This window comes from Mauremys mutica, chromosome 8 (genome assembly GCF_020497125.1).
Source record: "Mauremys mutica isolate MM-2020 ecotype Southern chromosome 8, ASM2049712v1, whole genome shotgun sequence".
In the NCBI taxonomy this organism is placed as follows: Eukaryota; Metazoa; Chordata; order Testudines; family Geoemydidae; genus Mauremys; species Mauremys mutica.
Genome location: NC_059079.1, coordinates 112,103,259 through 112,175,014, shown reverse-complemented (window position 1 = coordinate 112,175,014; position 71,756 = coordinate 112,103,259). Strand labels below are relative to the sequence as shown.

Here is a 71,756-nt window from a genome sequence, read left to right as displayed (position 1 = left end):
CACGTGAGAAAAAAGAACTGAGAACAGAGCATCTCTAGTTACAGATGGGTCACTCTCCCAGCAATCAACCTTCATCCATGGAAAACACAAACTCCCTCCCTCCATACAACAAGCTCCCACCCACCCCTTACGTGCCCATTAAGAACAGACACAGTTTAGAGGACTCCCATCCATAAACGAGAAGCCTCAATATCTCAAATACTTCTGACCATAAAAGCCGTCAGCAAATACTTAACTTTGACAGCCACTCCCAATCTCAATATCTTCTTTTCCTTGCTACAGAGGCCTTCCCTCCCATACATCAACATCTGTACAGCAGTGCAGTGACAGTCAAACAGATGTAGTCACAATCCTCCACAGAATGACACAACACCAGATCTGGAGGCATCTGCAAATACAAACAAAGCTTAACTGAAAAACCAACTCACAAAGCACCCAACTACACGGTATGAAAGATGACCTCACCTCCATACTGCTTCCAGAAGATAAGGAATATCTACTACACATTACACTCTACTCAGAGAAGCACCCACCCACCCTACACACTCTCATCCACATATTGCTGGCCCTCCCCACGTCCCACCACGACAGGGGACCATCGCTAACTAGGATGCTCACATCCTCCTCGGAAAACCACAACCATGTAGAAGATGGAGAAAAGATGAAGTGGTGACCTATCATGCAAACCCAATGCCGTGTAAGAAAAAATAACTGAGAACAGAGCATCGCTAGTTACTGACAGGTCACTCTCGCAGCAATCGACTTTCCTCCAAGGAAAGTGCACACTCCCTCCATACAGTAAACTCCCTAATGCACCCATTAAGAATGGGCAGGGTGTAGAGGACTCCCATCCCTAAACAAGGCTCCTCAACGGCTCAAATACTTCTATCAAACCATTCAGGAGATACTTAACTTTGACAGCCACTCCTGCTCTCAAGAAAGGAAAAGACCTTCTCCAAGGGCCTTCGCTGCCATACATCAATAGCCATACAGCAATGTCATGACTGTCAAGGAGACAGTCACAACCCTCCATGGAATCAGATCCTGTACCAAGTAGTCTTGACACATCTGCAAATAAAAACAAAGTTTGACAGCAATTCTCAGTTATAAACTCAACTCACAAAGCTCCTAACTGCACAATATGAAAAATGACCACACCTACATACTGCTTCCTTGAGAAGGAACACCTACTACTAATTGCACCCCACCCCTCAGAGCACCCCACCCCAAACACTCATCCACACAGAAAATAGCTACACCTCTACACACTCATGCCCCTTCCCTTTCCCTACACCACAGGGGCCTGTCACTAACTAGGATGCTCACATCCTCCTCAGAAAACCACAACCATGTAGAAGATGGAGAAAAGATGAAGTGATGACCTATCATGCAAACCCAGTGCCGTGTAAGAAAAAAGAACTGAGAACGGAGCATCGCTAGTTACTGACAGATCACTCTCGCAGCAATCGACTTTCCTCCAAGGAAAGTGCACACTCCCTCCATACAGTAAACTCCCTAATGCACCCATTAAGAATGGCCAGGGTGTAGAGGACTCCTATCCCTAAACAAGGCTCCTCAACGACTCAAATACTTCTGACTATCAAACCATTCAGGAGATACTTAACTTTGACGGCCACTCCTGCTCTCAAGAAGGTCTTTTCCTTTCTCCAAGGGCCTTCGCTGCCATACATCAATAGCCATACAGCGATGTCATGACTGTCAAGGAGACGTAGTCACAACCCTCCATGGAATCAGATCCTGTACCAAGTAGTCTTGACACATCTGCAAATAAAAACAAAGTTTGATAGCAATTCTCAGTTATAAACTCAACTCACAAAGCTCCTAACTGCACAATATGAAAAATGACCACACCTACATACTGCTTCCTTGAGAAGGAACACCTACTACTAATTGCACCCCACCCCTCAGAGCACCCCACCCCAAACACTCATCCACACAGAAAATAGCTACACCTCTACACACTCATGCCCCTCCCCCTTTCCCTACACCGCAGGGGCCTGTCGCTAACTAGGATGCTCACATCCTCCTCGGAAAACCACACCCATGTAGAGGAGAACACAATGATGAATTGGTGACCTGTCATGCAAACCCACTGCTGTGTAAGAGAGGAATTGAGAATGGAGCATCTCTAGTTACAGACAGATCAAGCTGCCAGCAATCAATCAATCTCCATACAACAAGCACCCACCCACCACTCACAGGCCCATTAAGAATGGACAAACTTTAGATAACTCCCATAACTAATGAAAGCGCCTCAACATCACAAACGCTTCTGACCATCAAACCCTTTCGCATATACTGATATTTGGAAATTGGACAGGAGCTCCCCCTCTCAATGTCCCCTTTGCCTCGGTAGACAGGCCTTCACTCCCATATGTTGAAATCACTCACAAACATACAGCACCAGCATGACAGTCAAAAATAAAAATATTCACAACCTTTAATGTCACAAGGCACCTTGGTACCAGATCTGGATACAGCTGCAAATATGAAGAAGGCTTATGACAAAATACACAAGGTTAAACCACAAAACTCTTACTAAATATTACAGTTTCCTCAGACCGGTCCCCACCTAACCCAAACAGAATACTGTAATTCTTCTACAACAGTCCAACACTACAGATGTGCCACTGGTACTGGATATGGGTGTTTAACAGATGCTCTATCAGAAACAACCCCCAATGTATTCCCTCCCAATGAAAATAAAAATCATAAATCAAACACACTATGAACAACCTGAAATGAAATAAAAACACATTACACAGCAATAAGACAAGGAAAACAGTACATTAACATGTCATCATTACCCTGTATCAATACTCACCATGACTAAAAACACCCATAGAAGCACCTATGCACATCTCTTTGGACCACCACAAAGCTGAATGACTTCAGGTGACAATACACCAGCTTATATACTGCCTAAGCTCCACCCCCTCCATTTCCCAGCATGCCTTAGAAGCCAAAGGCAGCTATAAATACAGACTCAGGTGCCACAGAAACTCTTTAGTTCATTTCTAGCTTGACAGCAGGAAGCACTGTTCCTCTTGATGTAGTGATCAACCTTTCATCTTACAATGTGAATCTATAGAAGATTCAAACTCTATCACCAGGTAACACTATAATTACCATATTTCAGATTCCTAAAAAGAAAATGCTACCTGCAGAGAGTATGTGACTCCACGGTAGGTGCACTTGGGGGGTTGCTGAAAGAGGTATCTCAATTCCCCCAAATCAGACCCCCACACCTAAGAGAGACCCATGCCCTAAAGAAGAGCACCTAAGTTGCATACCTTTTGAATTTTTTTACTCATCCTACAGTGGGCCAGATCTTCGGCAGCATTTCAGTGGCAGCTCCTTCACTCGCTATCAGTCTTCGGCGGCATTTCAGTGATGGGTCCTTCAGTGCCACGGAAGACCAGGAGCAAGTGAACAGCCCGCCGCCAAAGTGCCGCCAAACACCCAGACCACCGCTGGGTATTCAAATTGAGCCCCACACTTCCTAAAGCTGGCCCTGCTTGCCACCCATAGCATTGCACCACCAGCAGGGCAAACTGAGGCTGCATAGCAGTAGGGACAGCAGGGGACAGCCAGAGGCTAGTTTCCCAAGCCAGGAGCTCAGGGGCTGGACAGGAGGGATCCACGGACCAGATGTGGCCAGCGGGCCGTAGTTTGTCCATCTCTGTCTTAAGGCAATGTCACCATCCTCAGCAGCATCACAGACATAAGGGTCGCATAGCATATTGCCACCCTTGCACCTCCACTGCTGCTGCAGCTTGTGCTGCCTGGCACTCGTCATACAGCTCAAGGCCGACTTCATGCTGTCAAACAGGGGGCTGGAACTTGCCATAGCCCACAGCCCTCTGGCCGCTCATGGCTCACCAGAGGCAACATTTCATATTGAGGCAGTGAGGCAATTTTAATGATGATTCCAGGGGCTAGTTGAGCACCTGAAAACTCCAGGTTTCTTCCACATAATAATTTAAATAAATAATGTGTCTTTAACTGGACTTTGTATCTGTTTCAATTAAAGAATAAGGATTTAGCTGGCAGGAGTATTGTATCTATGTAAGTTTACACCAATCAGGAGATAAGACAGTCCCACTTCCAAGCATCAGGTTGTCAGTTCTGGAGCTTTAACAATTATATCAGAAACACAATTTTCATATTTTGTACACTAGCTTTAATACAGATATATACAAATTGAAAAAATAAACAAACTCTGCTTAATATCCACTTAACACACACTCTGCATTTACTGCCATTATCTAGTCAACATTAATAATGTTTTTTTAGTGAATGGTTTTTCACTGTGCTAAAGAGTATTTATTTAATGTGTTGTTTTCTCTTTTATTAAGAAAGGAAATTAATGTCTCTAAATATTTTTGCATTTATGTTTACCTATCAAAATCACGTACATGACTCACTAACATTTGATTCCATCATGGCTATTAGTATCATACATGGAACTACATTTATTTTCATACAAGTGTTAAGGTCTTTTGCAGATATCACTAAAAATACGATTTGAAAATAAGCAACCTTCATTTGCAGTGTCTAAAGTTGTGCGTTGAAGCAAAATTTATGCTCTAGCAGGATACTATTATTTGATTGCCAGACTTTTATCATATTGTGCTCTATCATTGTTGTTGTTTTAAATCATGAATTACAATTATGCCAGCCATGGCCAGGTGAGGCATTTTAGAACTCACTTCTACCTTAACTTTAATTCTTAGAGTAGTAAAATTATGAAATGCACAGACCACAGAAACAAATAAACGAAGAGTACTGTAATCCTTCAAATGCACTGTACACATATTACTTCTGTTGAAAGAATAAAATAGTAGAGACTATAACAGTCCAACCATGTATGTGAAAGAGAGAGGCTGTGTGTGTTCAGGGAATGAGAGAGACAGCACACTCTCACTTTAAGCAGAGACCTCACTATTCAGAAGGGTTGTTGAGTCCATCAGCAGCACTCAGCATCTGCTACTCATAACCCAGAGGCAACATCACAGATGCCTGTAACACCCCCACACACACCCCGAAACATCAGCCCCTGCCCTCTGCACAGCAGACAAGAGGTTCCCATGACCAGCTTTGCATGGAGCTGCGCCAAGCACAGGGGCACTGATACAGAGGGCACAAGGGAGCCATGCCCCATTGCTTCTAATATCACTTTTTACAAGCCATAAGGGCAAGAAACATCCCTGTTTCTCAACAGGACAGGATTCAGGACACACCTCGTGTTCCCATGAGGCATACTATTGATGACACACCTCTCTTGTTTCTGGGGGTGGCAGTATTCAGGATACACCCCTTGTTTCTAGGGAGACGCCAATTCATGATACATTTTGTTTCTGGGGGACTACAATTCAGGTCATATCCTTTGTTTCTGGGGAGACAGTATTCAGGATACACCCCTTGTTTCTGGGGAGACTACAATTCACAACACACCCTTTGTTTCTGGAGGGGACATTATTCAGGATACACCTCTTGTTTCTGGGGAGACAGTATTTAGGATACACCTCTTGTTTCTGGGGAGACAGTATTTAGGAAACACCTCTTCTTTCTGGGGGTACTACAACTCAGGACACACTTTGTTTCTGGGGAGACTGCATTTCACGACACACCCTTTGTTTCTGGAGGGGACATTATTCAGGATACACCTCTTGTTTCTGGGGGAGACAGTATTCAGGATACACCTCTTGTTTCTGGGGGGACTACAACTCAGGACACACCCTTTGTTTCTAGGGGGACTCCAATTTGCGACTCACCCTTTGTTTCTGGGGAGACTGCATTTCACGACACACCCTTTGTTTCTGGGGAGACCATATTCAGGATACACCCCTTGTTTCTGGTGGGACTACAATTCAGGACACACCCTTTGTTTCTGGTGCGACTCCAATTCACGACATATTCTGTTCTGGGGAAACAGAATTCAGGACACACCCTTTGTTTCTGGAGGGGACATTATTCAGGATACACCTCTTGTTTCTGGGGGAGACAGTATTCAGGATACACCCTTTGTTCCTGGGGAGGGGGACATTATTCAGGAGACACCTCTTGTTTCTGGGGAGACAGTATTCAGGATACACCTCTTGTTTCTGGGGGAGACAGTATTCAGGATACACCCTTTGTTTCTGGTGGGACTACAATTCAGGACACACCCTTTGTTTCTGGTGCGACTCCAATTCACGACATATTCTGTTCTGGGGAAACAGAATTCAGGACACACCCTTTGTTTCTGGGGGGACTCTATTCAGGATACACCGCTTGTTTCTGGTGGGACTACAACTCAGGACACACCCTTTGTTTCTGGGGGGACTCCAATTTGCGACTCACCCTTTGTTTCTGGGGAGACTGCATTTCACGACACACCCTTTGTTTCTGGGGAGACCGTATTCAGGTACACCCCTTGTTTCTGGTAGGACTACAATTCAGGACACACCCTTTGTTCCTGGGGGGGGGGACATTATTCAGGAGACACCTCTTGTTTCTGGGGAGACAGTATTCAGGATACACCTCTTGTTTCTGGGGGAGACAGTATTCAGGATACACCCTTTGTTTCTGGAGGGACTACAACTTGCTACTCACCCTTTGTTTCTGGGGCGACTGCATTTAGGATACACCTCTTGTTTCTGGTAGGACTACAATTCAGGACACACCCTTTGTTCCTGGGGGGGGGGACATTATTCAGGAGACACCTCTTGTTTCTGGGGAGACAGTATTCAGGATACACCTCTTGTTTCTGGGGGAGACAGTATTCAGGATACACCCTTTGTTTCTGGAGGGACTACAACTTGCTACTCACCCTTTGTTTCTGGGGCGACTGCATTTAGGATACACCTCTTGTTTCTGGTAGGACTACAATTCAGGACACACCCTTTGTTCCTGGGGGGGGGACATTATTCAGGAGACACCTCTTGTTTCTGGGGAGACAGTATTCAGGATACACCTCTTGTTTCTGGGGGAGACAGTATTCAGGATACACCCTTTGTTTCTGGAGGGACTACAACTTGCTACTCACCCTTTGTTTCTGGGGCGACTGCATTTAGGATACACCTCTTGTTTCTGGTGGGACTACAACTCAGGACACACCCTTTGTTTCTGGGGGGACTCCAATTTGCGACTCACCCTTTGTTTCTGGGGAGACTGCATTTCACGACACACCCTTTGTTTCTGGGGAGACCGTATTCAGGTACACCCCTTGTTTCTGGTAGGACTACAATTCAGGACACACCCTTTGTTCCTGGGGGGGGGGGGGACATTATTCAGGAGACACCTCTTGTTTCTGGGGAGACAGTATTCAGGATACACCTCTTGTTTCTGGGGGAGACAGTATTCAGGATACACCCTTTGTTTCTGGAGGGACTACAACTTGCTACTCACCCTTTGTTTCTGGGGCGACTGCATTTAGGATACACCTCTTGTTTCTGGTAGGACTACAATTCAGGACACACCCTTTGTTCCTGGGGGGGGGACATTATTCAGGAGACACCTCTTGTTTCTGGGGAGACAGTATTCAGGATACACCCTTTGTTTCTGGAGGGACTACAATTTGCTACTCACCCTTTGTTTCTGGGGAGACTGCATTTAGGATACACCTCTTGTTTCTGGGGGACTGCAATTCACGATACACCCTTTGTTTCTGGAGGGGACATTATTCAGGATACACCCCTTGTTTCTGGTGGGACTGCAACTCAGGACACACCCTTTGTTTCTGGGGGAGACAGTATTCAGGATACACCCTTTGTTTCTGGAGGGACTCCAATTTCCGACTCACCCTTTGTTTCTGGGGAGACTGCATTTCATGACACACCCTTTGTTTCTGGGGAGACCGTATTCAGGATACACCCCTTGTTTCTGGTGGGACTACAACTCAGGACACACCCTTTGTTTCTGGGGGGACTCCAATTCACGACACATCCTGTTCTGGGGAACTAGAATTCAGGACACACCCTTTGTTTCTGGGGGGACTCCAATTCACAACACACCCTTTGTTTCTGGAGGAGACATTATTCAGGATACACCTCTTGTTTCTGGAGAGACAGTATTTAGGAAACACCTCTTGTTTCTGGGGGAGACAGTATTCAGGATACAACTCTTGTTTCTGGGAGGACTGCAATTCACGATACACCCTTTGTTTCTGGAGGGGACAATTATTCAGGATACACCTCTTGTTTCTGGGGAGACTGAATTTAGGCTACACCCTTTGTTTCTTGTAGGACTACAATTCAGGACACACCCTTTGTTTCCGGGGGGACTCCAATTTGCGACTCACCCTTTGTTTCTGGGGAGACAGTATTCAGGATACACCCCTTTTTTCTGGGGAGACTACAATTCACAACACACCCTTTGTTTCTGGAGGGGACATTATTCAGGATACACCTCTTGTTTCTGGGGAGACAGTATTTAGGATACACCTCTTGTTTCTGGGGAGACAGTATTTAGGAAACACCTCTTCTTTCTGGGGGTACTACAACTCAGGACACACTTTGTTTCTGGGGAGACTGCATTTCACGACACACCCTTTGTTTCTGGAGGGGACATTATTCAGGATACACCTCTTGTTTCTGGGGGAGACAGTATTCAGGATACACCTCTTGTTTCTGGGGGGACTACAACTCAGGACACACCCTTTGTTTCTAGGGGGACTCCAATTTGCGACTCACCCTTTGTTTCTGGGGAGACTGCATTTCACGACACACCCTTTGTTTCTGGGGAGACCATATTCAGGATACACCCCTTGTTTCTGGTGGGACTACAATTCAGGACACACCCTTTGTTACTGGGCGGACTCCAATTCACGACACATTCTGTTTCTGAGGGACTACAATTCAGGTCACATCCTTTGTTTCTGGAGGGGACATTATTCAGGATACACCTCTTGTTTCTGGGGAGACATTATTCAGGATACACCCCTTGTTTCTGGTGCGACTCCAATTCACGACACATTCTGTTCTGGGGAACTAGAATTCAGGACACACCCTTTGTTTCTGGGGAGACTGCATTTCACAGCACACCCTTTGTTTCTGGGGAGACCGTATTCAGGATACACCCCTTGTTTCTGATAGGACTACAATTCAGGACACACCCTTTGTTTCTGGAGGGGACAGTATTCAGCGATCACTTCTCCTTTCTATTCATGACACAGCCCTTACATCCAGAGGGCAGGGGAGTCATAACACATCTCATATTCCTACAAAGGACACTATTCAGCACACACCCCTTGCTCCCAGGAGGAGTACGATCTATGACGCACCTCTTGTTTCTGCAGGGGGACCACAATTCATGACGCACCCCTTGTTTCTTCAGGGAGCACTATTCAGGGGACACCACTTGTTTCCAGAGGGGCCAGTATTTGTGACTCACCCCTTGTTTCTGGAGGGCAGAGTACTCATAACACATCTCACGTGCCCAGCAGGGACAGTACGCAGGCCACACCGCTTCTTCTCACAAGGAGTACTATTGATCACACGTCCCTGCTTTCTGAAGGGAACGTTATTCAAGACACACCTCTTGTTTCCAGAGGGGACACTATTCAGAACTCACCCCTTGTTCCCAGGAGGAGTAATACTGATAAAACACATGTTTCGGGGAGAGGGGGCAACATGGAGGAGACAGTATTTGTGTTACACCTGTCGTTTCTGAAGCAGACATTATTCAGGGGACACCTCTTGTTGCCAAAGTATTCATGCCACACTCCGTCTCCGGAGGACACTGTACTCATAACACATCTCTTGTTGCCAGAAAGGACGGTATTCAGGACACACCTCTTGTTCTCAGGAGGACTACTATTATAAGGGGTGACTCGTCTGGAGGGGACACTATTTGAGACACACCTCTCCAGAGGGAACAATATTCAGAACATACCTTTTGGTCCCGATGGGGACAGTATTTGTGACACACCTCTCCTTTCCATAGGGGACACTATTCAGGACTCACTTCTTTCAAATTAGGCTTCACAGAATTTACAAAGGACCCTTGGGGGTATGACAGGAAGCTCACAATGAGACAGATATATCCTTAAACACTTTTTATTAAAATCAATGAAATTGTAACTCTGGGTATTTTACCATTGACTTACTAAGGTACAATTGCATTACTGCTATTCAAAAGATACATATGATAATATAGTATTGTATGCAGCAAATCTTTGCTGCTTTTAAAGAAAGGGTGTAAGTATGTTAACCAAAGAATCCTGTGGCACCTTATAGACTAACAGACATTTTGCAGCATGAGCTTTCCTGGGTGAATACCCACTTCTTCAGATGCAAGTAGTGGAAATTTCCAGGGGCAGGTATATATGCAAGCAAGAAGTAAGCTAGAGATAACCAGGTTAGTTCAATCAGGGAGGATGAGGCCCTGTTCTAGCAGTTGAGGTGTGAAAACCAAGGGAGGAGAAACTGGTTCTGTAATTGGCAAGCCATTCGCAGTCTTTGACACCATCAGCTCAGGATTAAACAAATTTGCAGATGAACTGGAGCTCAGCAGTTTCTCTTTGAAGTCTGGTTCTAAAGTTTTTTTGCTGCAGGATGGCCACCTTAAGATCTGCTATTGTGTGGCCAGGGAGGTTGAAGTGTTCTCCTACAGGTTTTTGTATATTGCCATTCCTAATGTCTGATTTGTGTCCATTTATCCTTTTCCTTAGAGACTGCTATGTACATCGGCCAAACTGGACAGAGGGGCATTGCTGGCATATGATGGCATATATTACATTGGTGGACATGCAGGTGAATGAACCGGTGATGGTGTGGCTGATCTGGTTAGGTCCTGTGATGATGTTGCTGGTGTAGATATGTGGGCAGAGTTGGCATCGAGGTTTGTTGCATGGATTGGTTCCTGAGCTAGAGTTGCTATGGTGTGGTGTGCAGTTGCTGGTGAGAATATACTTCAGGTTGGCAGGTTGTCTGCGGGCAAGGACTGGCCTGCCACCCAAGGCCTGTGAAAGTGTGGGACCATTGTCCAGGATGGGTTGTAGATCCCTGATGATGCATTGGAGGGATTTTAGCTGGGGACTGTATGTGATGGCCAGTGGAGTCCTGTTGGTTTCTTTCTTGGGTTTGTCTTGCAGTAGGAGGCTTCTGGGTACACGTCTGGCTCTACTGATCTGTTTCCTTATTTCCTTGTGTGGGTACTGTAGTCTTGAGAATGCTTGGTGGAGATTTCCTAGGTGTTGGTCTCTGTCTGCGGGGTTAGACCAGATATGGTTGTACCTCAGTGCTTGGCTGTAGACAATGGATCTTGTGGTGTGTCTGGGATGGAAGCTGGAGGCATGAAGGTAGGCATAGCGGTCGGTAGGTTTTCAGTATAGGGTGGTGTTAATGTGACCATCACTTATTTGCACTTATCTCCCGTGTAGATTGGTCCAGGCTGAGGTCGATGGAGGGGTGGAAGCTGTTGAAATCGTGGTGGAATTTTTCCAGAGTCTCCTTCCCATGGGTCCAGATGATGAAGATGTCATCAATGTAGCATAGGTAGAGAAGGGGCATGAGTGGACGGGAGCTGAGGAAGCATTTTTCCAGGTCAGCCATAAAAATATTGGCATATTGTGGGGCCATGCGGGCAGGGCCGCCCAGAGGATTCCAGGGGCCCGGGATCTTTGGCGGCGGGGGGCCCTTCCGTTCCGGGACCCGCTGCCGAAGTGCCCCGAAGACCCGCGGCGGGGGCCCCCCGCCACCAAATTACCACCAAAGCGGGACCCGCCGTCGAAGCGCAGCCCGGTCTTCGGTGGTAATTCGGCGGTGGGTCCCGGAACAGAAGGGCCCCCCCGCCGCCGAATTGCCACCAAAGACTGAGCTGAACTTCGGCGGCGGGTCCCGCTCCATCTTCGGCAGTAATTCACCAGTGGGGAGTCCTTCCGCCCCGGAGCGCAAGGACCCCCCGCCAGCAAAGACCGGGAGCGGAAGAAGCTCCTGCACCCGGCCCCGCAAGAGTTTTCCGCACCCCGCTCCAGGGGCCCCAAAAAACTCTGGTGGGGGCCTCTGTGGGACTCGGGGCCTGGGGCAAATTGCCCCTCTTGCCCCCCCCCCTCTGGGCGGCCCTGCATGCGGGTGCCCATAGCGATGCCACTGATCTGGAGATATATATTGTCATTAAATTTGAAATAGTTGTGTGTAAGGATAAAGGCACAGAGCTCAGCAACCAGTTGTGCTGTGGCATCATCAGGGATACTGTTCCTGACAGCTTGTATTCCATCAGTGTGTGGGATGTTTGTGTAGAGAGCCTCTACATCCATGGTGGCTAGGATGGTGTTTTCTGGAAGGTCACCAATGCATTGTAGTTTCCTCAGGAAATCAGTGATGTCACGGAGATAGCTGGGAGTGCTGGTAACATAGGGTCTGAGTAGAGAGTCTACATATCCAGACAGTCCTTCAGTGAGACTTCGAATGCCCGAAATGACGGGGCGTCCAGGATTTCCAGGTTTGTGGATCTTGGGTAGTAGATAACATACCCTTAGAGCCCCAACCAGGGTTATTCTGATTTGTTCCGGTGTTAGTGTAGGGAGTGTCCTGAGTAGATGGTGCAGTTTCTTAGTGTATTCCTCAGTGGGATCTGAGGGAAATAGCCTGTAAAATTTGGTATTGGAGAGTTGTCTGGCAGCCTCCTTTTGGTAGTCAGACCTGTTCATGATGACAACAGCACCTCCTTTATCACCCTCTTTGATTATAATGTCAGGATGGTTTCTGAGGCTGTGGATGGCATTGCGTTCTGCACGACTTAGGTTGTGAGGCAAGCAATGTTGTTTTTTCCACAATTTCTGCCTGTGCACGTCGGCAGAAGCATTCAATGTATAGGTCCAGACTGTCATTTCGACCCTCAGGAGGAGTCCATGTGGAGTTCTTCCATGGGTACCTGCCACATGGACCAACTGCTAGAACAGGGCCTCATCCTCCCTGATTGATCTAACCTCATTATCTCTAGCTTGCTTCTTGCTTGCATATATACCTGCCCCTGGAAATCTCTACTACTTGCATCCGACGAAGTGGGCATTCACCCACGAAAGCTCATGCTGCAAAACGTCTGTTAGTCTATAAGGTGCCACAGGATTCTTTGCTGCTTTTACAGAACCAGACTAACACAGCTACCCCTCTGATACTTTACACACTTTCTTGATAACCTGGGGGTAGGAGACACAGGCCCACCCTTCCAGCTTCAAGTTTCTTAATTTTTGATGCAGAGCTTAGAAAAACTAATGCTAAGAGCTAACTTAAAACCTAAGTTTAAGTTAGGGTTTATTGACTAATAAACAAAACTAAGAAGAAAAGCTTAGGGAAACCAAGCTTAAACTTTGTTTTAAGGGAACTAGACTAAGAACAACAAGGACAGCCTACTAATAATGGCTACTACTATCGTAGATAGAATAGAGTGAGTGACTGTGAGTAAGATAGAGTAAGTGAAAATGATAGAGCAGAGTGCAGTGAAGTGAAGTGCTCTAGCGAGGAGGGTCACCTCTTTTATAGGGCATAAGTGCCAGAAATCCTCCCTCCTATGCCCACAGTTTATTCCTCACCCACAAACGTTAGACTACACTTACTCCATAGGGTAATAGGTTTGTGTGTATTGATGACACGTATACAGCATACGCACATAAGTTTCCTTGTGGTGTCCCTGTTAAGTCTGTGGGTATAGGAGGGTTGAAACCCCCCCTATGCCATTCTTCATTATCTATGGGTCTAGGTAGAAGGTTACAGACATAGAAGTAAATAAGTATCCACGCCTATAACTTTTCACCTGTTAATACATCTATATTAAGAGCATTTACCCTGAAAAGTAAAGTTAACTTTCCTTAGCTTAACATACGGGATATAGCCTTAAAGTAATCTTGGCTGTAACCCAAGAGACCTCAAGTATTTGGTTTATTGTAATAGATATATTTTATATTAAACTTAAAATATATATGAAAAATCTATAAACCTATCTATCTATGCAAGCAAGCTGGTTAGTCCTATACGCTACATGACTCAGAATCAGGACAAGAGATTCTCCCATTGCATTCTCCTCTGAGCCGTTCAAACCTCCTTCACTCATTAGTTTTGAGTCATATTATTTACAAAAGTGCTAGCATCGTCATAATGGGGAAAAAACAAATAAACAAACCAACCAGCCAGCCTCCCCATCTGCAAACAATCTCATCTCAGTAGGAAAAGTCCTACAACAGACTTGGCCAACTGCAATGTAAACTCCAAATGATCTCACTGTATTTGAGATCCATTCAAATTCCCCATCCAGGTCTGTGACACTTTCATCTCAGGCCCTAAATTACTGTTTTAGGAGCAAAGAAAACAAATTGTGATCCACAAACAGAGGGCTGAAAACCCTGAGTCATAGGACACATTCAGTGGTGGAACTGTAGAAAGTGGAGAAGATCAATTCCACATGGCTCTAAAAGAGGAAACACTGCTGGAGTAATTCAGAAGGTGGGAATCCTTCTGACACACCACTGTTTCAGGTATCACAGAAGTTGAAAAAAACCCAACACTTTTCCCCCTCTCGGTCATAGAGTCACCAGGCGATGCTCTGGAACTACTCCATACAAAGCCAGTCAGGACTCTGGGGAGCCTCCTCTCTCTGAGCACACAGTCAGGGGAAGAAGCTTACACAGCTTCAACTTTCCTGGGTCTGATCGCAAAGCATTCAGCATCCCCTCCCTGCCTCACCCTGCGCTTCCCACAGCGAGTCTGCCCAGGCGGGATCCTGGGGAAGCCAGAGGGCCCTGCACCCCAGCTCCGCAGTCAGCAGTGACTCTCAGACAGCCGGGAGAACAGAAGTTTTATTATTCGACAGGAAGGCAGCGTAGAACGGAACTCGTTAGCACAGAAATCAATGACTTTCAGCCCAGTCCATCTTGGAGAGTTGTGGGCCAGATGCCCTGGATTCTCACTCTTCCAGTCCCCCCAAGCAGACTGCCAGCTTCCAGTGACCCAAACTCAGACACCCCCATTGCTCCCCCTCCTTGTCTTTGTGTCTCTTCCTGAGCAAAAAGTCACTCGGTTGCATCCCATTCCTGGGTCTCAGGTTACAAAGGCACCGTGTGATGGGTTCAGTCACAGACACCCCCTTGGGACTGTCACCTGACGTACTGAAATGACCTCTGAGCCCATTTTCCCTGCCAGCTTGGGTCTTCCAAAACCCTGCCTTGTGGAGCCAGGCACGCTAGCCTGCTGCAACACAGACCCGGGGTTTGAACCACACCTCCAAAGCTGCAGGCTTTAAGTGAAAACAGCTCAGTAGCTTACTTGTCTCCAGCACACAGACACCCAGTTCCCAATGGGATCCAAACCCCCAAATAGATCCATTTCACTCTGTATAAAGCTTATATGGAGTAAATTCATAAATTGTCCATCCTCTGTAACACCGATAGAGAGAGATGCACAGCTGTTTGCTCCCCCAGGTATGAATCACTTACTTTGGGTTCATTAATAAATCCTACTTAACATCATTTTTGTTTAAGTGGTTTCAAGTAAAAACAGACAGAACAAAGTAAGACGCCCAGCAAAATAAAGCAAAAACACACAAGTTTAAGCCTAATACAGTAAGAAACTGATGACAGGTAATAGCTCACCCTCAGGAATGTTCCAATAAGCTTCTTTCACAGATCAGACTCCTTCTTAGTCTGGGCCCGATCCTTTCCCCAGGTAGTGTGAGTTCCAGCAGACATCTCGCTGGTAAGCAGGGGATTGCTCACGACTGGCCCCCTTTGTGCTGCTCCTCCCCCTTTTATAGTGTTGGCACAAGGCGGGAATCTTATCTCTCTGGGTCCCCACCCCTCCTGCTAAATGGAAAAGCACCAGGTTTAAGATGGATTTCAGTACCAGGTGGCATGGTCACATATCACTGTAAGACCCCTCATCTCGATTCCCCATGGGCTGGCCCACACCTACACAGGAAGGCGTTCAAGTAACTAAGGCCATTTACGACTGATTATTTCTGGAGCACCCTTAAAGGCCTCCACTTAATACATTTACATCAGTGAGACAAGTTTAGATCTTATTCTCCTAGCTCCAGATATAGAGATCATACATGCAAACACATAGGATGAACACACTCAGTAGATTACAAGCTTTCTAATGACACCATACAAGGGGTATTTAACATTATGTCATATTCAGAAGCATGTTTCCATAAAGCATATGGAGTGCAACATCACACACTTGTCACAGCATAGGTGCAGGCAGCTGGAGCAGCCTCACCCACCCCAGAGATCTCAGCCAAAGTCACACACCCCTATTACCACCACAGAGGGAAACTGAGGCATACACTGTATTCATGCAAAACAGTAAAACTCACATAGGCTCAACAGTAAGACTCACATACAACATAACAAGGGAAAATCCCCACTTCGTCACACCCTCTATCCCTGCTCCTTCTCTGTTATATTTACATTGAGAAAAATGGGGCAGAACCCAGGGCAACGTGGGAATAACTGAGAATGAGACAATCTGTCCTGGTGACTAACAATCACTTTGCAGTGGGAGGAAAAGTATAAACGTGATGCTCCAAATTTCATAGAATCATAGAATATCAGAGTTGGAAGGGTCCTCAGGAGGTCATCTAGTCCAACCCCCTGCTCAAAGCAGGACCAATTCCCAACTAAATCATCCCAGCCAGGGCTTTGTCAAGCCTGACCTTAAAAACCTCTAAGGAAGGAGATTCCACCACCTCCCTAGGTAACCCATTCCAGTGTTTCACCACTCTCTGAAAAAGTTTTTCCTAATATCCAACCTAAACCTCCCCCTCTGCAACTTGAGACCATTACTCCTTGTTCTGTCATTGGGTACCACTGAGAACAGACTACAAAAAGTGATGGAGATTGTGGTGAGGAGATTTGCTACGTTACCCTGGCCACTATATGGGCTATTTTCTTCACTGAAAAAAATAGTTGTGTTTTTACATCAGGATCCCTAACTCAATCTAGCTAACTCCATGGAAGACCCTACCAGGGTCAAGGTCCAGGTAGATTTTAACCTCCATGTACTAAGTAAAGGTCTCTCCTAGCTCCCCCACCTGGGGCTGACACACATTCCTGGAGGGACGCACATTTCCATGACGCAGAACAAAGGAGTTGATGAAAAACACTGTGAGCTTCATCCGAGGAAGGGTGAGCTGCAAAAGGGAAAAGCAGACAACTCACGTGAAGGAGCAGAGACGCCACAAATGCTCCCTTAAAGTTCACTACTTGGGAATTAGCAAAAGGAAAAAAGCAATCTTTTCTGAGACCCAGACGAGATTTTCATGGTGTTTATCTCCCTTGCAGCTTCTCTGGTGATAAATAAGAGAAGAGTCATGATAGAAGAATTTCCCACACTCACAGCATTTATAGGGTTTCTCCCGTGTGGCTCCTCTGATGGCTTAAAAGGCATGAGTGCTCGGTGAAGATTTTCCCACACTCGCAGCACTCATGAGGTCTCACTCTGGCATGGATTCTCTGATGACGTGAGCGCCTCCTGAACTTTTTCCCATACTCAAAGCCCGTGTTATTTCTCTCTCCCGTCAGGATTCTCTGCTGAGCCGTGGCTTCCTTGAGGCCTTTGTGAGTTCCCCAATAATTAACAGATATTCCAACTTTTTGTTCTGGCTCGTTTCCCTGCCGTTTCTCTGGCCTGTGCTGCCCCTGAGAACCTTTTCCCTGCTCACAACTCCTGGACACACTCCCTTTGCATCTTTGCAACAATGCCCCACGTGCTTTCACTTGCTCCTCTTCCTGATGAGGCTTCTGCTCCATGGTCTCTCTGACCATCCCCTCACCTGCTGGGATAGAGAAAGAAAAACCTCAGAAACCAGAAGGGAAAAATGGGGGGATAAAACAAGAGAATAGCTGGAGATAGAGAAAAACCAGGGACTGAATTTCCCCAAAAGTGAGAGAGGAGGGGATAAATTCTACATCCAGTTCCCACCCAAACACTCAGGGAGAAGGGACTTTGGGGAGGGAACGAATGCTAGGAGTTAGGATGGGTAGGAAACCATGAACAGTATCTGCTCTGAGGATATGACACCTACTGAGGACCACCCTGAATCCAGAGACCTCACAAGGTCTTTGCTGGGAATCCCAGCTGTTTCCTTCAACAGCTGAGTAGGTTTAATGATCCCTCACCCATGCAACTGCCTCTCAGGATCTCTCTTTCCTCTGAGCCCTGGAGATCTGGGGCCCACGGCTCTTCCCCTCATTCCAGCTGGGAGATGACATCGGGTTTGGAAACTGAAAACCCTGTTCAGAGGAAAGACGACCAGTGAGATCAGGTAACACGCAAAATAAGAACTTACTCAATTTGTGCAGTAACAATGGTTCTCTGAGATGTGTCTCCCTATGGGTGCTCCACTGTAGGTGCTAGCACATTAAAAATAGCTGTGTAGATCGGTCGCTTTCCACACTACTGTACCCCTTTCAGAAGCCTGATTTGTCTTGCGTACCTCCAAGTTACACCTCATTTAAAATTACTTGCTTATAAAATCAGACAAAAATACAAAAGTGTCACCGCACACGATGAATTGCTGACTTACTCATTTTTTACCATATCATTATAAAATAAATAATTGGAATATAAATATTGTACTTACATTTTAATGTATATCATATAGATCAGTATAAACAAGTCATTGTATGAAATTTTACTCTGTACTGACTTGGCTAGTGATTTTTCCATAGCAACTCTGGAAGACCTCTGCGTACCCCAGGGGTACATATACTGCTGGTGTAGACGCTGCAGCTCAGGCTTAAGAGACTGAGCTCCAGCCCAATCTGCAACACATTCTCAGTTACATACAGCCCGCCAAGGCCAGTCTGGGGACCCAGGCTGGGAGGGTCTCTCTCAGAGGCAGCACAGACATCACAAAGTGCAATACAGTTGTGTTCTCACATTCTGCTTCCCTTGGACCCAGTCATTACACATTCATATGTGGACAGTTTTTGACCATGTTTCACTCCTTCGCACCCAGTGACTAACAAAGCACATTGAGAGGGAAGCTGACCCATGCATATTTTTCATTAAAGACACTACTAAAGACAGACCCCATTCTCCAGAGGGAGACAACGTCAAAGTGAAGGGCTAGGATCATGAATCATAAAATCACAGAAACATATGGGGTAAAAGGACCTCGAGATGTCAGCTAGTCCATCCTCCAGCCCTGAGGCAGGACCCAGTATACACAGACCATCTGTCTAACCTCTTCTTAAAAACCTCCAGCGACCAGGATTCCACAACCTCTCTTGGGAACGTATTCCTGTACTTATCTATACGCACAGCTGGAAAGTTTTTCCTAAGATCCAACCTAAACATCCCATGCTGCAGAACAAGCCAGTTACTACTTCTCCCTACCCTAACCCTAAGCAAGAGAGGATAAGGCAGGGGCGGGCACAGTTTTTGGCCTGAGGGCCACATCAGGTTTCCAAAATTGTATGGAGGGCCGGTTAGGGGAGGCTATGCCCTCCCTGCTTCTCGCCCCCTGACGGCCCTCACGGGACTCTTACCGCATCCAACACCCCCGTTCCCTGATGGCACCCCCCGGGACTCATCCCCCTTCCACCACCCCCTGCTCCCTGACCACCCAGGACCCTCTGCCCCTGACTACCCCCCACCATATATGAATGTATATATGACATAACTGGAATATGTTTTATGCTACATATTCCAGTTAACATATCTACGTGAAGGTTATGATCTACTGAATCTATTAATCCTATTTGTATGCACATATCATTTTTGTATTCAAAGTTATGAATATTGGCTGTATACTCAGGGCCAGTGCAATCCATTAGGTGACCTAGGCAGTCGCCTAGGGCACTAGCATTTGGGGGGGGCGACATTTTGGCTCCTTCAGCGGCGACTGGATCTTCGGCCGCCCTGGTCGTCATCGGCATTTAGGCGGAGGGAGCTAGGACAGAGGAGTGTGGGGAGGGCCGCCTGCAGCAAGTAAGGAGGGGCACAGCACACAGGGGAACCGCTCCCTGCTCAAGCTCACCTCTGCTTCACCTCCTCCCCTGAGCACGCCACCCTGCTCTGCTTCTCTCCCTCCCAGGCTTCTGGTGCCAAACAGCTGATTGGCGCCACAAGCCTGGGAGGCGGAAGAAGTGGAGCAGCGATGGTGTGCTCGGGGAGGAGGCAGAGCAGAGGTGAGCTGGGGCAGGGAGCTGCTGCAGGGCTCCCCGAGCCAGGGGGAGCTGCCGTGGGGGGGGCACCTCAAGGTGGGGGGGGGAGCTGCCACAGGGGGGCACCTTAGGGCAGAGGCGGGGAGGCAGAGAGCTGCCACAGGGCTTGGGGGCAGGCACAAGGTGGAAGTTTCGCCTACGGCATGAAACAACCTTGCACCCGCTCTGTGTATACTTGTCTGATTCTTAGTAGGTTTTAGTGAAGCAGTTGGTTGGCTTCGTGAGAAAAGACTATTCTCAGCACGTGCTCAGTCAAGAAGCCCTTACGCCAACAATGAATTTAGAGACATCAGTCCACATCTGACCTTTCCCAGGAGTGTGGCTTGGCTGGTAATGAACTCAGTCATGCATGGACATGTGACTTGCCCAGGGGACTCCAAAACTCCATTTTGTAGCTGGACTTTGCATAGGAGAGAGGAGGGGGTCTCCACCCACAAGAGAAAGTCTATTTAAACCCCTGGGAGTCCCCTCCATTTTGTCTTCAGCTGGCTAAAGAGAGAGCCTCCCCACCCCCAAAGATACCTGAAAGAAACTGGAACAAAGGACAGTAACTACAGGGGGTGTGAGTGACTGCTGCACCCAAACTAGGAGACGAGTCTGTAAAAGGAAGCTTACGGGGCAAGGTTTTTATCTGTATTCAATTTCTTAGACATAGATTTGCATGTTTTATTTTATTTTGCTTGGTAATTCACTTTGGGTTAATTAATGAGTAAACGGTGATTTTATTAAATAAATCCTACTTTCTGTAAGTGGTTCCAGGAAGTAACCGACAGAACAAAGTATGTATTAATACTTGGGGGGGGGGAAGAGCTGTGCATCTCTCTCTATCAGTGTTACCCTGTATAAAGCTTAAACTTATAGATTGGTCCAGGGGCAGCTCTAGGATTTCCACCACCCCAAGCAGGGCGGCACACCACGGGGGGCGCTCTGGCGGTTGCCGGTCCCACGGCTGCGGTGAACCTCCCGCAGACGTGCCTGCAGATGCTCCACTGAAGCCGCGAGACCAGCGGACCCTCTGCAGGCACACCTGCGGGAGGTCCACCGGAGTCGCCTGCCACCCTCCCACGGGGACGCTGCCCCAAGCACATGCTTGGCGCGCTGGTGTCTGGAGCCAGCCCTGGATTGGTCACCCTCTGTAAAACGGATAATCCCTACCTGAGCTGGCTCCATGGCAGCCATTTCCCTTCCCTGCTCCCTGGAAAGGTGGGATGTGACACTGCAGCCTGTCAGGGCAAGAAGGGGAAGTGTGAGAGCACGACAGTCACATCCCATCACAGTTCCCCCCGGCTCTTTCTTCGTAGATGGATGTTCTCAACTCTGTGTTTGTTTGAATTCCTTTTCTGACAGGTGTCTCGGTAGTTAGTCACATGTCCCCCCCCCCATTACTAATTGTGTTTTGAATATTTCTGTTGTTTGCATGACAAAGTGTCCAATGAGCTCTTGGAATGCGTTGGGCACACTTGTTTGCTTCAGAAGATGGAAGTAGTAACCAGGAGGATTTTAACCAGACACCAGGCATTTTAGGTGTGAAGGAAAATTTGGTAGGCGTCAATGTTGGTCAAGCTACTAGGCGCAAAGCATTGGCCAAGCTTCTTTTGTTTATGAAGAGCCAAATGAAAAGTCCCCAAAACCAAACAATGGCTTTCTATGTATAGGGGGCAGGAGAAGGTGAAGTGGAAAGTCCCCAAACAGAACAATTTGCAATAGCCAAGCTTAAGACATATATAACCACAATAGAAGCATTAGAAAAGTCAAACCGCAAAAGGACCAGACTGAGAACAACAACAACAGGAAGGGCCAAATAAGGGAGATGATTGTTCTTTTTGCTTTTGACCTGTATTGATTTTGCCATGTATTCCAAACAAGGTAACTGATGCGGAAGTATGTGTAATTTCTCTGTGGTTTTAAGCTTTAAAAAGCTGTGTGTTCCTTGAATCGGGGGGGCAGCTCCAAATAGCTGTCACCCTTTGCATGCTCATAATCAATAACGGTGCCTCAGGCTAATCTGATTCCAAAGACAACACGTGGATCATTTTTCCACATCATAGGGTTGATTCTAACAGGCAGGAGTTAGGAAGCGGAAGGTGGAAAGCAATATGGGCAAAAGTGTTCATGAAATGATGATTTTGTGATTCTAAGAGAAGGAAGGTGTTAAAGCAGGAAAATAAGGACAACGGACTTCAGAAAGGCAGGTGATATCAGATGCCCAGCTGGGAAGCAAGAGAGCTCTGGGCTGGAGAAAGAGAGAGCAGGCAGAGCCCACCTGGATGCAGGGAAGACTGGGAGGTGCTGTGCTGAGGGAGGCCAGGCCTGAGGGCCCTGAGACTTTCCTACGCTGTGTTCAGATGCTCAATAAACCCTCCTGTTTTACACTGGCTGAGAGTCACTCTGGTCTAGAGAACAGGTTGCATCATTTCCTCTGGGACTAGAGGCCCCGGAGGGTCCAGAGCAAGTGGATTCGCTGATGGGGCCCATGGCGAGAGACAGGTGTGCTAAGGCTCAGAGAGGTGCGGTTCCAGGAGGTGGAGGCGCTTAACCCCCGAGAGAGGGGAACCGCAAGAAGGGCTGCATCACTGAAGGGGGTTCCCCCAGGGGCCACACAATCTGTGAGTCCCTGACACCTGGGACTTCTCGTAACTTGCCACTGGAAGGAAAGGGTGTGTGTGTCAAGTATGGAAAACCAAAGATTCCCGCTTTATGTAAATCCTATTTAAGGGTGGGGAGGAAAGCAAACGAGATGACTCCTCTCCATGGCGTGTGTGCTCAACAACAAAGACTGCTAAAGCCACCTGTAGGTAAGGACAGCGGGGACTCCAGACTGAGACAGGGGTCCAGTCTGAAAAGAAATATAACTGGAACTCTGAACCACAGAAATTTTGCAACCTGCCTCAAATAACTTTCAGAGTAAGAAATTACATTGTTTCACCTGCTTCACAGTGGTAACCGTGTTAGTCTGTATCAGCAAAAACACCAAAGAGTACTTGTGGCACCTTAGAGACTAACAATTTTTTTTTAATTGTGTAACCTGTTTTTTAAGTATATTAAGCTTAGCTTGTGTATTTTGCTTTATTTGGTTAGTAATCTGCTTTGTTCTGTCTGTTATCTCCTATAACTACAGAAGGTGAATTTTAAGTGAATAAAGTGGGTTATATTATAAACCAGAAATAAGTTTAGTATGTAATTTCTAACTGGGGGGGGGGGCAGAAGTTGTGCATATCTCCCTCCATGGTGAGGGAGGAGGTGAATTTCATAAAACCTTTGGGTCTGTCCCCCTTACAGGGAGCGGGCACCAGAGTGCTGGGGCAGGACCCTAAGGCTGAATCTTTCCAGAGTGGATCTGTCTCTCTGTGCAGCTGGGCATGGCCCTGCCCATGTGCTTGGCTGGAAGAGGCTTGCGAGCCTAACCCGGCCAGATAAAGGGCACCCAGACTGGCAGAACAGGCTGCCTCAGTGGCAACCCAGCACATCAGGCAACACCCCAAAGGGCCCAAACCCATCTCAGCGATGTCCCATGGGAATAAAATTCTAAGGAGAGCTGGCACTTTCTCAGACCACTACTAAAGGAGCAACAGCAAACGATCACAATGCAAAGGAAAGACAGAAAGAATAGGAAACTGCCAATAGGCGCTCTTTAATGACCAGACAATAAAAAGGATTCCTACAAAATCTGAATCATGGACAAATTGCTATGCGTGAGTACAAAAGAACAGCACAAGCATAGAATCATAGGACTGGAAGGGACCTCACAAGGTCATCTAGTCCAGTCCCCTGCACTCATGGCAGGACTAAGGCCTTGGCTACACTGGCACTTTACAGTGCTGCAACTTTCTCACTCAGGGGTGTGAAAAAACACCTCCCTGAGCGCAGCAAGTTACAGCGCTGCAAAGCACCAGTGTGAACACTGCCCCAGTGCTGGGAACGCAGCTCCCAGCGCTGTAAGCTAATCCCCACGGGGAGGTGGAGTACCTGCAGTGCTGGGAGAGCTCTCTCCCAGCGCTGGCGCCGCGACCACACTCGCACTTCAAAGCGCTGCCGCGGGAGCGCTCCCGCGGCACCGCTGTACAGCTGCAAGTGTAGCCATACCCTAAATATTATCTACACCATCCCTGGCAGGTGTCTTATCCAACCTGCTCTTAAAAATCTCCACTGATTGTCTGGGGAGGTTGTGAAATATCAATTTATTCCAGTGCTTAACCCCCTGACAGAAAGTTTTTCCTGATGTCCAACTCAAACCACTATTGCTGCAATTTAAGCCCATTGCCTCTTGTCCTAGCCTCAGAGGTTAATATGAATGATTTTTCTCTCTCCTCATTATAACAACCTTTTATGTACTTGAAAACTGTTATCATGTTCCGTCTCAGTCTTCTCTTCGCCAGATTAAACAAACCCAAGTTTTTCAATCTTCCCTCATAGGTCATGTTTGCTAGACTTTTCATCATTTTTGTTGCTCTTCTCTGAACTTTCTCCGAACCTTTCCTGAAATGTGGCACCCAGAATTGGACATAATACTCCAGCTGAGGCCTAATCATCACAGACTAGAGTGGAAGAATTACTTCCAAAACACTTGCAATCCCTCCCAACTTGGTATCGTCCACAAACTTTTTAAGTGTACTCTCCATGCCATTATTTAAATCATTGATGAAGATATTGAACAGAACCAGACCCAGAACTGATCCTGGTGGGACCCGACACGATATGCCCTTCCAGCTTGCCTGTGAACCACTCGAAACTACTCTCTAGGAACAGTTTTCCAACCAGTTATGCACCCACCTAATGGTAGTTCCGTCTCAATTGTATTTCTCTGAGAAGGTCATGCAAGACAGTATCAAAAGCCTTACTGAAGTCAAGATATACACTTCCCCTCTATCCACAAGCTTGTTATCCTGACAGGAAAAAAAACATTAGGATGGTTGGAAATGATTTGTTCTTGACAAATCCATGCTGACTGTTATTTTTCACTTTAATATCTGTTGCTAACTGATTATTTGTTCCATTATTTTTCAGGGGAATTTAAATAAGCTGATTGGTCTGTAATTCCCCAGGTTGTCCTTACTCCCCTTTCTATAGATGGGCACTATATTTGCCCTTTTCCAGTCCTCTGGAATATCTCCTATATTCCTTGACTTTTTGAAGATAATCACTAATGGCTCAGAGATCTCCTCAGTCAGCTCCTTCAGCATTCTAGGGTGCATTTCATCAGGCCCTGCTGTCTTGAAGACATCTAACCTACGTCATTTTTAACTTGTTCTTTCCCTATTTTAACCTCTGACCCTACCTCATTTTCACTGGCATTCATTAAGTTAGATGTCCAATTGCTGCTAAACTTTTTGGTGACAACGGAAACAAAAGGCATTTAGCACTTCTGCCATTTCCACATTTTCTGTTATTGTCGCCCCCCCCCCCCACTGAGTACCGTCAGAATGTGGGGACAAAATCACAAAGATTAACTCACAAAAGAAGTTACCCCTAGCAAGGGACAGGGAAGGCAATAAGTAGGGTACTGCTTAAATCACAGGGGGGAGGGGGAATCGTACCATTTTCAAACGTTGGTCATGGCATAAATAGTGAACTTTGCGGATGAGTTATACACCTGCAAAATTTGCTAATGATGTAGTAAGTAACCCAAAAAAAGTGTGATTTCTCCACAGCGTTTCTCACACTAGGGGCCCAGACCCAATAGGGGGTTGCAAGCCCACCAGGGGTTCGCGGTATTGCCACCCTTACTCCTGAGGTGATGCTGGCAGCGGCGCTGCCTGGAGCTGGGTCGCGAGAGAGCGGTGGATGCTGGCCGGTGCCCAGCTCTGAAGGCAGAGAAGTAGGAGTGGCTTAGTATTGCCACCTTTACCTCTGTTCTGTGGTGGCGCTGCCTTCAGAGCGAGGCATCCAGCCGGCAGCTGCCACTCGCCACTCTGCCTTCAGAGCCGGGCAGCCGGAGACCCGATTTCACGGTCTGTGACGCAAATTTCCACCCTCATTTTTCTGCCCCATTTTTCTACTCCCCAGCCCCGCTTTGTGCCCTTGGTGGCTGCCCCACTCACCCCACCCGTGTTATGGCCCTGTAGCTGCACCCAATTGTCTGGTTACCAAAACAATTCACAGGCATCATGTAATAGTTGAGTGTTTATATTATGCCAGCAGATTTTTCTTAAACAAATAGGTCTGCTGTGGCTTTTCCAAATTACAGCAATTAATAAAGGTCCATTATTACTCTTCTGCAATTTCCAAGCCTTCTTTGCAACTCAGCTGCAATTATTTGAAGATCATCCCGCAGTTCAGATAGGGTCTTAATTATTATTAACCAAGAGAAGGAAAAAACAGAAACCACAATAGGGAAAGAACAGGTTAAAAATATGTAGATACATTATATATATTATTGTCAGCCATGAAATTCATTTTAAGGTGCCCAAAGAATCAGCTGAAGCAATCTGGGAACCATTAGCAATTATCTTTCAGAATGCCTGGAGAATGGTGAAGACTGGAGAAGGGAAAACAGAGTACCCATCTTTTAAAAGGGGAACAAAGAGGACTGAGGAATAAAGTCAAGCCTTCCTTAGATACCTGGAATGAACAAATTATTATACAATCAATTTGTAGGCACCTAGAGGACAGTAAGGTGATAAGTTAGATCCAGACTGGATTTCTAAAAACAAATAATGCCAATTCAATCTCATTTCCTGCTTTCACAGGGGTACTGGATTTACAGTTCCAGGGGACACTGTAAACAGGACATATCTTGATTTTAGTTTGGCTTTTGACACAGGCCCCCATGACATTCTCACAGTGAACTAGGGAAATGTGGTGCACATAAAAGTGCTACAAAATGGGTGACAATGTTGTTGGAAGGCTGCACTCAGACAGTAACCATTAGCGGTTCACTGTCCAATGGGAGGATGTATACAATGGGGTGCCCGGGGGCCAGTCCTGGATCTGATATAGTCAATATTTTCACTCATTACTTGGCTAACGGACTGGAGAGCATGCTGTCTAAATATGCAGATACCAGCAGCTGCGAGGGGCTGCAAGCGCGTTGAAGGACAGGATTAGAATTCAAGGTAACATTTACAAACCGGAGAAGTGGGCTGAATGAACAAGATGAAATTCAATAAAGACAAGCGCAAAGTACTAGACTTAGGGAAGGAAAACCAAACACACCACTACAAAGTGGACACTAGCTGGTTAGGGGGCAGTACTACTGAAAATGGTCAGGAGCTATAGTGGATCACAAATTGAATCTGAGTCAATTGTGAAAAAAACTAATTAAGCACTGGACTAGATTAGCAAGAGAGGCAGTGGAATCCCCATCACTGGGGGTTTTTAAGGACGGGTCAGACAAACACCTCAGTGCCGGGGGCGGACTAGCTGCCCTCTCACGGTACATTCCAGCCCTACAGTTCTACGACTCTATGTGGGGGAAATGCTTGGCCACTTTATTACAGCACTGCCCGGCCCCTCCCACAAGCACTAAACCACCGAGACATTTTGAAACCCTCTCAGTAACAAAGTCTGGGAACCAGATGGGAGAGAAGCGCAGAAGAAAAGGAGTGACCCTGGGGGATTCCCCGACACTGCCCCCAGGGCAGCGCACTCCCACAGCAGGGGGAACAGGGAGAGTCAGGAACTGGCTTTTCCTCTTTCTGCACCTCACCTTGCTCACAGGAAAGTGAATCTGCCGTTATTTGGTATCATGGACCTGTGGATCCTCCCCTTAGGCTCAGGGGAGGTCCTTGAGCAGTGGGCGGGATCTGCCCACCAACTTCCTGGATACCAACAGAAAGATGCTGTAGTACAGGGGTCTCAAACTCAAATGACCCCGAGGGCCGCATGAGGACTAGTGCATTGGCCCGAGGGCCGCATCACTGACACGCCCCCTTGCTGCCCCTGGCCCCACCCCCAATCCACCCCTTCCATGAGGCCCCGCCCCTGTCCTGTCTCTTCTCCACCTCCTCCCCTAAGCGCGCGGCTCCCCGCTCCTCCCCCCTCCCTCCTGGAAAGTGCTAAGCGCCACCAACAGCTGTTTGGTGGCTTGGAGGCGGGGCACTTAGGCGGCGGGTCCCGGAACAGAAAGGGCCCCCCACCGCCGAAGACCGGGCTGCGCTTCGGCGGCGGGTCCCTCTTTTCCCCACCCCGGCCGGTCCCGCTTCCCATCCCGGCCCCAGCCGGTCCCGCTTCCCTCCCCCACCCCCCAGCCCGGCTCGGCCCCGGCGGGTCTCGCTTCCCTTCCCCACCCCCAGCCCGGCCCGGCGAGTCTCGCTTCCCTTCCCCCCCCCGGCCCGGCCCAGCCCGGCCCCGGCGGGTCTCGCTTCCCTTCCCCACCCCCGGCCCGGCCCGGCCCCGGCGGGTCTCGCTTCCCTTCCCCACCCCCGGCCCGGCCCGGCCCGGCGGGTCTCGCTTCCCTTCCCCCCCCCACGGCCCGGCCCCGGCGGGTCCCGCTTCCCACCCAGGCCCCGGCCCGGCCCCGGCGGCTCCCGCTTCCCCGCCCCCCCCTTACCCGAGCGCGTCTCCGGCGAGGCCTGAGCTTCGTCCCGCTCAGAGCCGCGTGGTGAGGGGGCGGGGCTGGGAGCTCCACGCCGAGCGCAGCGCTCAGCCCAGAGCTCCCAGCCCCGCCCCCTCCCCACGCGGCTCGGATCGGGGCGGGGCTCAGGCGCTCGGACGGAGACTCGGCGCTCTATGCGCCGAGGCTCCAGGAGAGGGGCGGAGGCGGGAGCCTCCGCTTTTCTCTTGGGGGCCCCTGCGGAGCCCGGGGCCCGGGGCAAATTGCCCCCTTTGCCCCCCCCTCTGGGCGGCCCTGGGGAGCTCCGCGGGCCGCAGGGAAGAGCTCCGCGGGCCGCATGCAGCCCGCGGGCCGCATGTTTGAGACCCCTGGCCTAGAGTCTCTGACTCAGAAATTGGTGTGGACAGAGCCTTGGGATGTCCTATGGGGCTAATTGCAACTGGAGGAAATCCTCACCTTGGCTGGGCACAGAGGAAGCTTTACTCACGGTCACTCCCCAGCTGTGATCCCACTGCGGGAGCAGCAGCTGCTCAGCCTGCGCTCCAAGACCACAATCGGGGCAGCAGCATCTGAACCAGAAAGCTCAACCCCAAAATCCTGAGGCAGAGACAGAGAGAAATTGAGTAACTTTCCCTCCTTTAGCAACAACTGAAACCCCCTCCCCACAGGGACACACCCTGATCTTATCTATGTCCCATGTTAATTTTGAGTCACTCCCTGTTCTGTCTTGCAGTGACTCCAGGGCTTGGCTACACTTACAAATTTGCAGCGCTGCAGCAGGGTGTGAAAACACACCCTCTGCAGCGCTGCAAATTGCGGCGCTGCAAAGCGCCAGTGTAGTCAAAGCCCCAGCGCTGGGAGCCACGCTCCCAGCGCTGTCCGTTATTCCCCACAGGGAAGTGGAGTACGGACAGCGCTGGGAGAGTTTTCTCCCAGCGCTGGCGCTTTGATTACACTTAGCGCTTCAAAGCGCTGCCGCGGCAGCGCTTTGAAATGCAAGTGTAGCCAAAGCCCCAGATTAACACATGTCTCAGCGTGCAGCTCTAAGGATTAATCTGCTTGTTTGCATAGATATAAGAAAAGATATGAGTTTAAGTATTTGATGTATTGTAATATTTTTAATATAAATCTATAAACCTAAGTTTGGCTGTAATGCAAGAGACCTACAGGCTAAAACCCTGTCTGTTAAGCTAAGGCAAAGTCAGCATATGTATATTGTGACCCTTTACATTCCTAGGAAAAGATGACCTATCTAGATGTCTAGAGACCTTTTACCTACATCAATAAACAGTGAAGGATGGCAAAGGGGATTTTTCAAAGTTTTACCCACAGACTTAATAAGTACACCACAAGTCCATACATACCCATCATCAATACGCACATGCATACTAGTATATGGGGTAAGTGTACCCTAACATTTCTGGGGGGAAGCTATTTTATATGACACAAGTGCCGGAAATCCTCCCTCTTATTCCCAAGAACAAGGAAAGGATAAACAAATCCAGGAGTTGCTCAAACTCCTGGCTAGCAAATAGGTATCAGCGGCCTCTGTGGCTGGAACTGAAGGCGACCCCAGGATGTTTTTAAATGCACGAGTGGGGGCCGACAGTGCAACATGTTAATAGACACAGCAGCCTCAGTATCAATAACCAGCCAAGATCTTCCCCTGACCTGTAGAACCATATGGATTGAAGGGGTGGAAGGTGGAAAATTAAAAGCAACCCTTAGCCAGGCAGTAGAAATTGACTGTGACCATATCTTCAAATTCTGTCAAATGGGGCGTTTGCCCTGAGCAGGGAGACACAATGTGCAGCATAGATCTCCTTAAGGAGCTCGTGGGAGTAACCAACCCCAGAGCTAGCTGCACTGAATGGGCCAAAGGGTCCAAACAGGAAAAATCATCTAAAAATATAGCCATGATTGCCAGTAATAGGTAATAATACCGGGGGGGGGGAGGAGTCTAGTAGAAACCCCGTGTTCCCTTCACCCTGAGGTGTGGGCAACAGATAAACAAGAGTGTGGGCTAGTAAACATGAAGCCTCTGTCTGTAGAAGGACCAACTCACAACGCCCACAGGCAGGATCCTATTAAACCCAAAGTCTTAGAGGCAGTTTAGTGACTATATATTTATGTAGAATCTAGAGGGGTAATTTAAAAAAAAACCCTCCACAACTAACTCCCCAGTTTGGCCCATCAGGAAGCCAGACGGGACCTGGAGGTTAACTATAGACTACACCCACCTTAACCGGGTGACTCCCAAGGCACATTCTATTGTGGCAAGCCCTGCCACTATTCTGAATTTGCTAACCCCAGGACACTCAGTATTCTCAGTCCTGGATGTAGCTAATGGATTTTGGAGTATTCCCCTTGCAAAGGAGAGTCAGGAGAAATTTGCATTTACAGTAGGAGACCAGCAGTACACTTGGACCCCAGTACCTCAGGGGTTCCATAATTCTCCCTCCATCTTCCACAGGGCAATGGCAGAAGTAATAGCACAGAGTGCCTTTGGAAGGGGATACTGTGATAGCAAATTATTTACATACTGTAGTAATTGCCAGTTCAAATAAAAAGGACCATTTAAAAACCCTAGACAGACTGTTTATATATATTTTTGCATGGCAAGACTTAAATTAAGCCCGAAGAAAGCTCAATTGCAATTGCAGAAGGTTTTATACCTAGGGCATAACATCTCCAAGGGAGAGAAGGCACTCACAGTAGACAAAAAGCAGGCAATTTTAGAGTTAAAGAAACCACGGACAGTTAAGGAAGTCTGGAAGGTCGTGGGACGCCTTAATTTCTGTAGAACCTATATACCAGAGCACTCAAGAGATGGTGGAACCATTTCAAAACCTCACTAGAGGGGGAAAGCCTGCAAATGAGTTAGTAATATGGGGCACACAACAAGAGGAGGCATTTATAAAAATAAAACAGGCTTTAGCCTCCGCCCCCAGCCTGGGCTTACCCGATCATGGGAAAGCCGTTCCACCTTTACTGCAGCCACAGCCGGACCCAGTACTCAGCTGTGCTAAGCCAGCTTCAGGGAGCATACTTACCTACCTTAAAACCCCTGTATCCCAGGGATTACCAGAGTTCATAGCAGCTCCCTGAGCTGTGAAAGCTTGTGAATCATACACTGTCACAGGGAAATTCGTGCTCCATACACCCCATACACTCACTGATCTCCTTAACAGATGCCCAGAGGAGTCAGTGGGAATCAACATTATGTTTGCAAAACCCTAACTTCTCCAAAGTAAAAAACAAAAAAAGACATGTAGCCAAATGTCTGAACATAAAGGGAGAGGTACACGCATGTCTTATATAGAAGAGGAAGTGTTGGGAAGAATTAAAAAAAAGCCATTAAAAATGCAAATATAGCTTTGTATGTAAATAAATCAAGAGAGCATAAAATTGGAGTGCCACATACAGAATGGGCAGTGGTACTCGGTGATGGGAAAGTGATAGCCTTGCTTCTTGGGCTGACTTTGATCCTTCCATCTGACCTGAAGCTAACAGCCCTCACTGAACGTTTGAGAGCGGGGGGAAAGCAAGAAGCTCACTGTATACACAGACAGCAGATATGCATTTGGAGTGGTGCGTGACTACATAGACGTGTGGTCACATAGGGGTTTTATAACAACAACTGGCAAGCAAATTAATAATGTGAAAGCAATTCAAGGCCTAACAGAAGCTGCCAAACTACCATCAGAACTAGCAGTAGTAAAAATAAAAGCACACAATTAAATCTCAAGTAAAAAACAAACAAAAAAAATTATTGGGGAAATAAACGTTCCAAAAAATTGCACAAGCAAGTCCTATTAGAGTGCCAAAAAAGGAAGTAAATTTAAAAAGCTATATGCAACCATAAACCCAGAAAAGAAAGTAAAAAAACCAAGGCTGTGTGTATAAAACTCACCTCTGGTATGGGCCGGAGGGGAGGAGCTGGTAGCCCCATACATACTCTACTGCGCCATGGCATCCACTCTCCAGCTCCTCTGAGGTAGAGACAAATGAGGGCCGCCCTGAAATACTGGTGGTGGCTAGCCATAAAAAAAAATGCTTTACAATTTCTCAAAAAATGTGTAACATAGGCACTAGTAAATTTGGGTAAAAAAAAAGGTGCCTCTGAATCACCAACTACGACCAGAGGGACTGTGGCAACATTTGCAAATTGATTTTCCTGGACCCTTGCCACAAAGCATAGGGTACACTTACATTTTGGAAATTATTGACACCTTTACCCAGTGGGTAGAGGCATTCTCAACCAAGAACTGTACTGCCACAACAATATTTCTTTTACTAGGATTCGAGCTAATACCCAGATGAGGTTTGCCACTATCAACATACTCTGACCAAGGAACTCATTTTACAGGATGAGTAATAAAAGAGGCATGTAAAGCACTAGAAATAAAGCAAAAATTCCATATACCATACCACCCTGAAAGCTCAAAAATAATCAAAAACAATAAACAAAACAATAAAAACAGCCTTAACAAAAGCAATACTGGATACAGGAGAAGGATGGGCTCCTATGCTTCCTGCTATGTTGTATCAAATCAAAGAAAGCCCACATAGGCTGACTCAACTGACACCCTTTGAGCTAATGACAGGAAGAGCAAGGAAAATGCCTAGCACTGTGACACTCCCTGCAGGGGGATCCGGGCTTTTTGCAGACAGCCTGCAAAATTACATCAAGGCATTGGACATAGAGTTAAAGAATTTATACAACCCAGTAGAAAAAAAACACCAAACACCAAACCGAGCTGAATAATAATAGCAGTCTAGACAAAACTGCATTTAAAGTTGGGAATTTAGTAATGTGTTGCATTTATCCAGGGGTTAAAGGAATTTCTAAAGCCAAGATGGCAAGGCCCGATAAAGGTCCTTCTAACTACTAATACATGTGCACAGATTTAAATTTTCCTTTAAAAATTTGGCGTCACCAAAATCAGTTATAATTGTTTAAATCAGCATCTGTCAATACTAACAATGCTTCCACGGGTGAACAAGAGGAGAAGGAGGAAGGACTGAAGGGTGACCAGGACAACCACAGTGACCATTGGGAGGCTTCTGCTGTGTCTCCTGCTGTCCCTGTGATGCATGAGGAAGGACGCAAGTCGTGTGCCATGTGAAAAGGAGGACTGGGAATGGGTCACTAACCCCCCTCCTCCAGGTTTGCTTTGCTTTAATTGCCGCACTAAGAAAACACTTTAGTTTGTCCAAAACACATGCACTGGCCAATAAACAAATCTGGCCAGAAGTAAAGGTGGCACTGTGGTTAGGACATGAGCACATAGTAGAATGCAAGAAGGTCCAAATAAAATCACACACTGATGCTCACAAAAACAGGGAGGCTAGTAACATTACAATTTTGATAACAACCGACTGCCCTGTTATCCGCTGGTGTCAGATACCGGAGATTACGGCGTTTTTGGAAGGAATTGTGGAAGCGTATGAGCTACCCCTTTGAACAGGGCAAGGCTCTTTGATGATGCTGTGGCCCCCTGAGACGAACAGTGTCTATACTTAATGCAACCAGTGTCCGAATTACCTTTAAAGGGGGAACAGCTGTGTACTACTAGTGAAGAGTACTACCAGGTCTTGGGCTATCCCTCATTTGAGCACAACTACATGGCATATTGCCATGATGGCTTGGGAGGGAACGCACAGACCTCGATACTGGAATTTGTGTGGAATTTTGGGAGAAAGAAACCAAACACTCATGAAAGATCATGCGCCAATTATACCGTCACGGTACCTGTGGAGGTTGAACTTGCTGATTCAGGATGGAGCTTACCACTTAAAGCACGGATGCAGGTAACCCCAAAGGCATGGCACATATTTGTTAAACGATGGCCCAAATTAGAATGATAACCCAGTTAATTGTTACCAGTTGTGGACAGAGACAGAGTGGAACCACTCAATTGTATGTCACGCCCTGCACAAATCCCTGTTCCAGAACCAGGATTATAATGATAGGACCAGCACTACCGGTCCTCACCTCGGTGGTATTCCACACTTACAGGGTCGAGGTGCGTATTCCTTTAGAGGTAGAGAACAAACAATATGCAAAGGTCAGGCCTCAAATGAGTAGAAACATTACTAGCCTAACAAACCAAATTGGTGAGTGCTTAACTAGACAGAGGAGGGGATTACTAGATACCCTTGCAGGATGGTTTGGTGCAGGTAATTCTGTTTGCAACACCTATACCATAGCACACCAAGCTGAAAGGAAGGACCAGCTGGAATCAAGGGTGGCAGATGCTATAATCTCTAATGCCCAGGGAGGACTGGATACTATTAAGGCCAGTCGATTTATCCTAGACAGCTTAAAGGATCTCTCAAACTCTGTATCCACCTCATCAGATATAACAAAATACCTGGGCCAAGAAATCACCAGTCTGCTAATAAATGGGACAAAAATAAAGGCACTACAGGAGAGTTGTAGGAGAGCAGGACAAACTTTGGCCCTCATCACACGGGGAATTGTAACCGATCTCCTCAATGGCCGGGTCCACCCAGCCCTTATGGAAGCAGTGGAACCCTATATCCCATCCCCAGCGACTGCCCAGAACCACTCCATCAAGCTAAATGGAAAGCCCTGCCCCTCGAGACATCCAACCGTGTGCATGACGGTCCCCCGAAGGTCAACCATGACTGTTGATGGGACGCGGCTCCACCGTACTGCATCAATGATGGGTAACCTAACATGGGATCCGGAATGGCACTATGGCAGTAAGTATCTCGAGGAGTGGCTACACGCCCTGCAGGCAAAGATCGAGGAGTTGGTGTCCGAGGCCCAGAGGCATATTGGGGAAGGCCGTCTGACGTACATTCAGATAGGGAAAACTGTGGACCAGGCCCATGTGAAGCACTAGAAGGGAAAGAACCAGGCCGTGGAGGTTAAAACAATGATTAGGGGTGATGCCATCTCAGGTGATAAAGTCCCCTGGGGATGGATCTCGGTGCTATTTTGTCAAGTTATGTGGGGAGTCTATCCTGACATTCCTGATGGTACTGGTGCTTTACCGACAACTCCGCAGTAGGCTGAGTACATTAAAATTGGTATATGTGACCTGGCGGGTTAGGGAACCCTAGGGTCAAGAGTAGGGACTGAAGGGTTAAAATCCATGTGCATTTTATATAACAACCTAGTATGTGGATTGTGTCAGCTCTTTTCCAGACCCAAACTCCAGAGTATGGTCAAGGGACCAGAGGCCTAGCAAACAGTGATCAGCTAAGAGAAGCAGAATAAACAAAAGATAACCTTGCTTTGCCAAAATAAGCCTAGTCAGCAAATTGCCAGGTGTTAGAGCCGAGAACTGAATAATTGTGTCTTGCTCAGAGTTGCCGATTGAACAAAGAAGCCCTGTTTCGGTTGTTAGTTTGTTCTATAGGGAAACGTTCTTCCCACAGATCCAACCTTGAGTTTATGAAAGGTTGGCACATGTCATTATAAGATATGGCATCCTCCCACCTTCCTTTCCCAGGGACCAATGCCTGCCTTAAAACACAGAGGAGACAATCTCTATTGCCATATACTTTCACTGTTTCTTTGTTTTAACTCCTAGGAATGTATCTGCTTGACAATCAGAGGAGCTACTCCATTCCTATGTACCCCAAATCAGAATTCAACATTGATTAATACTTAAAATGTTATTAGGATAAATATATATATTAAATGTTAACGTGCTAACTTAAGACCATGGGCGGAGACATTATGTAACCTGTTAACCATTGGCTAATGTGCTATCTTGTCTTGCAGCCAGACCTATCCCGGGGTGTGGAACTGCATACCCTGTCACTTTCCCCCGCCCATGGAAAAGCCATATATTCTATTGTAATCAATTGATTGACAGTGTCTCTGAGCCTAATAAGCAAGGTGACACTCTGCCAGCGCTGTGTGTAATAAACTCCTATGCTTCACCTCTACATGGTGTGGATTTATGTCCTTCAGTTGTAAAACCTTTACCTCCTCAATAACTAATTCAACTTCCCTGAAACACGGGACACCTTATGGAACTTGGGGAGACAAAGCCAGTTGTAATAATTGGATAACGGGTGGAAGTTTAACCTTATACAAACTTGAATATGAGGCTGAAGGATGATATGAGGTACTCATTATAGCTACCTTTCAAAGCAAAACAGGAAGAGCGATTTACTCTTTATAATATGCATGACATAACCCAACTGTTTAATAAGACTCAACAGAAAATGAAACAGTTAATCGCTTTAAACAATGAGCAGCACAGGGATCAACATTTAGGAAAAGAGATTATATGCTCTGTATATGGAGAATATGTCGTGAGTACAATCACCAATGCACTACAATCCTTAAGATTGGGAAGAGTTCCTGACTTACCGTATATACTAGATCGTAAGCCAGTCTGTTTATAAGCCAACCCCCCGCAAGATGGGTAAGTACAAATGGAAAAATTTTATGACCCATTCATAAGCCAACCCTATAATTCAGGGGTCAGCAAACTTTGGCTCCTGGGCCATCACAGAGATAAAGCTAAGTTAACAAAGTGTCCCGGTGCAGCAGCTGCTTACCCTGATGGGCCGGGACAGCAACAGGTGGGGAAGAAGCTGGGGGTCAGGAGAGTAACCCCCTGTGACCCACCTTTCTTGCCTACATTCCCCCACTACAGTTACAGCTAAAATCATTACTGGCCTGTAAGGAGACCCACTTTATACCAATTACTAATGATATGGACAAAGCCCAACAAGTTACTACCCAATTAATGAATAAAGGGAATGGGACTGAAACAACTGGAATCAATGTCCTTATTTTCGGTTGCCTGCAGCATAGATCCAACAAACCGAAGTCAAAACCTAGACAGACACCACGTGGGGAGGCACATGAATGTGTGTCCGTGGTGCCTATTCCAGACACCTGCCAAAACCTACCCAGGTATGAACCTGGCGCTGAAACACCCTCTGCCCCCTCCCGCCTGACTCCCCCGATTTCACACCCTCTGCCCCTCCCCCCCCGCCTGACTCTCCCCCATTTCACACCCTCTGCCCCTCCCCCACCCCCGACTCCGGGAGTCTCGGTCCGCCCCACGCGCGCTCCTGCCCCCGGGGTCTCTCCGCCAATCAGCGAGCGGGCCGGAACCCCCACGCGCACCGCGACCCCCTCCGCCCGGCGCTGGGCTCATGTCACTTCCTGCCCGAGGTGCACCAGGATCGGGGCGCGACCGCTGGCTCGAGCCCAGCCTGGCCCCGCCCTGCGGACGCGGCGTCGCCGGCTCACACCCAGGAAGCGGATTCGGCGGCGGCCACCTGGGCTGAGAGTGCGCAGGCGCGCGGACCACGCCCGGCGCATGCTCAGTGGCACCCGCTGAAGCCGCTGCGCCCTCACGCTGCCCTGACTGGGCCAGAAACTCCCCTGGGAGGGGTCGCTGCCCAAATAGTGGAGACCCCCTCCGGGGTCACTGGGGCAGCGGGGGCGGGACACGGGACACTGCCCCAGGGGGCTGCCAGCGCTCATTCCCCCCCCACGTGGGGGGGCTGAGGGACACATAGAAGTCACTGGCCCATGTGGCTACAATGGTCCTTCTCCTCTAGGGGGGCAGAGCCCCCGCAGTCACTGCACCAATGGAGGGAGGAGACACACTGGGAAGGGGGTCAGGGTCTGGGCCCGCGCCCGGGCCCAGGCCCAGCAGGGAGGCACAGCCCGGGTTTACCGCTCCCCGCGGCTGCCCAGCTTTGGGTAGGGAAGCCGAGCGGGGCAGGGCAGATCCCTGGCATATGGCGCTCAAGGTTACCCCTGACCAGGGCAGCTATAGAGAGGCTGCTGACCTTGTCCATGGCTCCTGCTCAGCCGATTCCCAGTCTGGGGGCCCGGGGGATGATTTATTGCCCTCAGCACCCCTGGCCATTAACGTTCAGCCTCAGCTGCGCCCGGCCACATGCTTTTGCCCCTGCATTTTCTATCCAGATACCTTAATGAGACCCATCACCATCATACCTGGGAGCAGCCATCTCCTCCCCTAGCGTTTCAGCTCTGAAACCCTCTAGGTCCCTCTCACAATGTACCATCCTTTTTCTTGTTCATCCCACTAAGTCATGGAGCCAGTACCTGGAGCATGTGTGGGGAGACGTGGCGATGATACGCGTTCAGCTCCAGCTAGTGCAGCCCTTTTTATAGTAACTTAGGGGTGCTATTGTAAGTAATTGTCGTCTTGCTTTGACCAAACTGTTGCCGGCACTCAGTGCCTGAAGTGGCAATGGTTGAGTTTGTTGCCCGGTGTGCGCTGCTCCAAAATGACACACCAGGATGGAGAAGCAAACAGAACTTTATTTGAGATATCAAATAGGCGTCAAAAGCCACACAGAGCTCAAATCAAAAGCATGCGAAACAAACAACTCGCATACCTTTTATACTTTAACCAAAACAGTAACTTGTTACAATGTTTATGATGTGAACATTACTCGCCCCAAACCAAGTCTGCCTAGCTACTAACCGGTTCTTAGTAGTTTCTTTCTTCTAGAAGGAGTAGCCCCTTTCACAAGAGCAACTCAGGGTCAAACTGGAGTCTGGAGGAGAGTTGGTAGACTATGGCTCAGAGCAAGAGGACTTCATCGGCTCTCAGGGCCTTCCATCCTTTTAAGTTACCTGGTTTATGCCAAGTGCGTCCCCAACAACCATATCTACATTTTGTCTATTTTAATTAAAATAACTTCAATCAAAATTTTAAATAGCCAATGAGAGTGTAGAAGGTAACTTGTGTAAGTATGATTTTAAACATTAAGAAGGAAGGCACTGTACAGCTGCGGTCAGGCTTAGGTTCTGAGGGATTACAAGTGTCGGTTACAAGGTTCATAAGATACATACGTAACACAACCACCATAGACCCAGATTGGGGTGCAGGCATTTTTAAAACCACAGTGGATAAGTGATCTCAGGTACACCACCCATAGAATGTATCCAGAGTCCAAGTCATTGATTATACCTGGGGTAGGCAACCTTTCAGCAGTGGTGTGCCGAGTCTTCATTTTAATTTAAGGTTTTGAGTGCGGGTAATACTTTTTCATGTTTTTAAGAAGGTCTCTCTATAAGTCTCTCTTTTACAATACAACAATAGTTTATTTAAATAATATAAACATTTTGAAAACCTTGTTTAAGAAGCTTAATTTTAAATTAAATTAAAATGTTGATCTTACGCCACTGGCCCGCTCAACCCACTGCTGGTCTGGGGTTCTTTTCACCTAGGCCAGCAATGGGCTGAGCAAGGCCTGCAGTCACAACCCCAGCTGGCAATAGTCAGGCAGCCAGAAGCCCAGACTAGCAGCTGTCTGGGTGGGGCCACTGGCCGGGACCCTAGACCCACAGCAGGCTGAGCAGCTCAGCCCACTGCCGCTCAGGGGTTCCATCTGTGGGCTCCTGCCAGCTGACATCCCTGCTGCCAGACCCGCTCAGCTCGCTGCCAGTCTGGAGTCCTGGCCCTCCCCACATACAGCGGGTAGCTACCTTCTCCCTGGTTCTGGCCCATTCTCTTCCTCTCTCTGCACTGAGCTGAGAGTGGGAATGCACTGAGCACAGGATGAGGGTGAAGGGTCTGGCCAGGAGATACAATGAGGGAGGGGGCTCAGGATTGGGGCAGGAGGTTTGGGTGTGGGGTACTTACCTGGGCAGCTTCTATTTGGTGTGAGGGAAACAGGCGGGAATGTGTGTAGGGGTGTTTGCAGGAGCTCCCATTTGGTGCTGAGGGTGGGGGTTGAATGGGGATGTGGGGGGGTGCCAGAGTCAGGGCTGGGGTCATGGGTGGGGGTGAAGCAGTCAGGCAGAAGGCTGGGTGTGTATGAGGGGGGCTCAGGGGAGGGGCCTGGGGGTGCGTGCAGAGCACAGGCCTGGTGCAGGGTAATACACAGAGCTACAGTGACACTGTGTGGCCATGCAGGGTAATGCACAGAGCAGTTCCTGCACAGAGCTACAGTGACACCCTGTGGCCACGCAGGGTAATGCACAGAGCATTTCTCTCAGAGGAACAGTGACACTGTGTGGCTACGCAGGGTAATGCACAGAGCATTTCCTGCACAGAGCTACAGTGACACCCTGTGGCCACGCAGGGTAATGCACAGAGCATTTCTCTCAGAGGAACAGTGACACCCTGTGGCCACGCAGGGTAATGCAGAGAGCAGTTCCTGTGTGGAGCTGCAGTGACACTGTGTGGCCACGCAGGGTAATGCAGAGAGCAGTTCCTGTGTGGAGCTACAGTGACACCCTGTGGCCACGCAGGGTAATGCAGAGCATTTCTCTCAGAGGAACAGTGACACTGTGTGGCCACGCAGGGTAATGCACACAGCATTTCTCTCAGAGGAACAGTGACACTGTGTGGCCACGCAGGGTAATACACAGAGCATTTACTGCACAGAGCTACAGTGACACCCTGTGGCCACGCAGGGTAATCCACAGAGCATTTCTCTCAGAGGAACAGTGACACCCTGTGGCCACGCAGGGTAATACACAGAGCTACAGTGGCACTGTGTGGCCACGCAGGGTAATGCACACAGCATTTCTCTCAGAGGAACAGTGACACCGTGTGGCCACGCAGGGTAATACACAGAGCATTTCCTGCACAGAGCTACAGTGACACCCTGTGGCCACGCAGGGTAATGCACAAAGCATTTCTCTCAGAGGAACAGTGACACTGTGTGGCCACGCAGGGTAATGCACAGAGCATTTCTCTCAGAGGAACAGTGACACTGTGTGGCCACGTAGGGTAATACACAGAGCTACAGTGACACTGTGTGGCCACGCAGGGTAATGCACAGAGCAGTTCCTGTGTGGAGCTACAGTGACACCCTAATAAGAACATAAGAAGGGCCGTACCGGGTCAGACCAAAGGTCCATCTAGCCCAGTATCTGTCTACCGACAGTGGCCAATGCCAGGTGCCCCTGAGGGAGTGAACCTAACAGGCAATGATCAAGTGATCTCTCTCCTGCCATCCATCTCCATCCTCTGACCAACAGAGGCTAGGGACACCATTCTTACCCATCCTGGCTAATAACCATTTATGGACTTAGCCACCATGAATTTATCCAGTCCCCTTTTAAACATTGTTATAGTCCTAGCCTTCACAACCTCCTCAGGTAAGGAGTTCCACAAGTTGACTGTGCGCTGCGTGAAGAAGAACTTCCTTTTATTTGTTTTAAACCTGCTGCCTATTAATTTCATTTGGTGACCCCTAGTTCTTGTATTATGGGAATAAGTAAATAACTTTTCCTTATCCACTTTCTCAACATCACTCATGATTTTATATACCTCTATCATGTCCCCCCTTAGTCTTCTCTTTTCCAAATTGAAGAGTCCTAGCCTCTTTAATCTTTCCTCGTATGGGACCCTCTCTAAACCCCTAATCATTTTAGTTGCTCTTTTCTGAACCTTTTCTAGTGCTAGAATATCTTTTTTGAGGTGAGGAGACCACATCTGTACACAGTATTCGAGATGTGGGCGTACCATGGATTTATATAAGGGCAATAATATATTCTCAGTCTTATTCTCTATCCCCTTTTTAATGATTCCGAACATCCTGTTTGCTTTTTTGACCACCTCTGCACACTGCGTGGACATCTTCAGAGAACTATCCACGATAACTCCAAGATCTTTTTCCTGACTCATTGTAGCTAAATTAGCCCCCATCATGTTGTATGTATAGTTGTGCATTACTTTACATTTCTCCACATTAAATTTCATTTGCCATTTTGTTGCCCAATCGCTTAGTTTTGTGAGATCTTTTTGAAGTTCTTCACAATCTGCTTTGGTCTTAACTATCTTGAGCAGTTTAGTATCATCTGCAAACTTTGCCACCTCACTGTTTACCCCTTTCTCCAGATCATTTATGAATAAATTGAATAGGATTGGTCCTAGGACTGACCCTTGGGGAACACCACTAGTTACCCCTCTCCATTCTGAGAATTTACCATTAATTCCTACCCTTTGTTCCCTGTCCTTTAACCAGTTCTTAATCCATGAAAGGACCTTTCCTTTTATCCCATGACAGCTTAATTTACGTAAGAGCCTTTGGTGAGGGACCTTGTCAAAGGCTTTCTGGAAATCTAAGTACACTATGTCCACCGGATCCCCCTTGTCCACATGTTTGTTGACCCCTTCAAAGAACTCTAATAGATTAGTAAGACACGATTTCCCTTTACAGAAACCATGTTGACTATTGCTCAAGAGTTTATGTTTTTCTATGTGTCTGACAATTTTATTCTTTACTATTGTTTCAACTAATTTGCCCGGTACCGACGTTAGACTTACCGGTCTGTAATTGCCGGGATCACCCCTAGAGCCCTTTTTAAATATTGGGGTTACATTAGCTAACTTCCAGTCATTGGGTACCAAAGCCGATTTAAAGGACAGGTTACAAACCCTAGTTAATAGTTCCGCAACTTCACATTTGAGTTCTTTCAGAACTCTTGGATGAATGCCATCTGGTCCCGGTGACTTGTTAATGTTGAGTTTATCAATTAATTCCAAAACCTCCTCTAGTGACACTTCAATCTGTGACAGTTCCTCAGATTTGTCACCTACAAAAGCCAGCTCAGGTTTGGGAATCTCCCTAACATCCTCAGCCGTGAAGACCGAAGCAAAGAATCCATTTAGTTTCTCTGCAATGACTTTATCATCTTTAAGCGCTCCTTTTGAATTTTGATCATCAAGGGGCCCCACTGGTTGTTTAGCAGGCTTCCTGCTTCTGATGTACTTAAAAAACATTTTGTTATTACCTTTGGAGTTTTTGGCTAGCCGTTCTTCAAACTCCTCTTTGGCTTTTCTTATTACACTCTTGCACTTAAGTTGGCAGTGTTTGTGCTCCTTTCTATTTGCCTCACTTGGATTTGACTTCCACTTTTTAAAGGAAGTCTTTTTATCTCTCACTGCTTCTTTTACATGGTTGTTAAGCCACGGTGGCTCTTTTTTAGTTCTTTTACTATTTTTCTTAATTTGGGGTATACATTGAAGTTGGGCCTCTATTATTGTGTCTTTAAAAAGGGCCCACGCAACTTGCAGGGATTTCACTTTAGTCACTGTACCTTTTAACTTTTGTCTAACTAACCCCCTCATTTTTGTATAGTTCCCCCTTTTGAAATTAAAGGCCACAGTGTTGGGCAGTTGAGATGTTCTTCCCACCACAGGGATGTTGAATGCTATTGTATTATGGTCACTATAACACTATAACACAGAGCAGTTCCTGCACAGAGCTACAGTGACACCCTGTGGCCACGCAGGGTAATGCACAGAGCATTTCTCTCAGAGCTACAGTGACACTGTGTGGCCACGCAGGGTAATACACAGAGCTACAGTGACATCGTGTGGCCACGCAGGGTAATGCACAGAGCAGTTCCTGCACGGAGCTACAGTGATGCCCTGTGGCAACGCGGGGTAATGCACAGAGCAGTTCCTGTGTGGAGCTACAGTGACACCCTGTGGCCACGCAGGGTAATGCACAGAGCATTTCTCTCAGAGGAACAGTGACACCGTGTGGCCAAGCAAGGTAATGCAAAGAGCATTTCTCTCAGAGGAACAGTGACACTGTGTGGCCATGCAGGGTAATACACAGAGCATTTCCTGCGCAGAGCTACAGTGACACCATGTGGCCACGCAGGGTAATGCACAGAGCATTTCCTGCACAGAGCTACAGTGACACCCTGTGGCCACGCAGGGTAATGCACAGAGCATTTCTCTCAGAGGAACAGTGACACTGTGTGGCCACGCAGGGTAATGCACAGAGCATTTCTCTCAGAGGAACAGTGACACCGTGTGGCCATGCAGGGTAATGCAAAGAGCATTTCTCTCAGAGGAACAGTGACACTGTGTGGCCACGCAGGGTAATACACAGAGCATTTCCTGCACAGAGCTACAGTGACACCATGTGGCCATGCAGGGTAATGCACAGAGCATTTCCTGCACAGAGCTACAGTGACTCCGTGTGGCCACGCAGGGTAATCACAAAATATTTCCCTCATGGAGCAAGAGTGACATGGGTGTTGTGATACAGCAGGGCCAGAGAGCAGCAGGAGGGTTGTAGATGGGAGGTATAAAAGCCCTACAATTATTGAGGCTTTATTCCCTGTGGACTAGGGAAAGGTTACTACCGTGTAATTGGATAACCTAGACCCAATTAAGGCCCCAACAAAGACCTAATACAATTCCCTTTCTGACTGAAGTAGGGGTGAGGAAAGTAGAGCTGAGTAGATTTTGGAGGAGTTTTACTGTTCTCTAGAGGACCAGAGGAAAGAAACCCTGCCCAACAGAGCAGAGAGACTCCCCTGGCACATAGGACTGAGGGAAACGCTACCCAAGGGGTAGACACTAAGCTGCCTGGAAAGCAGAAGGGGCTAGAGACACTATCCCTGCTCATCCCGACTAACAGGCATTGATGGACCGAACCTCCATGGATTTGCCTAGTTCTTTTTTTAACCCCATTTTTGTCTTGGCCTTCACAACATTTTCTGGTGAGGTGTTCCGGCCGTAATCCAACAGAGCCCCGTACCCAATGGGGAAGCACACGGCCTCTGAAGAGAACTACATCGAGTACAGATGAGGAATTCCAAGCACTGATGGCTTACTCACAGCCAGTTTGGTGAGAGGCAGAATGCTGAGGACTGTTAACGTCTCCTTACAAGGATGCTCAGGTCCACTTCTGCCACCTTCTCCTCTGGCTAGGGCTCCTAGACAATTCCTCTGCACACTAATGAAGTCAAGCAAGAACTATCACTACACAGACCTCTATTAATGTCCCCATCCCTGCCTCCCTCCCCCAACCCATCTACATCTGCCCAACTCAATGAACAGAGACACAGTCAACACAGAGTGACTCTAAACTCTCGCACCCGCTGCCTTGCAGGATTTTCATCCCCTCCTACTTCATCCTGGCTCCCGAGATGTAGCTTGTGGGGATACACACCGAACTCGCCTGCCCATGTCCTACAAAGTTAGACAGCACCAGGAAAGGGAAGGACAAAGAGAGAGAGTGTGCTGGCCAACACAGTAGAGAAGAGAGAGAAGCACAGAAGGAAGGCAAGCAACTCACCATCTAGAGTCATCCTTTGCTCCTGGCCACAGAAATGAGCAGCCCCTGAAAATGGGGACCTTGTCTCCCTTATAATCACAGCTAGTCAGGAACCTTTTCTTACAAATTCAGCCACAGCTGACAGGGTCTCTCTACCTGGAGTCAGAGGGGCCGTGAGCAGAACCATCAGCAAAACAGACACTTATCTCACTGACAGCGGTGTCTGCTCAGCTCCCAGCTGAACAGCTCTTGCCTGGCATGAACAATGCTCACAGGCTCGTCGCTCTCGCTCACTTTCCATCACATGAGGACAGTAGACTCTAATACGTAACTTCTTTTCCCTTGGTACTAAATGCAGCACAAGGAGGAAAACCAAACAAGTTACCATCCCAGTGGACAACGTCACATAGGTTATTCTTTTCACCTCTTCAACAAGGCAGGGCTCCGCCTCCCGCCCCCCATTACACCTTTAGTATTACAACTAAAATGCACCCCTTGTTACGGCACAAGAAATAATCCCTCTGCACAGCAGACTCTAGCCCCTCCCAAGACATAATCTCAGAGCCCCATACCCAATGAGGAAGAACACAGCCTGTGAAGAATAATACAGCGAGTACAGATAAGGAAATGAAAGCACTGACCTCTTACTCAAACCCAGTTATGCAGGAGGCAGAAAGCTAAGGATTGCTCATGTCTGCTTAAATGGATGTTCAGGTAGATCAGCCTCTCCTCTGGGTAGAAGTCCTAGACAATTCCTCTGCCAGCGCAGCTGCAAAAGCCATGCATGAGCCAGCATTACACACAGCTGTGAAGGTGCGTGAAATCTCCCGTCACCTCTGCCTCCCTCTCCCATCCCATCTACATCAGCCTCAGTCAATGAACAGTGACAGTCAACAGTCTCCACTCCACTCTCACGCCCACTACCCCGCATGATTTTCGTCCCCTCCTACTTCTCCATGGCTCCCGAGACCGAGCCTGTGTGGATGCACACCTAGCACGCCTGCCTGTGCGTGCTGAAGGGAGACAGCACAAAAAGAGGCAAGGACAGATTGACAGAGAGAGTGTTGGCCAACACACAAGAAAAGAGAGAGAGAGAGATGGAAACATGGGAGGAAGGCAAGCAACTCACCACCTGGAATCATCCTCCTGGATCCAACCTTTTCTGCAGAGTACACACCACTTGTGAACAGAGAAATGAGCAGCCCCTGAAAATGGGGACCTTGTCTCCCTCATAACCACAGCTAGTCAGGAACATTTTGTTACAAACCCAGCCCCAGCTAACAGGGCATTTGTACCTGGAGCCAAGTGGGCAGTGAGCAGAGCTCTCACCTAACCAGACACTTATCTCACTGATGGTGACAGCTGCTCCGTTCCCAGCTCGATGGCAGCTGCATAGCCTGGCATCAACAACGCTAGCTGTCTCACGGCTCTTGCGCGCCTTCCATCTACAACCGGGATGGGCTTTTACCCTTGACTTCTTTGTCTGCGGTACTAAGCACAACACAAGAGGGAAAAGTAAAAGTTATCATCAGAATTTTAATGTTGTGTAGGTTCTTCTTCTGTCATCTCCCATTACACCTTTATAGATACAATTGAAAAGTACACAATGCACGCTCAACCTGTGGAACTCCTTCACAGAGAATGTTGTGAAGGCCAAGATTACAATGGGATTCAAAAAAGAACTAGGTAAATTCATGGAGGATACATCAGCCCTACTTGATGAACTGTGACAGTCAACTCCCACAGTCACCCCCCACACCACCAATGGAGGATCGAGTACCCATCATGCTTCTCTTCCTCCTCCCAGTTCCCCAGTCCAATGTAGACTCTCCAATCCAAGCCTGTGAGCATGCACCCATGTTCTATGCAAGGAAACAGTACAACAGGGGTCAGCAACCTTTCAGAAGTGGTGTGCCGAGTCTTCATTTAATCACTGTAACATGTATTACTAGCATGCAAAACCTTAAATTAGTGTCTTTAGAAGGTATAATATATAACTCTTGAGGTTTTGTTAAATGTTTAACAAGCTTCATTTAAAATTAAATTAACTATTGTTGTATGTAAAGTAAAAATGCAGAGCGCCCCCGGACCAGTGGCCAGGACCCAGGCAGCGCGAGTGCGACTGAATATCAGCTCGTGTGCCGGCTTCAGCACACATGCCATAAGTTGCCAACCCCTGCAGTACAAGGAGAGAGAGAGTGCATATTGGCCAACATATGACAGCAGAGAGACACACAAGAAGAAAGACAAACTACAGAAGGACCTGTCGTCACCTTCCTGGCTCTCCACAAAAAGTTACCGCACTTCAGGAAGACTCCATAGCACCTGACAACTCCTTGAGAGGGCACAAAGGATCCCCCAAACTATCTGAGGCCTTTCCTCAAATGCCCTCCCCATACCACAGATGTTAAGAGTAACAAGACGGGTTTCTTCAGGTACGTTAGCAACAAGAAGAAAGTCAAGGAAAACGTGGGCCCCTTACTGAATGAGGGAGGTAACCTAGTGACAGAAGATGTGGAAAAAGCTAATTTACTCATTGCTTTTTTTGCCTCTGTCTTCACGAATAAGGTCAGCTCCCAGACGGCTGCACTGGGCAGCATAGCATGGGGAGGAGGTGACCAGCCCTCTGTGGAGAAAGAAGTGGTTTGATACTATTTAGAAAAAATGGACAAACAGAAGTCCATGGGGCCAGATGCGCTGCATCCAAAGGTGCTAAAGGAGTTGGTGGATGTGATTGCAGAGCCATTGGCCATTATCTTTGAAAACTCATGTCGAACGGGGGAGGTCCCGGATGACTGGAAAAGGCTAATGTAGTGCCCATCTTTAAAAAAGGGAAGGAGGAGGATCCGGGGAACTACAGGCCAGTCAGCCTCACCTCAGCCCCTAGAAAAATCATGGAGCAGGTCCTCAAGGAATCAATTCTGAGGCACTTAGAGGAGAGGAAAGTGATCAGGAACAGTGAGCATGGATTCACCAAGGGCAAGTCATGTCTGACTAACTTGCTGGCAAGAATACTGTGGGAGACCGTATCAAAAGCTTTGCTAAAGTCAAGGAATAACACATCCACTGCTTTCCCCTCATCCACAGACCCAGTTATCTCCTCATAGAAGGCCATTAGGTTAAAGTATGGGCTGGATTAATGGACTATAAGGCGGATAGAAAGCTGTCTAGATCATCAGGCTCAATGAGTACTGATCAATGGCTCCACGTCTAGTTGGCAGCCGATATCAAGCGGAGTGCCCCAACGGTCGGTCCTGGGGCTGGTTTTGTTCAATATCTTCATTAATGACTTGGAGGATGGCATGGACTGCACTCTCAGCAAGTTTGCAGATTACATTAAACTGGGAGGAGTGGTAGATACACTGGAGGGTAGGGATAGGATACAGAGGGACCTAGACAAATTAGAGGACTGGGCCAAAAGAAACCTGATGAGATTCAACAAGGACAAGTGCAGAGTCCTGCACTTAGGATGGACGAATCCCATTCACAGGATCAGGGCTCCTCCCAAGGGGCTGCGCAGTGGGGAAAAGGGAGGTTTTAGTTACCTGTCCTTGGTCCATTTCATGACAGGGGCCGGCTCCCCAACTGCACTGCACGGCAGCCTCACGTCCTTATCCATGGAATGGTGACGGTGCCGCCGAAGGAGATGGTCTGGGCTGGGAAGAAAGGAACATCAGTCTGGCCGGACGAGCCAGGCACACAGAGCCTGCCTATCCCACCAGTGCAGACCCCACCCTGCTGCACCCGGGGCTGAGATTCACCACCTTTGTCGATGCCGCAGAACCTGCTCCAAGCCCATGGGCAGATGGAGTAGCCGGTGCATCGCGAGGTGCCGGCTACGGCTAGTCCTGGAGACGAGGGGCCGACCCAGAGCCAGCACCAGGGCACATGTCAAACCCGAGCCTGGATGCAGAGTGCGTAGTGGGCCCCCCAGCCTCTATATTGAGCCAAATCTAAATGCCAGACGACCCGACCCTTCCACCTCTCCCAGGACTCTGTTACCCAGAGAGACACCCAGCTCCCCTCCACTCAGCCCCATTGCCCCATCCCATCTGCCCACCCCACCCCACCGGCCCTGCCGCACCTTTCCCAATGACCTTTGCACTGATGTTGCTGCGTCCTGCCGAGGTCACAGCCACCACCCACAGCACATCCTGCTGCCTGCGGGTGAGGTGGGCGATGCAGTAGAAGACTTGCTCGGGGCTGGTCTCGTACTCGCTGGGGGCCTGGTCGGGGGAAGGAGGGGACACAGCTGGTTAATCAGGACAAGGTGAACTCCCTTTCATGCACCTCTTCCTGCCCAGGCTTTGATGCAGCCACCAACCCCCCAGTACAATCACACTAGTCATAGCAGTCTAGGCAACCTGACCCCTGCTCAGACAAGTCCTGGCTTTAAGGGATCACCTCAGATTAGCCTTGTGTGAGGCCACCATCTCGGCTGACCCCAAGGATCAGACAGGGACCTGCAGAGAGAAACTCTGGAGCTTGTGCTAATGAGGGCAGTAGACTCTGATGCAAGATTTCTTTTCCCCTGGTACTAAATCCAGCCGAAGTTACCATCTCCATTGGCAATGTTGGGGAGGCTCTTCTTTCTGCCTCTCCCACACAGTGGTTCTCTGCCCTGAACCCCCATCCCATCACGCCTTTAGGACTACAAATAGAAAGCAGCTCTTGCAACGACACCTGAAATAGACACTCTGCACAGCAGACTTTGCAGGTTTCTCATGTCTGAGCAAAGAAACTGCAAAAATTGGGCTTATTTTTGGCTTAATTACTTTCTGAGTTTCCTGTTGGACAGTTTTTGGCTTGCAGATTGTTGGGCTTCTAGCCTGCGAAGAAAACTACAGCAAGTACAGATGTGGAATTCAAAGCATTGATCGCTTACCCACACCAAGTTAAGTGGGAGGCAAAAAGGAAAGGACTGTTCATGTCTGCTTAGAAGGATGCTCAGGCTGATCAGGTCCACTTCTGCCAGTTTCTGCTCGGCCTGGGGTTCCTGGATACTTCCTCTGCAAGTGCACATGCAAAACCCATGCATGACCAATCAGTACAACAAGTTCTATTCGTGCATGAAATCTTACCCTCATCCCTTCCTTCCTCTCCCATGCCATCCACCTGAGCCCAACTCAATGAACAGAGATGAGTTCAAGCACAGAAAAAAGCCAAGCAAAAGCCATCACTACACAAAATTCAATTGGTCCAAGTAATCTTGCCCTCATCCCTGCCTCCCTCTCCCGTCCCATCTACATCAGGCCAACTCGATGAACCATGACCGAGTCAACACCGACAGTCACTGCTCCACTGTAGCGCCCACTGCCCCGCATGATTTTCTCCGCTTCTACTTCTCCATGGATCCCAAGACCTAGCCTGTGGGGATGCACACCTAGCACCTCGCCCGTGTCCTATAAAGGAAGACAGCACAAAGAAAGGCAAGAACAGAGAGACAGAAGAGGGTGTGTGTTGGCCAACGTACCAGAGGAGAGAGACAGAGAGAAAAACACAGGAGGAAGGCAAGCAACTCGCCACCTGGAATCAACTTTCTGGATCTAACGATTTCTGCAGAGGACACAGCGCTTGTGAACAAAGAAGTGAGCAGCCCCTGAAAATGGGGACCTTGTCTCCCTCAGAACCATAGCTAGTCAGGAACGTTTTCTTACAAACACAGACCTAGCTAACGGGACGTGCCTACCTGGAGCGAAGCGGGCCGTGAGCAGAGCAATCACCAAAACAGACACTTTTCTCATTGAGAGTGGTGGCTGCTCCACTCCCAGCTGGACAGCTCTTACCTGGCATCAGTAATGCTTGCTATCTCATCGCTCTCACTCGCTTTCCATCGCATGAGGGAAGTGGACGCTGACCCTCCACTTCTTTTCTATTGGTACTAACCCAGCACAAAGGGGGGAAACAAACAGGTTAGCATCTCAGTCAGCAACGTTACATAGGTTCTTCTCTCATTTTCCGCACCCCAGACCTCCACCCATAACCCTTTTTCCGTTACACCTTCAGGACCACAACTAGAAAGAAGCCTGTTGCAACTACACCCAAAACAGCCACTCTGAGCAGGAGACTTGTGCCTTTCCCTTGTCTGAATCCCACAGAGCCACATACTCAAAGAGGAACAAAACTGGAGTGACAACAGAGGAGGAATTCCAAGCACTGACCGCTTACTCACACCCCGTTATGTGGAAGGTAGAAAGTTGAGGTCTGTTAATCTCTGCTTAGAAGGATGGCCAGGCTGCTCAGGTCCATGTCTGCCAATTTCTCCTCTGGCTGCTGCTCCTGGATGATTCCTCTGCAAATGCAGCAAGTAACCCAAGCAAAAGCCATCACTACACAAAATTCAATTGGTACACGAAATCTTGCCCTCATCCCTGCCTCCCTCTCCCATCCCATCTGCTTCAGCTCCACTAGAGCAGAGATTCAGTCAACACCCGCAGTCACCGTTGCACTCTCGTGCCCACTACCCTGCATGATTTCAGTCCCTTCCTACTTGTTCATAGCTCCCGAGACCAAGCCTGTGGGGATGCATACCTACCACACCTGCCCATGTCCTAAGAAAGGAGACAGCACAAGGAAAAGGCAAGGACAGAGAGAGAGTGACAGACAGAGTGTGTGTTGGCCAACACATTAGAGGAGAGAGACAGAAAAACGTGGGAGGAAGTCAAGTAACTCACTAGCTGGAGTCATCCCCCTGGGTCCAACCCTCTGCTGCGTAGGACACACTGCTTGTGGACAGATAAATGACCAGCCCCTGAAAACGGGGACCTTGTCTCCCTCGTAACCACAGCTAGTCAGGAATCTTTTCCTACAAACCAAGCCACAGCTAACAACCAGACCAACCCTGGAGGCAGGTGGGCCGTTACCAGAGTCTTCAGCGAACTAGACACTTATCTCACTGGTGGTGATGGCTGCTCCGCTCCCACCTCGATGGCATCGCCATAGCCTGGCATCAACAACGCTCGCTGTCTCACAGATCTTGTATGCTTTCCGTCTCACAACGGGGACCTTGACTTCTCTCTCTGCGGTACTAAGCACAACACAAGATATCATCGGAATCTGCAGTGTTGTGTAGGTGGTTCTTCTCTCATCTCCCATTACACCTTTATAGATACAATTAAAAAGCACACAACGCACACTCGACATGTGGAGCTCCTTGCCAGAGAATGCTGTGAAAGCCAAGACTATAACAGGGTTAAAAAAAGAACTAGGTAAATTCATGGAGGACACGTGCATCAATGGCTATTGGTGAGGATGGGCAGGGATGGTGCCCTTATCCTCTGTTTGCCAGAAGCTGGGAATGGGCGACACAGGATGGATCACTTCTCGATTCCCTGTTCTGTTCACTCCCTCTGAAGCACCTGGCGTTAGCCAGTCAGAAGACAGCATACTGGGGGGTAGCTGGACCCTTGGTCTGCATAACATATGAATGTAAGAATGGCAGTGCTTGGTCAGTCTATTGCACCTGCCCCCAATAGAGCAGGGGTCCCCAACATTTTAGTGTGGCGGGCGCCGGACAACTAGCCACCGAGGAGCGTGGTCACCAAACAAGCAGCCGCCAAGAACCAGCGTTATTGAGAGGCACCGCCACCGAAAATCAGCAACATTTCGGCAGCAACGCTTCTTGATGACGCTGGTTCCGGGTGGTATTTCGGCGGCTGCTTGTTTGGCAATTAGTAGGCAGGTGCACATAGCTGTCTCGGCAGGCACCATGGCACCCATAAGCACTGCATTGGGGACTCCTGCAATAGAGTCACACTAAGGAGACTATTGTCTCTTCTCCTCATCATAATCCCACAGCTACTCCCACAATAGCGAAATTCTCCTCCCACACCCAGAACAAGGAGGAAAACTTTTATGAGAAACCAAACCCACCTAAAGGGAAGCAGCTGCCTGTACTCAGCCTCTACCATGCATTTACCTTAGGCTTCAGCTGTGACGCTAGAAGTCATGAAGTGTAGTTATGCAGGAGGCAGAAAGTGAGGACTGTTCATGTCTGCTTAGAATGATGTCCAAACTGCTCAGATCCAGTTTCTCCTCCAGCTACGGCTCCAGAACAACAATTCCTCTGTAAGAACAGCTACAAAAGCCAAGCATGAGCCATCATTACACAGAGCTCTTGCCCTCATCCCTGCCTCCCTCTTCCATCCTACCTTCATCGGCCCCCCACGATGAGACCAAGCTAACACTGACAGTCACCGCTCCACTTGCACCGACAGCCCTCCATGATTTTCGTCCCCTCCTACTACTCCATGGCTCACGAGACATGCAATACACACGTGCCAGTGTTCTATAAAAGGAGACGGCACAAGAAGGGGGGCGAAGAGAGAGAGCGTGTTGGCCAACACACTAGAGTAGAGAGCGAGAGAGAAACATGGGAAGAAATCAAGCAACTCATCACCTGGAGTCATCCTCCTCGATACAACCTTCTGCTGCGGAGTAGAAACTGTTCCTGACCAGAGAAGTGAGCCACCTCTGAAAATGGGACCTTTTCTCCCTCGTAACCCACAGCTAGTGGGGAACCTTTTCCTACACACCCAGCCCTACATTACCGGGCTTCCCAACTTGAACTCAGGCGGGGTGTGAGCAGAGCCCTCCCCAAACCAGACACTTATGTCACTGACAGTGGCCTCTACTCAGCTCCCAGATGGATGGCGCTTGTCTGGGATCAACAATGATCGCAGTCTCGCTGATCTCACTCACTTTCCACCATGTCATGGCAGTAGACTGACGCTTGACTTCTTTTCCCTTGGTACTAAACCCAGGACAAAGGGGAAAAACCCAAAAAATTAGCATCACCGCCTGCAATGTGTTGTTGTCTTTTCATTTCACTTCTCCTATATCCCATGGCTCCGCTCGCAACCCCTCTCCCATTACTACTATAGAACTGCAACTAGAAGGGACCCATTGTAACGGCATGCAAAATAGTCACTTTGTTCAGGAAATTCTTGTCTCTTCCCCAGCCTTAATACCAGAGCCTCTTACCCAGTCAGAAACATGAGGATTATTCATGTCTCTTTAGAAGGATGCCCAAGCTGCTCAGATCCACTTCTGATATATTAGCTGGATGATAAGTCTCCTAGACGATTCCTCTGCAAATTAATGAAGCCAAACAATAACTATCACTATACACAGCACTACTGGTGCTTGCAATCTTGAACTCATCCCTTCCTCCCTCTTCCATCCCATCTACATCAGCCCCACTCGATGAACAGAGACCAAGTTAACACCAACAGTCATTGCTCCACTTCAGCACCCACAGCCCCACATGACTTTCGTCCCCTCCTACTACTCCATGGCTCCCAAGACCTAACCTGTGGCGATGCACACCTAGCATGCCTGCCCATGTCCTACAAAGGCAGATAGTGCAACGATAGAGAACGGGTGTGTGTTGGCCAATATACTAGGGAACAGAGAGAGAGAGAGAGAGACATGGGAGGAAGGCAAGCAACTCTCCACCTGCAGTCATCCTCCTGGATCTAACCTTCTGCTGCAGAGAACACAGCGCTACTAGCCAGAGAACTGAGCAGACCCTGAAAATGGGGACCCTGTCTCCCTCATAAGCACAGCTACTCAAAAAACAGAGCAATCACCAAGACAGACACTTATCTCATTGAGAGTCGCATCTGTTCTCCCAGTTGCACGGCTTGTTCATGGCAGCAATAACTCTCGTGGTCCCATTGCTCTCGCTTGATTTCCATCGCATGAGGGTAGTAGACTGATGCGAGCTCTCTTTTCCCTTGGTACTAAATCCAGCAGAGGGGGAAAAACAAACAAGTTACCATCTCTGTTGACAATGTTGGGGAGGCTCTTCTTTCTGCCTCTCCCACACAGTGGTGATCTGCCCTGAACCCTCCTCCCATCACACCTTTAGCATTACAACCAAAAAGCATCCCTTGAAACAACACCTAAAATACGCACTCTGCAGACGCTGGTCAGACGCATCAAACCTTATGAAAGGAGGAGAGCGGACTCTGACCCTCCACTTCTTTTCCCTTGGTACTGAACCCAGCACAAGGGGGAAAACAAATCAGTTACCATCTCAGTCTGCAACATGCATAGGTTCTTCTTGCATCTACCTCACCTCAGGGCTCCACCCTCAACCGTTCCTCCCATTACAGCTTTAGCACTGCAACTAAAAAGCAGCCCACTGCACCTACATCCAAAATACTCACTCTGCACAGGAGACTTGTACCTCTCCCTATTCTGAATCCCACACAGCACTATGTTCAACGAGGAAGTTCACAGTCTCTGAACAAAACCAAAGCAAGTAGAGATGAGGAATTCCAAACACTGACCCCTTACAGCCAGTTATGCAGGAGGCAGAAAGCTGAGGACTGTTCATGTCTGCTTAGGATGTCCAGGCTGCTCAGGTTCCCTTCTGCAACTTTCTCCTCTGGCTGGGGCTCCTGGACAGCTCCTCTGGAAGCGCAGCTGCAAAAGCCAAGCATGAGCCATCACTACACACAGCTCTATTGGTGCATGAAATCTTGCCCTCATCCCTGCCTCCCTCTTCCATCCCATCTACATCAGCCCCACTCGATGAACAGAGACCGAGTTAACACCAACACTCACCGCTCCGCTCTCGTGCCCATTACTCTGCATTATGTTCATGCCCTCCTACTTCTTCATGGCTCCTGATACATAGGCTGTGGGGATGCACTCCGAGCACGCCTGCCTGTGTGCTAAGAAGGAAGACGGCACAAGGAGAGGCAAGGACAGACAGAGAGAGAGAGAGAGAGAGAGAATGTTGGCCAACACAGTACAGAAGAAAGAGAGAAACATGGGAGGATGGCAAGCAACTTTCCACCTGCAGTCATCCTCCAGGATCTAACCTTCTGCTGCAGAGGACACACTGCTACTGGCCAGAGAACTGACCAGCCCCTGACAATGGGGACCTGTCTCCCTCATAATGACAGCTACTCAGGAACCTTTTCTTACAAACCCAGCCCCAACTAATGGGGTGTCCCTACCTGATGGAGCAGAACCCTCAGCAAAAGAGATACTTATCTCAGTGATAGTAGCGGCTGTTCTGCTCCCAGATGGACGGCTGCTGCCTGGCACCAACAATGCTCACAGTCTCGTCACTCTCACTCATTTTCCATCACAAGGGCTGTAGACTCTCACACGTGACATCTTTTTCCTTGGCACTAAAACCAGAGGATAAAACAAGTAAGTTACCAGCTCAGTCGGCAACGTCTCATAGGCTCTTCTTTTTGCCTCTCCTGCACAGCGGGACTCCACCCTCAACCATCTTCCCTTTACACCTTTAGGACTACAAGTAGAAAGCACACCTTGCAACTACACCCGACAGAGTCATTGTGCACAGCAGACTCTGGCCCCTCCCCAGCCTTAATCCCACAGAGCCCCGTACCCAACAAGGAACCACATGGTCTGTGAAGTAAACTACAGCAAGTACAGATGAGGAATTGAAAGCACTGACCACTTACTCATAGCCACTTAAGCGGGAGGCAGAAAGCTGAGAACTATTCATGTCTCCTTAGAAGGCTGTCCAGGCTTCTCAGGTCCACTTCTGCCATATTCTCGACCGGTGAGGGCTCCTGGATGATTCCTCTGCAAACTAATAAAGCCAAGCAAGAACTATCACTACACAGAGCTCTATTGCTGTGTTTAATCTTACCCTCATCCCTGCCTCCCTCTGCAGTCCCATCTACATCTGCCCCACTCGATGAACAGAGACTGACTCAACTCCAACAGATACCACTCTACTCCACTATCCACTACCCTGCAGGATTTTGTCCCCTCCTACTTCTTCACAGCTCCCGATACACAGCTTTTGGGGCTGCACACCTAGCACGCCTGCCCGTGTCCTAGGAAGGGAGACAGCACAAGGAGAGGAAAGGAGAGAGAGAGTCCATGGGGCTGATCAATGGACACGTTGAGTAGGAATTTGGGGTCCATGCATCAGTGGCTTAGTTGTATGATATCTGGGGGTGGGGACTGCACTGTGAGGTAGAGGGGTTTAGGGTTCCCAAGCTGTACTGAGGGAATGTGGGATTCATAAGCCTTGGAGAGTAAGGGCAGGGTGGAGGGGGTTGAAAGGCCCCAGTGTGGCTGAGAAGGGTAACAGGAACTGGAGAGGGAAGCCTGGCTGGCTGTGGGTGGCATGGGGAAATGTGGTGCTGGGGAAGTGGGGCCCAGCAAAGGAGAAATAGGTTGGAGCCAATTGGGGTTGAGGTATAGGGATTGGGTGTCATGGAGGATGTTGGGGTGCCCTGAGATGGGGAACAGATGGGGTGGATTGGAGGGCCATGTGCAGGGGGCAGATTGGGGTGGGGTGAGTGGAGTGCTGGCAAGTCTGGGGATGCCGGAGCAGGTTGGAGGAGGTTGAATGGGTCCCGGTGGGGGGCAAGCTGGAATGCACTGAAGGAGATGCTGGGTGCATTACCTCGAGTGGCCACCTGGTGTCACTAAGTATTTTCCTCCCAGAGCAAGAGTGAAACCGGGTGGCCAGTCCAGATAACTCACAAACCATTTCCCCTCATCAAGGGACAGTGACAACGAGGGGCCACTCGGGGTTAATGCACAAAGTATTTCCCTCATGGAGCAGCAGTGTCAGTGGGTGGCCTCTTGGGAGAATGCAGAGAGCATTTATCTCATGGAGCAAGACACACACCGGGTGGGCCAGGGCTGGCTCCAGACCCCAGCGCACCAAGCGTGTGCTTGGGGCGGCATTCCGCAGGGGGCGCTCTCCCTGTCGCTGGGAGGGCAGCAGGCGACTCTGGTGGACCTCCCGCAGGTATGTCTGCGGATGCTCCACCAGAGCCGTGGGACCGGTGACCGCCAGCGCGCCCCCCGCGGCATGCCGCCGTGCTTGGGGTGGCGAAATTGTTAGAGCCGCCCCTGGGGTGGGCACTCTGACTACTGGACAAAGCATTTCCTTCATGGAGCAACTGTGCATCACCCTGCGTGGCCACACAGTGTCACTGTTGCTCCATGCAGGAAATGCTCTGTGCAATACCCAGCGTGGCCACACGGTGTCACTGTTGCTCCATGCAGGAAATGCTCTGTGCATTACCCTGCATGGCCACACGGTGTCACTGTTGCTCCATGCAGGAACTACTCTGTGCATTACTCTGCGTGGCCACACGGTGTCATTGTTGCTCCATGCGCAAAATGCTCTGTGCATTACCCTGCGTGGCCACACGGTGTCACTGTTGTTCCACACAGGAAATGCTCTGTGCATTACCCTGCGTGGCCACACGGTGTCACTGTTGTTCCACGCAGGAAATGCTCTCTGCAATACCCTGCGTAGCCACACGGTGTCACTGTTGCTCCACGCAGGAACTGCTCTGTGCATTACCTCACGTGGCCACACGGTGTTACTGTTGCTCCATGCAGGAACTGCTCTGTGCATTACTCTGCGTGGCCACACGGTGTCACTGTTGCTCCATGTGCAAAATGCTCTGTGCATTACCCTGCGTGGCCACACGGTGTCACTGTTGTTCCACGCAGGAAATGCTCTGTGCATTACCCTGCGTGGCCACACGGTGTCACTGTTATTCCACGCAGGAAATGCTCTCTGCAATACCCTGCGTAGCCACACGGTGTCACTGTTGCTCCACGCAGGAACTGCTCTGTGCATTACCTCACGTGGCCACACGGTGTTACTGTTGCTCCATGCAGGAACTGCTCTGTGCATTACCCTGATTGGCCACACGGTGTCATTGTTGCTCCATGCACAAAATGCTCTGTGCATTACCCTGCGTGGCCACACGGTGTCACTGTTGCTCCACGCAGAAACTGCATTGTGCATTACCCTGCGTGGCCACATGGTGTCACTGTTGCTCCACGCAGGAACTGCTCTGTGCATTACCTCGCGTGGCCACACGGTGTTACTGTTGCTCCATGCAGGAACTGCTCTGTGCATTACCCTGATTGGCCACACGGTGTCATTGTTGCTCCATGCGCAAAATGCTCTGTGCATTACCCTGCGTGGCCACACGGTGTCACTGTTGCTCCATGCAGGAACTGCTCTGTGCATTACCCTGCGTGGCCACACGGTGTCACTAGTTATTTCCCTCATGGAGCCACAGAGACACTAGGTCAGGGGTCAGCAACCTCTGGCAGCCAAGTGCCAAAGACGTCACGGGAGCCGATTTTCAATGGCACGCGGCTGCCTGCCGGGACTCCAGGGTGCCATTATAAATCCTGCCAGCACGGCAAGCCGCAGGGTCTGCGCTTCCGGGCTGGAGCACCGGGCTGAGCGCAGCAAGCCGCCGGCCCCTCCCCCACCTTCTCCCCTCCCCTGGATCCCTGCCACCACCCGCAGAGCTCTGGGGCCGGGGCTGCGCGCTCCCGTGGGGCACCGTTTGGCTCTGGAGGGAGGCAAAGATGCTCCCCGCTTGTCCAGAGCCCTGCCCCCGCACGCGCAGCACTCTGAGGGGCGGGGCTGTGCGCTCCCACGGGGCAGCATAGGCTGGCTCTGCTTGGAGGCTCATGGTAAGGGGATCTGGGGCCGGGCAGGTTGGGTAAGGGGTGGGGGCAGTCAGGGGACAGGGTTGGTTGGATAGGGGGTGGGATCCTGGGGGTGGCAAGGGGCGGGGTCTCTGGAGGCAGCAGACAAGGAACAGGGGGGTGGATGGGGCATGGGAATTCCGGGGTCTGTCAGGGGGTGGGGACTGGATAGGGGTCAGGGGGGTCAGGGGACACTTAGGGTGGGGGGCTCTCTGGAGGAGGTGGTTAGGGGACAAGGAGCTGCGGCGGTTGGATGAGTCAGGAGTTGGGGGGGGGCTGTCAGGAGGCATGGGGAGGGTTGGATGGCTCAGGAGTTCTGGGGGTCCTGTCAGGGGGTGGGGGTGTGGATAAGGGTTGGGGCAGTCAGGGGACAGGTAGGGGGTAGGCTCCTAGGGGGGCAGTCAGGGGACAAGAACAGGGCAGCTTAGATAAGGGATAGGGTTCTGGGGGGCAGTTAAGGGCAGGGGTCCCAGGAGGGGGGGGCAGGGGACAAGGAGCGGAGGGGGTTGGAGGTTCTGAGGGGGGCAGTCACCCAGCCCTCTGCCCTGAGCCCTGACACTCCCCACACACACATACCCAGCCCCCCCGCCCTGACACCTGCACCCCCCTCACATGGCCCCAGTCCTCTGTCGGGACTCTTGCCCCCCTGCACATCCCCACCCCCACCCTGAGCACCAAACGGGAGCTCCTGCACCCCCACTCACATTCGCACCTGCACCCCTCACACCAAATGGGAGCTGCCCCGGTAAGTGCCCCCACACCCAGACCTCCTGCCCCAACCCTGAGCCCCCTCCCTCATTCTAGCTCCTGGCCAGACCCTTCAGGCCCAGCCCTGTGCTCCGTCCACTCCCACCCTCAGCTCAGTGCAGAGAGAGGAAGAGAATGGACCAGAACCAGGGAGAAGCTAGCTACCTGCTGTATGTGGGCAGGGCCCCGCCCAGCCTGCTGGCGGCCTAGTGGAACAGAACCCCAGACCAGCAGCGGGTGGAGCAGGCCAGCGGTGTAAGATCAACATTTTAATTTAATTTTAAATGAAGCTACTTAAACATTTTGAAAACCTTGTTTATTTTACAATACAACACTAGTTTCTATGTCTATATATTATATAACTAAATAGACCTTCTGAAAAACATTAAGGTTTCGTGTGCCAGCAATACATTTTAGAGTGAATAAATGAAGACTCAGCACACCGCTTGTGAAAGGTTGCCGACCCCGATATAGACAATAACGCTATTTCACTCCAGTGTCTTCCTAAATGTTAATATTGCTTTTTTGATCTTTGAATCACAGCTATAGCAATAGACAAGACCCAAGCTAACATTTACCCTTCTATCTCTAACAATGCAGGCTGCATTTCAAACCTCTATTCCTTTACAGATCTTCCTAACCAGTCTTTAAAGTTCGGCCATGGGTCAAAGTCAGTTTGTGAGTTAATTAACTCTTGCTGGCCCCGTCACCTTACAATGAGATATTACATTACACTCAGATCACCACCAGGTCTCTGTGGCTTTGAGCTCCTTAGGACCTAGCCTTTAAAATGCTCTTTGCCACTGACCAATCCTTGTGAGAAGGGTGCAGGTCTCCCCTTTCTAGCTCCTCTTGGGCCGCTGGCACTTGCTGGGCAATGAGACCACGCTCTCCTGAGGGAACGGAGGTCTCTCCATTACGGCGCTTTTCACTCTGCCCCATTCAAACGCCCCTGGCTTAAGAACCACCCTGTAAGGAAGGTTTGGGTCTCCTTTGCCATGCAAATTAAGCCACAGGTCACTTTGACACACCTGGCAAAATGACTGCCCTGTAACCAGGGTGTAAGGTCTTATCCCTCGCACCCTTAAACTAGGGGAGCCTTCTTGTGTTTTTGGCTGAGCAACCCCCTCTCCCCCTCCCTTGAAAAGGGTTGAGCTTCTATTTCTCTTAGAAATAATTCTGGGGGACTTTTACTGTGACTATTTTTTTTTTTTTTTTTTTTTGGAGATTTGAAGTGAAATCTTACTTGCGACCTATCCTGGTCAGATGCAACATGGTGTGGCGAAGGGGCAGCTGTAAGGGGATGGCGAAGGCTGTGGAAAATTCGCCCCTTTTCTCAAAACAGCCAAAGAAATGACCCAACCATGTAAATGTCACAAAGTCTGGAAATGAACAGGTGAGGTGGGGGGCTCCTTTCAGACCCTCACTTCCACCTCATCCTTCCTCAAGTCCTTTTGCCCTGCCCAATTTACACCGCTCAACCAACCACAACTTTGACCCTTTGTTTTCTTGTGCACAAGAAAGACACCATCACACTGATGAGTGTTTAACTGTAGACATTCGGACAGCTCCCTCAGCTGTGTCCAAATTCCAGGCCTTGTGTCTCTTTGGAGACAGACAGAGGAGATTCCTAGGGCTACGTCCGGAGGGATTGATGTGGCTATCCTTTCTGAAATGTATTGATGTTCAGGTGTTGTAAGCACATGTGGTAGTATTCAGAGCCAGCACGTGGGTGCACCTAACCCTACTAACAGGACTGCGTCACAAGGAAGGGGGGTCTTTTCTGGTCAAGGTTAGGGAGCACAAAGTTATCTTCTTGGTGAGGTAGGAAGGTAAGTCTGGAAGGATGTCACTGAGAGATGGAGGATTGATCAGAAAGGAGACACTCAGCAGGATCCCTTCCTTACCTGTTCATTTCCAGATCTTTTCACATTGGGGACTTCCCCCCGCCCCCCGCACACACCGAGTTTAAAGGAGGAATATTTTACTAAAGAAAGCGTGACCGCCCTGTAATCAGGGTTCAGGCCCCTTTTCTCCTGTCTGCATTGGCCCTCTTAATGGCACCCAACAGTCACTCTGCAGAGCAGATTCTGGCCCCTCCCCAGCCACAGAGCCCCGTACCCAAGGAGGAAGCACACGGCCTATGAAAAAAACTACAGCAAGTACAGATGAGGAACAGCCAGTTATGCAGAAACCCGAGGACTATTCATGTCTCCTTAGAAGGATGTCCAGGCTTCTCAGATCCACTTCTGCATATTCTCCTCCGGCGAGGGCTCCTGGACGATTCCTCTTCAAACTAATAAAGCCAAGCAAGGACCATCATTACACAGAGCTCTATGAATGTCCTCATCCCTGCCTCCCTCTCCCATTCCATCTACATCCCCCGGACCCAATGAACAGAGACTGAGTCAACATCCACAGACACTGCTCCACTCTAGCGCCCACTATCCTGCATGATTTTCATCCCCTCTTACTTGTTCATAGCTCCCGAAACCAAACCTGTGGGGATGCACACCTAGCACTCCTGCCCCGTTCTATGAAGGGAGACGGCCCAAGGAGAGGCAAGGACAGAGAGACAGAGAAAGAGTGTTGGCCAACACACTAGAGGAGAGAGAGAGAGAAACACAGGAGAAAGGCAAGTAACTCACCATCTGGAGTCATCCTCCTGGATCCAACCTTCTCCTGCGGAGGGCACACTGCTTGTGAACAGAGCAATGACAAGCCCCTGAAAATGGGGACCTTGTCTCCCTTGTATCCCCAGCTAGTCAGGAAACTCTTCTGACAAACCAGCCCCAGCTAACAGGGTGTCTGTACGTGGAGTCAGATGGGCTGTTAACAGAACCCTCAGCAAAACAGACACTTCTCTCACTGACAGTGGCATCTGCTTGGCTCCCAAATGAATGGCTCTTGCCTGGCATGAACAATGCTCACAGGCTCGCTGCTCTCACTCACTTTCCATTGCATGAGGGCAGTAGACTCTGACGTGTGACTTATTTTTCCTTGGTATGAAACCCAGCAGAGGAGAGAAAAACAAACAAATTAGCATCTCCATCTGCAATGTCACGTAGTCTCTTCATCTCCCATATCCCACGGCTCCGCCATCAAACCATCTCCTATTACTACTTTACATCTGCAACTAGAAGGGATCCATTGTAACTGCACCCAAAATAGTCACTTTGCTCAGGAGACTCCTGTCCCTTCCCCAGCCTTAATACCACTGTGCTCTGTACCCAGCGAGGAAGCACAAGGCCTGTGAAGTAAACTACAGCGAGTACAGGTAAGGAATTGAAAGCACTGACCTCTTACTCACAGCCAGTTGTTCAGAATGCAGAAAGCTGAGGACTGTTCCTGTCTGGTTAGAACCATGTCCAAGCTGCTCAGATCCACCTCTGCCAGTTTCTCCTCCGGCTCGAGGTCCTGGACAATTCCTCTGGAAGTGCAGCTGCAAAAGCCAAGCATGCGCCATCTCTACACACAGCTCTAATGGTAGTTGAAACGTTGCCCTCAATCCTGCCTCCCTCTTCCACCCCATCTACATCAGCCCCACTTGAACAGAGACCGATTCAACACTGACAGTCACTGCTCCACTCTCGCACCCACTACCCCGCATGGTTTTCGTCCCCTCCTACTACTCCAGGGCTTTCAAGACCTAACCTGTGGAGATGCACACCTCGCAGGCCTGCTTGTGTCCTAAGAAGGGAGATGGCACAAGGAAAGGAAAGGACAGATTAAGAGAGCGTTGGCCAACACACTAGAGAGACAGAGAGCGAGAAAATGAGAAACACAGGAGGAAGGCAAGCAACTTGTCACCTGGAGTCATCCTCCTGGATCCAACCTTCCGCTGCAGAGGACACACCGGTACTGGCCAGAGGACTGAGCAGCCCCTGAAAATAGGGACCTTGTCTCCCTCGTAACCACAGCAGAGCCTTCACCTAACAAGACACTTATCTCACGGACAGTGGTCCTTGCTCCACTCCCAGCTGGATGGCTCTTCCCTGGCATCAACAATGCTTAGAATCTCCCAGCTCTCGCTCCCTTTCCATGGCATGTGCGGAGTGGACTCTGACTCTGCACTTGGTACTAAACCCAGCACTAGGGGAAAAAACCCATCAGTTAGCATCTCAGTCTGCAACGTGCATAGGTTCTTCTTCTCCCATCTACCACACCTCACGGCTCCGCCCTCAACCCTCCTCCCATTACAGCTTTAGCACTACAACTAAAATACTCACTCTGCACAGGAGACTTGTGCCTTTGCGTCGTCTGAATCCCACAGAGCACCGTGTCCAATGAGGAAATTCAGAGCCTCTGAACAAAACCGGAGCCAGTACCGATGAGGGATTCCAAGCACTGACCGCTTACTCACAGCCAGTTGTGCGGGAGGCAGAAATCTGAGGACCATTCATGTCTGCTTAGAAGGATGTCCAGGCTCCTCAGGTCTGCGTCTGCCACTTTCTCCTTCAGCTGCTGCTCCTGGACAATTCCTCTGCAAGCGCAGGAAATGAGCGAAGCAAGAGCCATCACTACACAAAATTCAATTGGTGCAGGTAATCTTGCCCTCATCCCTGCCTCCCTCTCCCATCCTATCTACATCAGGCCAACATGGAGAGACAGTCAACATGCACAGTCACCCCTCCACTCTAGCGCCCACTACGATGCATGATTTTCGTCCCCTCCTACTTGTTCATAGCTCCCGAGACCTAGCCTGCGGGGATGCACACGTAGCACTCCTGCCCATGCCCTATGAAGCGAGACAGCAAAGAGAGAGAGAGAGAGAGAGAGAGAGAGAGAGAGAGAGTGTGTGTGTGTGTTGGCCAACACAGAGTAGAGAAGACAGAGAGAGAAACAGAGGAGGAAGGCAAGCAACTCACCACCTGGAGTCATCCTCATGGATCTAACCTTCTCCTGCCGAGGACACACCGATCCTGGCCAGAGAAATCATCAGCCCCTGAAAATGGGACCGTGTCTCCCTCAAAACCACAGCTAGTCAGGAACCTTTTCTTACAAACCCACCCCACCTAACGGGGTGTTTCTACCTGTAGCCAGGTGGGCCGTGAGCAGAACCCTCAGCAAAACAGATACTTATCTCAGTGATAGTAGCAGCTGTTCTGCTCCCAGATGGAGGGCTCCTGCCTGGCACCAACAACGCTCGCAGTCTCGTCACTCTCACTCATAAGGGCAGCAGACTTTGACATGCGACGTCTTTTTGCTTGGTACTAAAACCAGGGGATAAAACAAGTAAGCTACCATCTCAGTCAGAAATGTCTTAGGCTCTTCTTTTCCCCTCTCACGCACAGCGGGGTTCCGCCCTCTACCCATTACACCTTTAGGACTAAAAGTACAAAGCACCTCTTACAACACCACCCAACAGAGTCACTCTGCACAGCAGACTCTGGCCCCTCCTCACCCTTAATCCCACAGAGCCCTGTACCCAACAAGAAACCACACGGTCAATGAAGAATACTACAGTGAGTACAGATGACTGAGTTCAAAGCACTGAGCCCTTACTCACAGCCAGTTATGCAGAAGGCAGAAACCTGAGGACTATTCTTGTTTCCTTAGCAGGATGTCCAGGCTGCTCAGGTCCACTTCTGACATTCTCATCCGGCTGGGGCTCCTGGACGATTCCTCTGCAAACTAATAAAGCCAAGCAAGAACTGTCACTACACAGAGCTCTATGAATGCCCTCATCCCTGCCTCCCTCTCCCATCTCATCTACATCAGCCCGACTCGATGAACAGAGACTGAGTCAACACTGATGGTCACCGCTCCACTCTAGCGCCCACTACCCTGCATGATTTTCATCCCCTCCTACTTCTTCATAGCTCCTGAGACCTAGCCTGTGGGGATGCACACCTAGCACTCCTGCCCGTGTCCTATGAAAGGAGACAGCACAAGGAGAGGCAAGGACAGAGACAGATTGTTGGCCAACACACTAGAGAAGAGAGGAAGAGAGAGAGAGAAAGGCAAGAAACTGATATGGGCCGTGAGCAGAACCCTCAGCAAAACAGACACTTATCTCACTGACAGTGGCGTCTGCTCGACCCCCACATTGACGGCTGTTGCCTGGCATGAACAATGCTCACAGGCTCGCTGCTCTCACTCACTTTCCATCGCATGAGGACAGTAGACTCTGATATGTGACTGCTGGGTTTAGTACCAAGGAAGAAGTAAAAGGAAGAAAAAAAAATATAATTACCATTTCCGTCTGCAATATCACGTAGTCTCTTCATTTCACATCTCCCGTATCCCACAGCTCTGCCCACAACCCATCTCCCATTACTACTTTACAGCTGCAACTAGAAGAGACCCATTTTAACTGCACCCAAAATAGTCACTTTGCTCAGGAGACTCTTGTCCCTTCCCCAGCCTTAATCCCAATGAGGAAGCACATGGCCTATGAAGGAAACAAGAGTGAGTACAGACAAGGAATTGAAAACACTGACTTCTTACTCATAGCCAGTTATCCAGAAGGCAGAAAGCTGAGGACTGTACATGTCTGCTTAGAAGGATGTCCAGGCAGTTCAGGTCCACTTCTGCCAGCTTCTTCTCCAGCTGAGACTCCTGGACAATTCCTCTGCAAACTAATAAAGGCAAGCAAGAACTATCACTACACCAGTGGTTCTCAACCTTTTGTACTGATGATCCCTTTTACATAGCAAGCTTCCGAGTGTGACCCTCCCCTTATAAATTAAAAACACTTTTTGTATATTCAACACCATTATAAATGCTGGAAGCAAGGTGATGTTTAGTATGGAGGATGACATTTCACAACCCCCCAAACAACAACCTTGCGGCCCCAACAGGACCTAAACCCCAGTTTGAGAACTCCTGCACTACATAGAGCCCAATTAAGGCCCTCTTCCCTGCGTCGCTTTCGATCTGTCTTAGCCCCACAACACCAACAGTCATCACTCCAGTCTCGCACCGACTGCCCTGCATGATTTTTGTCCCCTCCTACTTCTTTATGGCTCCCGAGACACAACCTGTGGGGGTGCACACCTAGCTCGCCTGCCGATATCCTAAGAAGGGAGACAGCACAAGGAAAGGAAAGGACAGATTGAGAAAGTGTTGGCCAACACACTAGAGAAGAGAGAGAGAGAAACACAAGAGAAAGGCAAGCAATTCACCACCTGGACTCATTCTCCTAGATGCAACCTTCTGCTGCGTAGGACACACTGCTCCTGGCCAGAAAACTGAGCAGCCCCTAAAAATGGGCATCTTCTCTCTCTCTCTCTCTCTCAAAACCACAGCTAGTCAGGAACCTTTTCTTACAAACACAGCCTCAGCAAACGGGGCATCCCTTTCAGGAGCAAGGTGGGCCGTGAGCAGAGCAATCACCAAAACAGACACTTATCTCATTGACAGTGATGACTGTTCCATTCCCAGTTGGACGGCTTTTTCAAGGCATCAATAATTCTCGCAGTCCCATCACTCTCGCTCGCTTTCCATCGCATGAGGGCAGTAGACTGACTTGTCACTTCTTTTCCCTTGGTACTAAATCCAGCGGAAAAACAAGTCAGTCACCATCTCAATTGGCAATGTTGGGTAGCCGCTTCTTTTCGCCTCTCCCACATGGTGGGGCTCTGCCCTGAACCCTCCTCCCATCACGCCTTTATGACTACAAGTAGAAAGCACCCCTTGCGACGACACCTGAAATAGTCACTCTGCACAGATGACTCTGGTCAGACACACCAAACCTGTGGGGAAAACACGTAGAAATTGTGCTTCTTTTTGCCTTGTAACTTATTGCTTCTTGTAGCTTTTTGCTTCCAGCAAGCACGGACAAGGAGGAGCAAAGGGGACGGCTAGTTGAGGTGCACAGCGGGCCCACCACAGTCCCAGACTGCACGCCAGGGGAGATCTAGTCATTGAGTGTTGGGGTTCTTAGGGATTGGCTTGTTTTGGCCTTGTTTTCAAATGGGTTTATCTTGATTTTTGGCTTATTGTCAAAGTCGGAGTGCTTATTTCCCCAGTGAAAGTTAGCAATTGTGACTCTGGTCCCTTCCCCAGCCTTAATCCCAAAGAGCCCCACACCCAACAAGGAAGCAAACAAAGTGTGAAGAAAATCACAGCAAGTACAGATGAGGAATTCCAAGCACTGACCACTTACCCACAGCCAGTTATGCACGAGGCAGAAAGCTGAGGACTGTTCATGTCTCCTTAGAAGAATGTCCAGGCTCCTCAGGCCCACGTCTGCCAATTTCTCCTCCGTCTGCTGCTCCTGGACAATTCCTCTACAAGTGCAGCAAATAAGCCAAGCAAGAGCACTCACTACAAAAAAATTCAATTGGTGCGTGAAATCTTGCCCTCATCCCTGCCTCCCACATCAGCCCCACTAGAGCAGAGACTCAATCAACACCCACAGTCACTGCTTCACTCTAGCGCCCACTACCCTGCATCACTTCGGTCCCCTACTTGTTCATAGCTCACAAGACCTAGCCTGTGGGGATGCACACCTAACACACCTGCCCGTGTCCTACGAAGGAAGACAGCACAAGAGGAGGCAAGGACAGAGAAAGAGTGAGAGACAGACAGACAGAGTGTGTGTTGGCCAACACATTAGAGGAGAGAGAGAGAAAAACGTGGGAGGGAGTCAAGAAACAACAGCTGGAGTCATCCCCCTGGATCTAATATGCTGCGGAGGACACACTGGTCCTGGCCAGAGACATGAGCAGCCCCTGAAAATGGGGCCATCGTCTCCTTGTAACCGCAACTAGTCAGGAACCTTTTCTTACAAATCCAGCCCCAGCTAACGGGGCGTCCCTACCAGGAGCAAGATGGGCCTTGAGCAGAGCGATCACCAAAGACGACACTTATCTCATTGAGAGTGGTGGCGGTTCCGCTCCCAGATGGACGCCTTCTGCGTCGCATCAACAACGCTTGCAGACTCATCGCTCTTGCTCTCTTTCCATTGCACGAGGGCAGTAGACTCTGGCCTGTGACTTCTTTTCTCTTGCTACTAAACCCAGCACAAGGGGGAAAACCAAATCAGTTACCCTTTCAGTCAGCAACTTTGGGTAGGCTCTTATTTTCCCCTCCCGCACACAGTGGGGCTCCGCCCTCAACCCTATTCCCATTACACCGGTAGGACTGCAAGTAGAAAGCACCCCTTGCAACGACACCCGAAATAGTCACTTTGCACAGCAGACTCTGGTCACACACACCAAATCTTAAGGGGGAAAATAAAACATACAAATCGGGCTTGTTTTTGGCCTGTAGCTTATTGCTCGTTGTAGCTTGCTGCTTCCGGCAAGCAGGGGCAAAGGGGGGAGAGAGTCAGGGGTGCACAGCGGACCCACCACAGTCCCAGACTGCACGCCAGGAGAGATCTAGTCATTGAGTGCTGGGGTTCTTAGGAATTGGCTTGTTTTGGCCTTATTTGAAATAGGATTAGCTTGATTTTTGGAATATTGTGAATTCAGGGTTCTTATCTACCCAGTGAAAGTTGGCAAGTATGACTCTGGTCTCTTCCCCAGCCTTAATCCCACAGTGCCCCATACCAAACAAGGAAGGAAACGGCCTATGAAGAAAATTACAGTGAGTACAGATGAGGAATTCCAAGCACTCACCGCTTACTCACACCCAGTTAGGCAGAAGGCAGAAACCTGAGGACTGTTGAGGTCTCCTTAGAAGGATGCCCAGGCTGCTCACATCCACTTCTGCATATTCTCGTCCGGTGAGGGCTCCTGGATGATTCCTCTGCAAACTAATAAAGTCAAGCAAATATAATCACTACACACAGCACTACTGGCGCATTTAATCTTGCCCTCATCCCTGCCTCCCTCTCCCATCCCATCTACATCCGCTCGACTCGATGAACAGAGACTGAGTCAACATCCACAGACACCGCTCCACTCTAGCGCCCAATACCCTGCATGATTTTCATCTCCTATTTGTTCATAGCTCCCGAGATCTAGCCTGTGGGGATGCACACCTAGCACGCCTATCCGTGTCCTATGAAGGGAGACAGCACAAGAAGAAGCAAGGACAGAGACAGAGTGAGAGAGAGACAGACAGACAGACAGTGTGTGTTGGCCAACACATTAGAGGAGAGAGAGAGAGTAAAAAACACAGGAGGGAGTCAAGAAACTCATGAGCTGGAGTCATCCCCCTGGATCCAACCTTCTGCTGCAGAGGACACACCCCTCCTGGCCAAAGAAATTACCAGCCCCTGAAAATGGGGACCTTGTCTCCTTCATAACCACTAGTTAGGAACCTTTTCTTACAAACCCAGACCTTGCTAATGGGCGTCCCTACCAGGAGCTGAGCTGTGAGCAGAGCAATCACCAAACCAGACACTTATCTCAGTGACAGTGGCCTCTGCTCGGCTCCCAGATGGACGGCTTTTGCCTGGCATGAACAATGCTCACAGGCTTGCTGCTCTCACTCACTGTCCATCGCATGAGGGCAGTAGACTCCGGTGTGTGACTTCTTTTTCCTTGGTACTAAACCCAGCAGAGGGGAGAAAAGCAAAAAAAGAAAATAGCATCTCCGTCTGCAATGTCATGTAGTCTCTTCATTTTACAGCTCCTGTATCCCACGGTTCTGCCCTCAACCCATCTCCCATCACTACTTTACACCTGCAACTAGAAGGGACCCATTATAACTGCACCCAAAATAGTCCCTTTGCTCAGGAGACTCTTGGCCCTTCCCCCACCTTAATGCCAAAGAGCCTCATGCCCAACGAGGAAGTACATGGCATGTGAAGAAAAGTACAGCAAGAACAGATGAGGAATTCAAAGCACCGACAGCTAACTCACAGCCAGTTATGCGGGAAGCAGAAAGCCGAGGACTGTTCGTGTCTGCTTAGAAAGATGTTCAGTTTCCTCATGTCCACATCTGCCAACCTCTCCT

At 49.1% G+C, this 71,756-nt stretch overlaps 1 protein-coding gene and 3 long non-coding RNA genes across 6 annotated transcripts in view; all 4 read right to left on the bottom strand.

The window, feature by feature from the left end:
• Window positions 1-16,739: 16,739 nt before the first annotated feature.
• Window positions 16,740-29,197, bottom strand: LOC123376676. Of its 3 annotated transcripts, none has more exons than XR_006581884.1 (3): window positions 29,118-29,197; window positions 18,119-18,232; window positions 16,740-17,775 (listed from the first exon to the last, which is right to left on the bottom strand). It is a non-coding gene; the product is annotated as an uncharacterized LOC123376676 (long non-coding RNA). The 3 variants fall into 3 exon arrangements; XR_006581885.1 differs by lacking the exon at window positions 29,118-29,197 and adding an exon at window positions 27,816-27,865; XR_006581883.1 differs by lacking the exon at window positions 29,118-29,197 and adding an exon at window positions 21,326-21,404.
• Window positions 29,198-49,234: 20,037 nt separating this feature from the next.
• LOC123376671 (Down syndrome cell adhesion molecule-like protein 1 homolog) lies at window positions 49,235-52,185 on the bottom strand. Its single transcript, XM_045028874.1, has 5 exons — window positions 51,853-52,185; window positions 51,467-51,561; window positions 50,566-50,689; window positions 49,765-49,906; window positions 49,235-49,336 (listed from the first exon to the last, which is right to left on the bottom strand). The coding sequence occupies exons 2-5, from the start codon at window positions 51,517-51,519 to the stop codon at window positions 49,284-49,286; spliced, it is 372 nt and encodes a 123-aa protein (XP_044884809.1). The 5' UTR covers window positions 51,520-51,561; window positions 51,853-52,185; the 3' UTR covers window positions 49,235-49,283.
• Window positions 52,186-63,126: 10,941 nt separating this feature from the next.
• LOC123376679 lies at window positions 63,127-64,224 on the bottom strand. Its single transcript, XR_006581889.1, has 3 exons — window positions 64,202-64,224; window positions 63,551-63,901; window positions 63,127-63,198 (listed from the first exon to the last, which is right to left on the bottom strand). It is a non-coding gene; the product is annotated as an uncharacterized LOC123376679 (long non-coding RNA).
• Window positions 64,225-71,319: 7,095 nt separating this feature from the next.
• The window catches only part of LOC123376684, a 1,695-nt gene continuing 1,258 nt past the window's right edge, over window positions 71,320-71,756 (bottom strand). Inside the window, exons 2-3 of the long non-coding RNA XR_006581894.1 lie at window positions 71,663-71,756; window positions 71,320-71,347 (exon numbers count right to left, since the gene is read on the bottom strand). The exon at window positions 71,663-71,756 is cut by the window's right edge and continues 765 nt beyond it. This is a non-coding gene — a long non-coding RNA (uncharacterized LOC123376684). The remainder of the gene's footprint in view (window positions 71,348-71,662) is intronic.

Excerpts from the sequence above, each read along its gene's own strand:
- LOC123376671 (XM_045028874.1), bottom strand. The coding sequence starts at position 51,519 with ATGCGATGGAAAGCGAGTGAGAGCGATGAGATAGCAAGCATTACTGAT. Across the intron at positions 50,690-51,466 it reads GCAAGCATTACTGATGCCAG|AGGAAGTATCCAGGAACCCC; the intron begins GTAAGAGCTGTC and ends GTGCACTTGCAG. Across the intron at positions 49,337-49,764 it reads TGCAAAGGTCATTGGGAAAG|CCCAGACCATCTCCTTCGGC; the intron begins GTGCGGCAGGGC and ends CTTTCTTCCCAG.